Here is a 72,089-nt window from a genome sequence, read left to right as displayed (position 1 = left end):
TTTACTGGTGAAGATGATAAAACAAGCAAAACAAAAAAAAATGATAAGTACACAGGGAAAATGAAAACAGTGAAAAATAGTTGGCTTGAAACATAAATCTGTAAGTCTGTAAGTAAGAATGGGAAAATTATGAAATAAAAAACAGTGAAAAAAAAGTATTTGGTGGAAACAGTTGCAGAAATGAGCCAAAATTATAAACGAATGATGAAGAAAAAGTTTGGGTTGGCGAAAAATTATTTGGCAGTAGGAAAAGAAACCAACGGCAGTCTACCAGTTCCATCTCGAGTACTCACCAGGAAGCCCGAACGAATTCGTGAATCATCATTATGAGCTTAGAATGAGCGCAAAATTCATCGACGTTTGCGAATGAATTATTGGCAGTGGCTGATTTTCTACTCGCCGCAGCCACATCCAGGCGCTATAGTATATGCACAAAATAGCCAGCAAGAGTTAACCGCCAGAAATTTGTATGGCGAAAGACATCTAACGCTGGTTTTCTCAAAATTAAGAACTTTTCATGAAAAACTATTTGGTACCGGTTATGAGGGATGGTGTCCGCTACTACGCCTACCAAATATTTTTTCGATTAAAGTGCTTAATTTTGAGAAATCGAACCTTAGATGCCTTTCGCCATACTGATTTCAGGAAGTTAACTCCTAGTGTGCCGCTGTAAGCACGCTCAAAGCAGTCGATTCATTCTGCGAGTTGCCGATCATTTCTTTTCGGAGCGCCAGAAAGGAGTTTTGTTACTTTTGCAGAAAACGTTTTTCTCATCGTGGAAGATCTCGTTAGGTGTTTATTAATAGAGTTTCATTACCTGCTTGAAAAACATTTAGCAAAAAAAGTGCATGTTATTTAAATATTTGAAAAAAAAGCATTTAATTTTTTTTTTAATTTGTTCTTGATGGCGATGTGAAACGAAATAGTTGGAAATGGAAATATGTTATATACTGGATCGTGTTTTGATTGGTTGAGAAGATAGTTACTCCAAGGCTGAAAAAAACCCGAAGCTAAATTCATCTGAGATCCCCACCAGAGATGCAGAAAAACTCGTTGGTTGGGGAACGGAAGTGAATGCAAAGTGAATGATTTACGAGTTTCGTGAGATCCAGTACGTTTTGCTTCAGATCGGGAGATAATTATTCTTTGTCAGTTGTTGACTATTGCTGAGGAGAACAGAAAGAGATCAGTTGATGATTCAACGAGACAGCGTCAGTGATGCAGATCTTCAAATGAAGTGGAAATTTGGATTAATTAAGGAGCTATAGGAGAGGACTTCAACGGATAATGGATCAGCTTCAGCTGAAGATAACATGAATCTATAACTATGTTGACAAATATTTCGTGGAGTGAACTTTACAAAACGTCTTAACTAGTTTGCTAAAATATTTCGAGAGGAAGACAGGAGGAGAAGAATGAAGAGAAATAAATCCCAAATGAAAATATTGATGATGGTGCTAACATTGAATGTTTTTAAATGGATAGGTAATGGTTTTCAAATGCACTGAGCGAAATAAAAATAGCACCAACATCTTTTTTTACTAATATTTCTTGAAATTACGAACAGATGATGGTAATTTCAGTTCAGAATGTGTAGAGGTGTGCGCCGGTCCGATATTCAGCGGCGGCGGCGTTGGTCTAAATTTTAGGCGGCGGCGTTTTCGGCCATTTTAACCGGCGGCGTGAAACGGCGTGGCGATTTTTTTAAATACGTTTCTTTGAGATTTTTTTTTTGCTTTTTTCGGGATATTTTCAAGACATTAACGGAAGAATCTTTCGAATTTCGCCTGAAAAATCTGATGAACTTCTTCAAAAAAATCTTTAAGTTTTTCCAAAATATTCATTTGGAAATTATTTTCGGATTGTTCACGGAAACTACTTTGAAGTTTCGAGAATTTTTCGGAATTACCAACAGAAGCTCTTTGGTAATCCAAAAGAAAATTGTTTTGAATTTCAGCAGGAGATTCTTTGGAATTTACATAAGAAAATGTTCCAAATTACTACATGAAAATGTTCGGATTATCCGCAGAAAGTTCCAGTTGAGGCTCTATTGAATATTTTTCGAAATTTACTCAGAAAATTCTTCATAATTGTCGAAGAGTGCGGCTAGTAGAATGTGTGTTTTAACGTTAGCTTGCTCAGTCTAGAAAAATTAAGCTAATTTGGCATGGCCATCGTTAAAACAGAAAGTTCTTCAGAATATCCGCGGGAGACTCTCTGAAATTTGAATGGAAAATTCCTTAGAATTTCCGCGCAAAGTTGTTCAAAAAGTAGATTTTAATATAAGAAAATTATTTTGAGCTTTTTAGTGGAATGTTTTCACCTGTCATAAGACGAGTTTATACAATCCCATTGAATTCCACCACTTAAGTGGTGGAATTCAATGGGATTGTATAAACTCGTCTTATGACAGGAGATTTTAATAATAAAATATTTGGATTTCAACGGAAAATTGCTCGGAGTTTTTAAGGAATTTCGTCGGATTTCCAAGGAAAATTCATTGTACAGCAGAAGTTTGATAACTGCAATGCTTTTCGACTGCAATTCGATAGTTGCAACAGTTTTGCAGTTAGCGAACCGCTGAACTTCAAAACGATTTCAAACAAAGTCGATGATAGCTGGAGTGTGCTGCACAATCAGGTGCACTTCTATTGCATCTGACGTCGACTGACAACCGTTTGATGTCTTGAATGCGTTGCAGTTATCGAACGACATTCGCTATACTCTAACGTAAACATGTTGCAGTTATTTAACGACTAGTGTATTGTCCATGAGAAATTCTTGGGAAATTCCATAGAGTGAAAACAAAATACGACCGAACTGGTAATTTAACCAAATAAAGGCGTTTTCCCTAACAGGTTGTTTGATCGAAATGGTCATTTGGCCATAAGCACGAAATGCCGTTTCGACGAAATGGTCGTTTGACAGAAGTCGAGTCAAGTACGAGCCACTGAAGACGACCACACAGTTGTGGTCGAAATACGTATCTGCAAAGATATCGAAATAATTGGTGGAATTAAATGGAGAGTACTTAACTCGTCTTAGACGGTTGAATACATTCCACTAAAAGAGCTTAAAATATTTTGTCTGAGAATAGGTAGTTTAGCCGAAAATGTTGTTTGGCCAAACTAGTCACATGGCCAAATGTCAATTACTGAACGGATAATATGGTCGAAAATTTCCACCCATTTGGCCAAATGACATTTACGGCGAAATGGCCTTATTGTCAAAAGACCATTGAACGAAATTTGCAACCTCTCTACCAAAATATCTAACCATATACCATTAAGCCGAATTGAACGTATATCCGAAACTGCTATTAGGTTGAAAATAGTTTGTCCGCAAATGTTGCTTGGCCAAAAACGAAATACAGCCGAAAGGGACATTCGACGTAGTTTGGCCGAAAAAATCGTAAGACCAAATAGTTCATTTCTAGGGACTTTTTTCTCAAATGGGCCTAATTGATTCTGTCCTTAATTTTTGAAATGGCGATTCAAACTATTTTGCATAACTAATACACCCAACAGAAAGAATAGATCGCGATCTATCAGGTAGTAACGTCGATTGAACGAAATATGGAGAATAGAGAAAGTAGGCGTCCTTTCAAATTTCAAGATCAAATACAGTTACGCCTATTCGAAAAAGGTTCCTAGATTTGACCAAAAATATGCCGTTTGGTAGGAATGGTCATTTGGCAGAAAAAGCCATTAGGCCCGAAAATCTCCTTTCTGCAAAACGACCCTTTTGGACAAACGGCATTTTCTGTCAAATGACCTTCTCGGCTAAACGACTTCTTACAAAATTTAATTCTTACCAAATTGCATTTTTGGTCAAATGATCTATTCGGTTATACGACTTTTTCAGCCGAACGGCATTTTTAGTCGAATGCTCCTTTTGGTTGTATGTTGGCCAAACTACATTTCCGGTCAAACAATTTCCGACCTGATACCAGTTTACATAAACGTTCAGTTCGGCTTGGCTAAATGGAAATTGGTTAGATGACTTTTGGCTTAACGGCCAGTATCGGCTTAAAAAATAGAAAGGTTACGGAATCGTATTCAACTGTGATTTGACAATTTCGCCGAACGAATGGCCATTTTTTGCCATATCTAGAAACTTAGATATGGTAAAAAAAAACATATCTAGAAACTTTTTTTTTCAGGGGCCCTCCTTAGCCGTGCGGTAAGACGCGTGGCCACAAAGCAAGACCATGCTGAGGGTGGCTGGGTTCGATTCCCGGTGCCGGTCTAATGCAAATGCAAAATGCAAAAATGGTAACCTGGCTAAGAAACCTCGCAGTTAAAAACTGTGGAAGTGCTTAATGAACACTAAGCTGCGATGCGGCTCTGTCCCAGTGAGGGAATGTAATGCCAAGAAGAAGAAGAAGAAGAAGAAGAAACTTTTTTCAAATGGACCTAATCGATTTTGACCTTGATTTTTGGAATAATGATTGTGCTCCTAATAGGGCACTGCACGGAAAAATATCTCTTTCTCTTTTGTTTTTCATAAATTTTGACGTTTACTGGCCTTGTTGCTTTCTAATTTATTTGCAACGAGAAAGAGACAAAGCAGCAGACTGCTTTGTCTCTTTCTCGCTGCAAAGAAATTTGAAAACAACAAGGCCAGTAAACGTCAAAATTTATGAGGAACGAAAGAGAAAGAGATGTTTCCGTGCAGTGCCCTATTCAAATTATTTTCGTCAATTCATGCACCCAACAGAAAGAATAGATTGCGGGTTAGACAAAAAGGTTGAGATAGGTAAAATTATGTCGAAATTCTAATCATCATAACTTTGCGTAAAATGATCCGATTTTGATAAAATCAGGACCATCAGAACCGGACGTTTTCTAGTATACTGCCCCCTGCAAAACCTAGGATTGGTCCTTGGCCACCGTAAGTGTTCCGGGTTTTCCGAAGGTATGTTCAAGATGCATTTTTCCACTGCTTGTCATTTTATGTGACGTTTACTTTCATCATGTTTTATGCTTTCTCCAAAAACTAGAGCTAATATGCCGGCCAATGGTGACTGTAGATCGAGAATCCATCAAAACTACGCAGAGATATGGCCATTTCCGTAAAAACTGTTCCGGGAACATAATTAAATGATAACAGATCGGAATAATGCAAATATGGGTATCTATCTTCATGGCTTTGCGAGACGATGATTACAGAAACATTTCCAGAATGATAGTGTCCACTGCCACCCTTATAGCAGGTTCCAAGGGCCTTCCAGGAGGGGCCGGTTTTGGCACCGTCTGGAACTATGCGTATATGGGTGTCAAAATTCATGTTTTCCCAAGCCGATGAATATAGGATCTTTATTAAAGATACATTATGGTGACTGTAAGACTCTCTGGCCAATTTGTAACAGGTTCCGGGTGTTTTGCGAAAGTGACATTTGTTCAGGGTGTATGGCCAATCCCTACCGATTTTACGAAAATGGCCATATCTTTGCGTATACCAAACGAATTTTCGATCTGCAGCCAGCATTGGTCAGCATATTAGTTCTAGTTTCCAGGAAGAGTGTATAACATGATGGCAGTAAACGTCAGATAAAACGACGAGCAGAAGAAAAAATGCATTTTTAACATATCCTCGGAAAACCCGGAACATCTCCGGTGGCCAAGGGCCAATCTGAGGTTTTGCATGGGGAAAGTATACTAGAAGAGTTTCCGCGTCCGAAGGTCCAGGTTTCATCGAAATCGGATCACTTTACGCAAAGTGATGCTGATTTGAACTTCGACAAAATTTTGCCTATCTCAACCTTTTTGTCTAACCCTTGTATCTCGTAGTAACGTCAGTTGAACGAAATATGCTGCATAGAGAAAGTATGAATCATTTCAAATTTCAAGGTCAAATACAGTTACGGCTATTTGAAAAAAATTGGATGGATATTATCCATTCAGTAATTGACATTATGCAAAATGCCGTGTGCCAAATAACATTTTCGGCCAAACGGCCAAAAGGCATTTTTGTCTAATGACTCCTGTGGCCATAAGATCATTCCGGTCAGACGACTTGCTAGGGCAAACGGCTTTTTCAGGCAAATTACCAGTTCGGCCGTCTGCTTCTTTCGGCCAATCGAACTTCCCAAAAATTTCGTATGGACAATGCAAAGATTTTTTTTGTAGAAATTCAAAGAAAATTCTTAAAAAACTTCGAGCAATTTTCCGTTGAGTTCTCCAAAGTTTTTGTTTTGAATTTACATTTTGAATAATCTTCCGCGGATGCTTTGAATAATTTTTGAAAATTCCAGGTGGTCTCCCGCGGATATTCCGAAGAATTTTCTGTTTTAATGTTGGCTTTGCAAACTGGTCATCTTAATTAATCTAGAAGATTGAGAAAATCAAACTCTCTGAATTGAGAAAATCAACGTTAAAGCATCTTCCAATCACAAGAAGCATATTCTGTGTAAATTTTGAAGAGTACTCAAAAGAAACTCAACAGAAACTTTCCGCGAATAGTCATAATATTTTTCTGTAGAAAATTGGAACAACTTCTGATTCAACAACAATTTCCTGATGAGGGCGGCGGCGCACACTTCTAAATGTAAGCTCATTCTACTTCACAACTTTTCGGTGCATTACACTGATATTAATGTGGACCATTTACAGTTAAGCTGAAAAATTAATGAAAAAAGATGCGAAATAAAATAGCACCACTTTGGAAAACAATATATAATATAATAATTCGGACCGAATTTGAGTCAGGTGCTTACAACTAACGCGGAAAAGAAGTTGTATGCGAAAACTGATGAAACGGAGCTTTGTTTTCGGTAGCAGAAATGGGTCGAGTGCAGCATTTTTATACGAAATCTTATATATAAAAATGAAATGGTCTGTGTTCGTATCCGCATAACTCGAAAACGGCTGGATGGATTTTTTTCATTTCTTCAGCAGAAACATACGTTATAGTTTCCGACGGGTTTATATAATATTTCCTAATGGGAAAATTACGAGTAAAGTTGAGCAAACCGTGAATAACTAATATTGTGATTCCTATGGGAACTTTGCATGGGCAGTTCGGAATGCACATTCTCGCCTACTATGCAGGACAACGTCTGCCGGGTCGACTAGTCTATATAATAAAAATGAAATGGTCTGTGTTCGTATCCGCATAACTCGAAAACGGCTGGATGGATTTTCTTCATTCCTTCAGCAGATATGTTCGTTACCGTTTCCGACGGGTTTATATGATATCTTCTCATGCAAAAATCATTAGTAAAGTTGGTTGAATCGTGGAAAACTAAAACATGATTTTGTATGGGAATCTTTGCATGGGCAGTTGAAAAAGCACAATTTCGCCTACTATGCAGGACAACGTCTGCCGGGTGGACTAGTAGATGATAAAAATGAAATCCTAATATGATCGAATCCTGATATGATTGAATACCTAATATGAAGTTTCTTTTTCAGAGAAATAGATCCTAAAGGCTACAGATCACATACCGTAGTCGCACGATTTGGAGAATGTGATGCAATGAAAAGCTGCAGACAGAATGTGCTTACACTCTGAACTGAAATCTCCGTCATCTGTTCATAATTTCAGAATATATTACAGAAAAACAGGTGGTGCTATTTTTATTCCGCTCAGTGTATTAACGAAAAATTGGAAATTATTTCACTATGGGAATCGGTGAAAAATCAAAAAAGCAGAAACAACTAAATGATAATAGATGCACGTATTTCTTAGTAAAGTTCGCAGAATTATTCACTGCAGCAGATTAAGTTAGTGAGTGAGAAATCTGAATCCTGTTTGAAGGCAGGCAATCACTTCCGTATGAACCCAATACGCTACATGGGTGCTTTGCCAGTAAGCTATGAATGATCTCCATCGGCTGTCACAGTTCATCCGAAATTTTCCTTGGAATCCAAAACTCTTATGAATCCTGCATGGTCCGACACTTACATTTATGTTTTTAACTCTATATTGTAAACCCAATTTTGAGCACATTGTAATCAAGAGATAATGCGAGATTTCCACCTATTGGATTATTAAGGTAATCGAACCCTATAAACCGCAAAAAAAACATAATTCTCACGACTTCACATTTGCAGTAAAACCGAGCGCTGTTATTTTACCATTGAAACTGTTCCCTAAAGACTAATACCAACAAAGGACAAAGAGCTAACATTCAATAATCCTATAATGCAACTGAGAAGAGCAGAATAGAAGTCGATACCTTTGGAGCATCCCACGATGCACAATGTAGGCACGGTCTGGTGGGATTCCACCCGCCATGCATCAGGTCTCGATCCTACAAAAGATGGATTTTTTAATTCACGTTGCAAATCAAAATTGACAATGGATATACCTCGTTGCCTTTTCTTCGCCTCGGTACCTTCACGCATCGAGACCATTTCTACCCGAGCGGATGAAAATAACTGAAACATACAGATAGATCATGGTAAATATGTATAGGAAAAGCAGCTATTAGAGCGTATTATATAAAAAAAGGTTCAATTAAGAAAATAATAATCCAGAACTTTCCAGCTGTGTTCGATATCAGAGGATCTTAGTATGAAGTATATAACAGTATAAGTATTACCAAAGTTTGCGATTAATAATTTCTTATTGGTCGGGCTCAAAAGAATATCGAGGGAAAATAGTAGTAGGATCGGGAACCGGCTGCTCTCCAGCGGCCCGTAAAAATGAGCGTGGTGCAAATCATACTACGCAATGGGAAAAAATCTCCCACAAAGCCGATCGCTGAAAAAAAGGTACGAATAAAATAATATCCTTTCTAACCAATAGTTTATTCGTACCTGTCCGGCTTCACTATAATGTTTTCGTTTTCACGTGATTATAACTCCACCTTCCCACCGATTTCGCTGGGCGACTGTTTTCGATTGAGCGTGTTGCCAATTCTCTAGAAGGGCCCACCTCATACTAAATCCAGTTTCGACTGCCGCGTTTGGCAACACCGAACCGTTGCATTCAATCCCATTTTACCGCATCCCGTCCCGATCCCGTTTGCAGTGGACCCTGAAGTGGAAAGGGAAGGTGTAATTTTTATTGTTGCCATCCTCCGGGGGCGATGCTTCGTCCGTGTATGACCCTCATCGAATCGACGCAAAGGACGACACGGTTCTCACTGAGGGTATCAGCCAGGTCCTCAGTCCTCGCGAGGTATCTTCTATCCACCAACACCGATGGGCTTTAGGCTTTCGGGAAACAGATATAATGGAAAGGATAAACAAGTGGAAGGCTTTCTTCATTGTTCGAAATACGGATGCTGTGCGTGCACCGGTCAAAAAGTCACACGGTCTGTCTCTTATTCCTTTTTCTGTTGCATTCTGCTCTGTTGAGCAATTTGTTTGAGCTCCTTTCATAAATCATTGTGGCAGGTTGCTTTTTTCGATAGCTTTGGGTAGATGTCCTGTGTCGAGCGCACGGTTGGAGACACTTTGTTCAATTGACCATTTGGTGATTGGTTTGCGTTTTATGGAGGTATCGTGTTTGGCTTTTTGCATTGTTTCAGTAGTTGTAAAGCAATTAGAGAAGAATGATTTGTAATTATATCTGGAACAAAAACAGAACATAGAGATATTAGAGGGCGGGATGAGACACAACAAATAGACTCGAAAGTCATTTAAAAAATGAGACACCTGTTCCATACGATTGATTATATAATTTGCACTGCATTATTAGATTTTTTCATGTTTATTGTAATCAACTTCGATGATTAGCTAATTTGTTATAATGGTAAAATCTACGTATTCGACAGTAATCCAGAAGAAATTCATTCGAATTTCCAGAGGAAATTGATTCGAATTTCCAGAGGAAATTGATTAGAATTTCCAGAGAAAATTCATTCGAATTTCCAGAGTAAATTCATAGGAATTTCCAGAGGAAATATGTTCGAAATTCCAGAGGAAATTTGTTCGAAATTCCAGAGGAAATTCGTTCGAATTTCCAGAGGAAATTCATTCGAATTTCCAGAGGAAATTCATTCGAATTTCCAGAGGAAATTCATTCGAATTTCCAGAGGAAATTCATTCGAATTTCCAGAGGAAATTCATTCGAACCCATGACCCAGTATTATAGATGGCTGCTTTATCGCTAAGCAACAAAGGAACTTCGATCGAGATTTCAATTTTCAAAATGTGCCCCACCTTTGGGAGGTTTTTAACAGTGTTCCAAGAAAATATAACACATGCAATTGGCTGTGCATCTCATTGTTGAACCTCTCAGAAAAACGCGATGAATGCCAAATTTACAAGCGATTTCAAATCTTGCTCAACAATCAGGAAGCAATTTGAAACAAACATCCAATTTCGCCACCTTTCAAATATGGCTTATTCGTTGCATTAGCTGTATCAAGTACGAGGAGTTGTTGTTCAAACTTGTTTCCATTCGCGTCTTCTGCACAGATCAAAACGATCAAAAACATTTTGATGACCCACCCAGGCATGATAAGCGGAATGAAAAGTTGCTCCGCGAGATAAATAGCTATTAATATCTTGCACATCATGTTGGATTGTATGCACACAGTGGAAACAGGTTAGTATTTTGCAGGTAATCTTTGTCCCGAGAACTGGTAATTAAACAGCACGATGGCACTCCCAAGCGGAACAAATCATCCAACGACCAATTCTGGACAACTTTGTTGTACACACACCGGTAGTGTATCCAAGGGTAGGTATCGTCATCTTGATGGCCACCGCTTGCAATCATTAGCGCGACTTTTGATTGCGCATCTCGTATGCCGACTCTTGTGAAAAGTTTCCAAACAGGTAGGTAAATATCTGCTGACAAGCGCACTTGAAAACGGAAGGAAATGTAAAACCAAACTACCCCACATTGCTCATTGGTTAGTTCGTGCGTTGTACCTACCTTGAATCATCATCATCAAAAGCGGTGCGGCAAGTGTTGGTTTGTTTTTCTGGGTGGTCCCCTTCGCCGCGCTGTATGCAAGGTTGCTGCCTGCCTTTTGCGCATCTTGTACCTTCTATTCCCCAATAAATTGCTTCTATAGGCATTACTGAGCATAGCTTGAACTTGGTGGATAGACAGTGGAGACCTGGTGAATGCACAGGAGTTAATATAGGGTGACTCAAAGGTTATTGAATATTTCCACGACACATTTTTGGAAGCTGACCGGGAACCCGTCCCGTAATGTTTAGTATTATTTCCACGCAATTCAGTATAAAAGTATTTTAAAGTAAAATCAGATCGAATGCAATTAAAATTATAGGCAGAAAATAAGCAATTTAGGACACCCTACGCATGCAATAAAATTGTTTTTATGGAAATCCTGATCCTGGTGCAATATTAGATGAACAAAATGAGACATACGACGACACCACGCAATATTCGTCGGTGGGTGAGTGCAGCAGAGCACACGTGAGGGGTCATGGTCACAACTGCTGCCCAGAGGCGATTTACGCACATTGTACTGCGGTCCAGCACGATCCAGCGCTGAACGATCGCCGGTTTGGTTTCTTTCCAATGCTTGTCTATTCGGAAATGCCGTTTATCTGATTTCGATTGCGGTTATCTACTTTCAGTTCAGTCACCGCACGAAGGTAATTCAATTGGTAATCCGGAGCTTTTTTTTTAGATCAGCCAACGGCGGTGGTCTTCGTATATTTTGGTCGCCACCGCGGTTGCTGTTATCTGTGATCGTGCATCACACTGCAGTACGTCGCTTCCAATGGTTTTAATTGAACGTGAGGTGTTATGTTCCTTTTCCGGCTAGTGGAACTGGTTTTGATCAATTGGAAGGGCTATTCAATTCCGCACCCGAAACCTGTCAGCGCTGGAAACGCATGTGTGTAAATAGAAGTGGCAATATGTGATCGAACAGTTTCTCCTGCAACGACCGTTTTTGGTATAATGCAAGCAAATATTTTTTGGGTAGTCCCTGTTTGTAGAAATAATAACATCAGATACCTTAGTCTTGGTCTGTGATATCTTGAGCCTCGGAATATGCTCATGTACTTCATCATCATTCTACTCCATCGAGAAGTTGCGTAGCCGTTAGCCGTAGCCATGTGAGCAATGAGGCTTAAAATGACAATTACAGCATTCAAATGAGATAAAAATAGTTGCAAAAAGATTATTTTATCAGCACGAGTCGTTTGCTTTGCCTTTGTATGTCATGTCCATCAAACTATTTCATTTAAATATTACGCGACGCTGATAATACAATGTTTGTACACTTATGCAAGCTAATTCAGCAATATGTAGTCATGTAACTATTTCTCTGATGTTGGTTTCCAAATGAGTGCTATAATGGATTTTATGCGACCCATTTGAGTTGCATAATGGTCATTACCGCACCATTCATCGATATGGATAGGTAGGAAGTTTCATCACTCAAACACGAACTGTAAAGCAGGTATTTTGATCAGAAATTGCAAAAACTTCATTATCCTTCTTAATGCATTAGAAAAAAGTTACACATTGTGCATTGGGGTCCATTTGGACCCAAGATTTCATCTCGATCACAAAAACTCAAATTTAAACCGATTTTCGATTTTTAGGCACCAAATGAAAGCTGTAGGTTCCAATAACAAGCCCACGGGGTGATTCATCTAAATTGACCACTCTAGTTCCTGGGGAACCTATGCTAAAAAGGTACTGTTTGAACTTCTCAATTTGGCACCAAATTTTCGAGTTTCGTGTTATGAAACATAAAATTGCTTGCAAATATGTGCTCTGATGATCCCAACTGTATTTGCTATATTGTATATTCCATTTCTGGGCAAATTTATCCCGCGAGGGGTCATCGGAAAGCCCTCTGGAAGATCCGGAACTTCCGTAAAATTGGCCAATTCTAAAAGTTCATCCCAGTGCTTCACGATTTTTTGATAACCATTCATTCTGGCTAATTGTGGGGGCAATCGATAGCTAAAGCCTTCTGTGACCTACAAATGTCCCAGGAACGGTCCTCCGGAAGATCCGGAACATCCGTAAAAGTGGCCAATTCCAAAAGTTCATCCCAGCACTTCGGGATTTTTTGGTAACCATTCATTCTGGCAAATTGTGGGTGCAACAAACAGTTAAAGACTTCTGTGACCCCAAAATGTCCCAGAAACGGTCCTCCGGAAGATCCGGAACATCCGTAAAATGTCCAATTCTAATCCCAGAGCTTTGCGATTTTTTCGGGACATTCGTAAAAATGGTTAATTTCAAAAGGTAATCCCAGAGATTCGCATTATTTCGTAATCATCCATCCTGACGAATAATGGATGCAATCAGTAGTGAAAGTCTTCAGTGATCCCAAAAAGCTCCCGAAACGGTCATCCGAAAGATCCGAACCATACGTGAAAGTGGCCAATTTCAAAAATACATTTTAGAGCTTCGCAATTCATTCATAACAGTGCAATCAATTGTGCAAGTCTTCTGCGAACCGCAAATGCTCCCGAAAGGGTCCGATACCACAACATCATTTTAGAGCATTGTTATTTTATTTGTAACCATCCATACGGGCAAATTGTGTACGCAATAAATTGCTTAAGAGATGACCACAAACGGCCCTCCGGGAAATCCGAAATATTCGTAAAAGTGGCTAATTTCAAAAGTTCATCTCAAAGCAAATTTTCGAAACTGTTTATACCATCGAATGGATAATGCAATCTATATACATAAAAATGAATTTCTGTCTGTATGACCCTTATAGACTCGGAAACTACTGAACCGATCGGCGTGAAAATTTGTATGCAGAGGTTTTTGGGGCCGAGGAAGGTTCTTAAGATGGTTCGAGACTCCTCCCCGCTTTGGAAAGGGGGGCTCCCATACAAATGAACCAGAAATTTCCGCATAATTCGAGAACTAAATCTCTGGTACTTATTCAAAAGGACGTATGTGATTTTGTAAACAAAGATTTCAACGTCGATTTGTCCAATCTGATGGCTCTCCCACGCAAACCGACACCACTAACAGGTAGCCGAAGGCTTCCCCTACCTGTCTATGGTGATGGTTTGCGTGGGAGTGCTATCAGATTGGACAAATCGACGTTTGAATATTTGTTTACTAAATCACATACGTCCTTTTGAATAAGTACCCGAGAAATAGAGAATAAACAAATTTTAGGCAAAACGAAGTTTGTCGGGCCTGCTAGTCAATAATAAAAATCTATTGTGGCCCGAAATGACCACAATACGGTCCTCTAGAAACCCGAAACATCCATAGAATAGGTTAATCCCAAAATTTGATCCCAGACCTAAGCATTTTTGTTAGCATTCACGTAGTAACGGTTAATTATGTCTGGAGTAAATAGTGAAAATCCTGTGTGACCTGAAATTTGGGACATCCGCTAAAATTATGAATTCCAGAAGTTTATCCCTCAGCTCCACATTTTATTTCGAAAACATCCATAGCGGAGAAGTGATTGTGCTTGATCCCCGGGAGATTTGATCACCCCCTGTTTTATCGAGAACTAAAGTTTTTTTTTCTAGCGTATTTTTAAGTAAAGATCCTCTAGACAAATGACCTTTATGTGGTGAGTTGTTTTCTGGATTGACAAACCTTATTCATTCTGCGTGTGTGTGTTTTGACTTTCGGGAAGATTTTTTTATTGGCCACACAAAATTTGAACAACTTTTCATAACAATGACGAAATGCTTTCGTTTTTTCACAGCACAAAGCCATAAATATGCTTAATGATCTGTACTGATGAAAATGTCTACATTCCATCAAAATTTTAGGATATTTGGATTTGAAGTTATTGCTTCAATATGGGGACACTAGTATGTAGACTAGTACATATACATATACATGTTTGTTTTTGTAATTGTATGATTAAATAATAGTTTTTTTTAGTAAAGTGATGTATAACTTTGATTTTGAATTTATATTGCTGAATTTGTAATGTTTGTTCTTTGAAAATATTGTCTAATGCTATGCCGAGACATTGTTAAGTCAATAGTTTCGCAGTGTTGATTGTAAACAGCCATCATTCGGTTTAGAGGCCCAAATTTGGCGTAATTTGTTCAGGAGTGGTTGGTTAAACATAATATTCTATGTCGAAGTAGCCGAGAGGATATGTAAAAATTAAATTTCGATAATTCTTAGAGAGTCTGTATGGAAATCGCGTATGTTTATTTATTTTTGGTTGTGATACATCGGAAATCAGAAAAAGCGATCAAGTCAACCCAGTCTCCCTTAGTTGAAATTTTCTAGGACGTCTCAATGTGCACAAAACCGGGACTTTTGAGCATTTATCAAACAAGTTTTATAAGGGGAGGAAGAAATGATTGATTAACCCTTTTTGGGCGAACCATATTGCATATATAACATTGATCTATAACAAATCAGGGTTTATACAGAATTAAAAACATAAAGCTTAATTTAATGTTGATGCCTTATTTTAATAAGTATTTCCTCAAAAATTCCAGAGGAATTTGACCAAAAATTTAAAAAATCAAATGAAGAAAAATCTGTAGGAATTTCGGTTTTTTTTTTGGATAACTCAACTAGAATATCTGCTGAAAACTGCGAGGAAATCCCCAAAGAGATTTTCACATTAATTCTTTATGGGATATAAAAAATCCCACAGCTCGAAGATGCCTTCTTTAGGTTTTACATCCAAAATTTTTCAAAAACTTTTTTGAGGAGATTTCGCGCAATTCTTGGAGTGAAACCATAGGAACTTCTGTAAACAATTCACAGGAATTCAATATTCGGAATTTCGCCTCGAATTTCCGAAAAAAAATCCCGTGAGAATTCATCATCGCCCCAGGATATTTGCGATTTGCGAACAATTCATGTACCTATTTTCGCGAAAATTTCTAGAGCGATAACTGTAGGAATATGTGTGAAAAAAATTGTGCAGAAATTCTGCCTGAAATACTTTCCGGTAGATTTTGCACAGGAGTTCACCAAAAAGTATCTCCAAGGATCTCTAAAGCGGCTTCCAAAGGAACCCATTAAGAAATTTACACATGTGTTCTTGGACGATTTTCCGTAGATGAATATGTGAGAATTTACTTGAGGGTACGAAAAAAAACACGTCTGAATTTTTGCATAGAAATTTTCAGTAAAAAATCTCAACTTTCCGGGCCGGTTTATACATGTGGCACTTTTTCAGTTTTTCTTAAAATTTAAGTAAATAATTAGAAATTTTAAAAATATGGGGTCTTTGGGAATATTGACCTTGACCAAGAATCCACTAAGACAGTAAAACGATAACTTTTTACGGTTAAGGTCAATTTCTGCCGAAGAATTGCAGTTTAAAAATGCAGAAATTTTTGAAAAAAAATCTTGTCATAGTTTTCGGATGAGCTTTATATGAATATAAAATGAAGTTTTATTTTCTAGTACTCAAGGATGGCTTTCCGCACAATTTCTAGACTAACTTTCACAGGAATTGCCGCAAGCTTTTCCCAAAAATTAACGAATAAATTTTATTCAACGAAATTATTTTGGATTTTGAATAATTTCCAACTGGATACGCATTCAAATTACTTTTATACAGAAGTTTTATTTAAAAAAACCAGATTAATCCACCTAGCGGTGATGGCGCCTTTCTCGCGCAAAAGGTAATAAATGTAGCCTTTACGCTTACACCTCGATGATGTACAAGAAAGGCAAAACAGTTACACCGTCTAATGTTATGATAGAAAATTTACACTAGTAGACGACAGATGGCGCTGCCAAAAGTTTCTCGAATTTCCTATGTTCGAATTTTGACTTTCGGACAATTTCATAGTACTATGAAACTGAACGAAGAGCATACTTACGCCTAAATGCGTGCAACACGAGCATCTTTATAGTACGATGAAACTCTTAATGGGAAGCCACGGATAAAATATTCATAGATGCAAGGCATTTTTCATAACACATTATTGTTCTATGTGACTATGTCTCATCACTATTTTAATATTATCTATTTTTTGCAATTTGCAATTATTATGAAATTCAATAGTGATCAACATCGTTTTAGTCTCTGTCGGATGCAACTTGTTGCAAGAAAATCGGATAAGAGTTTCTATGTGAAAATTTGGCTAATGTTTTTTATGGCATTTTGTGCACACACGCACACACATACACACACACACGCACACACGGACAGACAGACATTTGTTCAGCTCATCGAGCTGAGTCGAATGGTATATAACACTATGGGTCTCCGGGACTTCTATCAAAAGTTCGGTTTTGGAGTGAAATGATAGCCTTTCGGTACAACTTAGTTGTACGAGAAAGGCAAAACGAAGTTTCATTGTGTTATTGCCTACGTAAATTTGTTTTGTAATCTTATAATTTAGTACCAAATTTGATAACGACTTATCTGCTGTTTGAAACAAATATTCAAATGTCGATTTGTCAATTTGTTTTGAAAATTGGATAATAAATTTAAAAAAAAATTGCATTTTCATTTCAGGGAAAACGACGGCATCGCCAGTTTTTTTTCTTATTACACGGGATTTTTATGGGATGAACATATGAGCTATGAGATGAAGAACAGATGCGGTAACCCTATATTAATGAATCTTGCACCGAATTCCACGAAGTTTTGATCAACAAAAACCCATTGACAATAACATAACGAAACATGCCAAACCCATCATATCCTCTATAAACTGATGCTTGTAAAATAATTTTGGCAAAATATTTAGTTCTTGTTTTCTTAGCTTCGGTACTTCTAGTATTAATGAGGGCCATCCAGAAGTAGAAGTAGTACTAAACTAACTTTTTTTTTTAAATTTCTCATTTCAATTTGGCACAAACATGTGTGAGTTGTAATTTAAAATCGATTCGAACAATCTGATAACATATTCAATAACCAAAAAATCGATAACAAAGTCAAGACAAAGCGAATTGTGGCTTCTAATCTTTATTATTGGGTGTTGGTCACCTTGTGGACAGTTCGGAAGCCTCTATCTTCAGAAAATCACTAATATTGAGCATTTGTTGAGACACAGCAAATCATGGCATCAAAATATGATTCTAGGATTGATTGCCCTGGAGACACTTCCAACTTTTACAGGGAAACCTCCGGAGCAATCAAAATCGGCTGTTTACATACAATAAACGCACCTTAGAGAAATGGATATCATCATTCAGTCCTATGCAGCCTAGTAGAATTACTTACTTGATACTTGATGGGTTCAGCTCTTCGATGAACCTACGCCGAATGGAGTATCCTTATGCATTGAACTCGATCCAGTACCGCGGCCTGGATGAAATAACCGAAGCTGCGGACCTGGTGGACGCGCTGAGCGATCAGTGCAACTTCCAGCTCGAGGAATCTGAGATTCGGATTCGTAATAGCTTTGCTGGAATGCAGGTTGCCACATTCCAAGTGCCTCTGGCTGATACCAAGAAGGTACTAGATAAGGCTAAGCTGAAGGTGGGCTGGTCGGTATGCTCGTTGAGCATAATCCAGCCACTTCAGTCCTGCTATAGGTGCCTCGGCTACAGTCATAAATCCTTTGACTGTCGGGGTCCCGATCATAGTAAGCTATGCCGCAGGTGTGGAGCTGAAGGCCACAAAGCTAGCACCTGTCAGGCCGCACCGAGGTGTCTGATCTGTCCCCCTGGTATAGACAAAAGACACCTCACCGGTGCACAGGCCTGTCCGGTCTCTAGAAGGGTCCAGACATGCAAGTAACACAGCTAAACTTAAACCACTGCGAGGCAGCGCAAGCGCTGCTACAACAGTCGGTTACTGAGTTAAAGTTGATGTTGCCTTGCTGTCCGACTCATATCGCATCCCTGCTGGAAACGGCAGTTGGGTTGCGGACAAGTCCGAATCTGTGGCAATCTGGACTTGCGGGCGGTTCCCCATCCTGGAGATAATATCATCTCCTAACGATGAGGGTTTCGTTATAGCAAAGGTAAACGGAGTTTACTTTTGTAGCTGTTACTATCCTCCTAGATGGAGTATAGAGCAGTATACTAGGGTAGTGGACACTCTTGCGGTCAAACTAACTGGTCTAAAACCGTTAGTAGTAGCAGGTGACTTCAACGCCTGGGCGGTGGACTGGGAATCCCGGTTCACCAACGTTAGAGGTCATATTCTGCTAGAGCCTCTAGCGGGACTTAATGTAGTCCTGCTGAATGAAGGCCAAGTGCCAACACTCTGAGGACCGAACGGTGAATCATGCATCGACGTGACCTTCTGCAGCGCGGGATGGACGTTGGATCCGGATTGGAGAGTACATGAAGGGTATACAGCTAGTGACCATCAGGAACTTCGTTTTATGGTTAGCTGTACCCCCACTGGATCTAGAGCTACGAGAAAGGTCAAAGGTGCTGACCAAGGATGACGCACCTCACAGTTCGATCGAGAACTGCTGATTGAATCATTGCAGTGGGAAGATCGGACTTTGAACCCTAATGACGAGTGACGAGTTGACCGATGTGTTGACACGAGCTTGCGTCATGGCTATGCCAAGGAAGTGTAAGCCATATGGCCATACAATGCCAAGGAAGTGTAAGCCATATGGAAACCGCAAACCAGCGTACTGGTGGACTGACGTGATAGCTGAGATCTTGTCTTAAAGCCAAAAGAAGACTACGACATGCAAGAAACGAGGTTGATCGACTTGATAGACGCCGGACGTTCCAGACGGTAAGCAGAGCTCTAAACTACGAAATAAAGTGTAGTAAAAGAGCCTGCTTTGAAAGGCTGTGCAGTATGGCAAACAACACTCCATGGGAGGATGCTTACAGGATAGTGATGGCTAAAACAAATAGCACACCTCTCTGGAGATGTTAGCTAGGATCGAAGGGCTGTTCCCAAAGCATGATTCACCAGACTGGCCTGATACACCATATAGGTCGGTTGACGTGGTTTAGTTAGTGACATTCGAAGAGCTAATCGAAACCGCAAGAGGTTTTAAACTCAATAAGGCGCCGGGTCCGGATGGTCGATACTGTCGATGGGCAGCAATCGATGGTAGTGTCAGCCGGTGTTCCACAGGGATCGATCCTCGGACCGGTTCTGTGGAACATCATGTACGATGGAGTATTACGCTTAAGTCTCACGGCCGGTGTGAAGATAGAAGGCTTTGCGGATGACGTAATGCTAGAGGTAGCCAGCGACACTCTCGAGGAAGTTGAGCTCAAAGCTTCCTATGCGATCGGCAGGGTCGAGGAGGTTATCCCTAGCACACCACAAGACAGAGGTCGTGGTCGTGCATAACCACCATGGGTTGCAGCAGGCGAAGATAAGGGTTGGGACCTACACAGTTAACTCCGTTAGGTCATTAAAGCATCTGGGTGTGATGATCGACGATAAGCTCAACTTCACGAGTCACGTCGATTATGCATGCCAAAGGGCTTCATTAGCGAGCAAATCCCTATCACGAATGTTGTCCAACAGATCGGCGGTGCATAGTCAGGTACGCAAATTGATAGCGGATGTTGCGGAATCTATGACAAAAGGTCGAAAGGACAAAAGGTCGAAAAGACAAAAGGTCGAATGAACAAAAGGTCGAAAAGACAAAACGTCGAAAGGGACAGAAGGTCGAAAGGACAAAAGGTCGAAAGGCACAGAAGGTCGAACGGGTCAAAAGGTCGAAAAGGACAAAAGGTCGAAAAGGACAAAAGGTCGAAAGGAACAAAAGGCCAGGAACCCTAAAAATATCATTCCCATCATTGATTTGTAAAATCATGAAGTTTGAGGTGTCGAACGACCTATTTTGAATCAATTTAGAAAATGGCCATTCCGTAGGTCCCCGGATTGTGACCGATGAGGCCAGATTGAATCCAGTGGGCCAGGAACCCTAAAAATATCATTCCCATCATTGCTTTGTAAAATCATGAAGTTTGAGGTGTCGAACGACCTATTTTGAATCAATTTAGAAAATGGCCATTCCGTAGGTCCCCGGATTGTGACCGATGAGGCCAGATTGAGTCCGAGTGGGCCAGGAACCCCAAAAATATCATTCCCATCATTGCTTTGAAAAATCATGAAGTTTGAGGTGTCGCACGACCTATTTTGAATCAATTTAGAAAATTGGCTATTCCGTAGGTCCTCCGGGTTGTGGCCGGAGTGGGCCAAGAACCCTAAAAATATCATTCTCATCATTGCTTTGTAAAAATCAAGAAGTTTGAGGTGTCGCACGACCTATTTTGAATCAATTTAGAAAATGGCCATTCCGTTGGTCCCCGGATTGGGACCGATGTGGCCGGATTGAATCCGAGTGGGCCAGGAACCCTAAAAATATCATTCCCATCATTGCTTTGTAAAAATCAAAAAGTTTGAGGTGTCGCACGACCTATTTTGAATCAATTTAGAAAATGGCCATTCCGTAGGTCCTCCGGATTGTGGCCGGAATGGATCCGATTGGGCCAGGAACCATAAAAATATTATTCTCATCATTGCTTTGAAAAATCATGAAGTTTGAGGTGTCGCACGACCTATTTTGAATCAATTTAGAAAATGGCCATTCCGTTGGTCCCCGGATTGGGACCGATGTGGCCGGATTGAATCCGAGTGGGTCAGGAACCCTAAAAATATTATTCTCATCATTGCTTTGTGAAATCATGAAGTTTGAGGTGTCGCACGACCTATTTTGAATCAATTTAGAAAATGGCCATTCCGTAGGTCCCCGGATTGTGACCGATGAGGCCAGATTGAGTCCGAGTGGGCCAGGAACCCCAAAAATATCATTTGCATCATTGCTTTGTGAAATCATGAAGTTTGAGGTGTCGCACGACCTGTTTTGACTTAAAATTGTAAATGGCCACTTATTCCGGGGGCAACTGACCCCAACGGAATCTGGAATAATTCTGGAACCGTATTGTGGATAGCCTCGAAACTAGTATAAATCAAAAATTGGGATCCATCCGGATGGAATGCAACTTGTTGCGAAAGAATCGGTCAAGAAATGCGATTTTTACAGCAGTTTAGATTTTTGAAAGCCCTTAAACAGACGTTGGGGACGGAAAGGTTAATAACAAAAAAAAAAACATTTTCATGCACATGACTCTGGCATTTTCTAGTGAAAACTGACGACACTCACATTAAGACGGCCATGAAAAGGAATGTGTTTACTTTCAAGTGTTGTTCACCCCTCTCCTGCAACAGTAGCAGAGTCAGATCTTCTAGATGCAGTTTATGCATCATACGTTGCTAGATACGATCGGCGGTAGCAAATTATAGGCACCAGAGGAAAACGAACTAATGAACCTTCTTGCCAAGTGAATCCTAACGTGCCACAAACTGGTGTCTGGTGTGGGTTCTTTGCGTTACTTTGTATACATTATTGAGAAGATAGTTCAACTCTATATGAAGTCAATTTTTTTTTCAATTTAAGTTGATGGAATACAAGTCCTTCCTTTTTTAATTATTAGTTATGGAATGTGCTAAATTGATTTGTCATTTAATAAATAATACTTACGCTTAGACAAAAGCACATGTGCTTACCAATTATTTCTTAATTACATACGTTTCAAAGAAATGAGTTTATCAACTAGACCCAACACTATTGATTCGCATCGTCTAGAATTGCACCCGAACATATCAACAAACTAAAATTCGTTTTGTACCTTGGCTGTATTTTTCACATTAATTAGACATTTATGATAACCCTTCTATACAACTGTTTGTTGCTGCAGTAGGCCCGTCATCATCTCTAAACATAAACTCCTCTGCTTTCCAGTTCCTGCACCGCCGCCGTACCCCACAGCATCTTAATGGCGACCACGAAAAAAAGCGCAATGGCGACCTGCGGATGCTGCTGGTGGTGTGGCTGCGTGCTCGCAGCATTGAAACTGTGCGTTGCATGCATGATGGTCGCCGCGCCCGCCGCCGGTATGAAAGAAGACAACCGGATTGAACACACTGCCGTTTTTGAAAATGCATATCTATCTTGCGTTTCTGTTTATAATAAAAAGTTTATTCACTTCCAGCCGAGAAGCGGGGCTGGCTTGGCGAGTTGAGAGGGTTATATTTAGTTAACCGGATGGAAAATGTATGATTTTTCATGCACAAGGAGATGATATGGTTGAAAAAATGTGTAATCTACATTCGGCGCAATGACCTTTAAAGTAAACAATTATTGCATCATGAAATTTAGCTCAGAAGGGATGCTAACGTTAACTGAGAGATAGATGTGTGTCTTTGTGTAAAAGTTTGACAGACTCAAGTGAAGTTTCTCAACTATATGGAAGTGTACAAAACTCAGAGCGATGTTAATGGTTTTCTCGAAGGAAAAAAAACAAGAAACAACACTACTGATAGGGATGTGGTACATTATTTAATTTTATTGGAAAGTTATACTAGAGAATTTCGCCAATACGTATGTTTGATCACACAAATCTTTCACAGCGACATATTTCCTAAATCGACGTGTTGATACCTGATGGGAATATCACAGTTTCGCTTCTTAAAATACCGGTAAACACTGCCGAATTAATTTGACAAGAATTACCTTACAACATATCACGTAACGAGCTTTCTTAACAACCGAAAAGTATTTTCAAAAACCACGGATGTATTTCGTAATGAACTCTAAAGCAGTGAAGCTGCTCATTTGCAGTCACTAATTAGATGTGTAATCAGCCGTCTTCCGTAGCCGTAGGTTTCATATAAAGTTGCTGATTCAAATCATGTGATCAGCATCATACAAAACCATTGGTTTTTCATTTCCTTGTATGCTTCCCCTAAATGCTGCTTATTTCATTGACTAATGGTGAATATCACTGTTATTACAACAAGACAGATCTTCCCTAAGAATAACAATTGAAAGAAAAACGACAGAAAAACACTTGATAGTTTCGTTTCCAATAGAGCGAACCGGACGGGGCGAAAGGTATCGGTTAGTTGCTTTTGTTGGCTAAAATTAACCCACAAAAAAAAACAACAAATGTCATCTGTCATAAGACGAGTTTATACCATTCCATTGAATTCCACCACTTAATTGTATCTTGACAGATACGTATTTCGACCTCAAAGGTAAGGCCGTCTTCAGTGTCTCGTACTTGACTCGACGAGACACTGAAGACGGCCTTACCTTTGAGGTCGAAATACGTATCTGTCAAGATACAATTAAGTGGTGGAATTCAATGGGATGGTATAAACTCGTCTTATGACAGGTGAAAACATTCCACTAAAAAGCTCAAAATAATTTTCTTAACAAATGTGATGTCAACAAAACGATGGCTAATAATTAGGGAAAGTTAATTAGGTAACTGAATTCTCGTGTTATTATTCTAATATAATCAGATTATGATAATTTCTCATAAAAATCGTGTTACGTTTTACCTTTCTCGTACTCCAGAATCAAAATTTTTATAGGTGGCTTGCAGTGCCAAGTTTTATATAACTATCTTATAATGAAATGCAAAAAAAATAACGAAATTACAATGTCTTTCAATGCCAAATTTTCAATAAATCTGGTAGTCGCTAGAATTTGTGATTCAAACCTCCTCCACCGTCATTGGACTTGTGTAGAATATACCTACCTGTGCGGAGAACCAAATGATGCACATTTTTGTCGGAGAACTAAACACATCTTCATTACACACATGTTTGTTTTCCTCAAGTTCATTTATGTTGTCAGTATAAATTAGTACCAACGATTGAAACTGATTAGCATACGAATTGGAGAAAACAAAATCGTATGCGATCACGACTTTTCGGTTGGGAACAGGTTTCACATGCATCCTTAGCCCCGACCGGTGCGATTATTTATTTTGTGCCGAAAGTCTACACAATACCTACTGCAAGATTTTAATACCATCCGAAAACTTTATCGGAATAGCGCAACTTTTCCAAGGATCAAGTGCAAAGGATACGCACAAAATCAACAAAATTCAAACATCTCAGGAAGAAAAGAATAACAGAAAACGATGCCAATGTTCCGTCGGAATGATCGAAGAAGTAAAAGAGTAAAAAATAACGATCAAAACGTTTGAACGCAACATTGTTATGCTCTTGCTGCACCTGACTGAAAGTTCACAAAATGTGCAACAATAGAATTCAGCCTGGCTGCATAGGGTGGATGAAAAAAAACTAGGCTTTTTCATTTCATAGCCAAACATTTTCGGGACATTTTTCCTCATCATTCGCCAACTTGCTTGTTTTACGAGTTCCTTTTTGCACTCGACTGCATCAGACGATATGTTAGCACATAAGGAAGTCCTGGCGGATGAAATTGTGCAATCATGTAGAATAAGATTATCTGGTAACTTTCAAGTCATTGGCGGCAGGTTTCTACATATAGGTATATGCCGTCTCGAGCAAACCTCTGGACTTGTGCGTGGATAGTGAGAATTCACCTGCAGCGACAAAGGCATGGGAAAAGCGCAACGACGTAAGTGACTAAGCCAATACAGCAGCGGCAGGTATGCATTTGTGGTGCGTGCAGCGTGCATATGCGCTGTGTTGAGTACAGCGTTTTATGTTTTATGCGTGCCGCATGATGAACTAGGATTATGCCAGGAGTAGAACGAATGAAAAGATATAGAAATGGGTTTTACGATTAGAACACGAACTGCATTTAATACCGAACCTGTTTGGATGAGATGAGTAGAATTTTAATTAATTAGATTACAGCCTCTTCGACCGTGTTACCTTTAAACCCTGTTGCACTCAAATAAAAGCTGTACGTGAGAGCATTACATCGCAAATGGGTTTCGGGTTTTTTCATATTTTCTGAAATTGTGAATAGATGATGGTAATTTTAGTTCAGAATGTAAGCACATTCTGTTTCGCAATTTTTGTGTATTACATTAATGTTTATGCGGACCATTTATATTAAAACTGAGAAATTCATGAAAAAAGGTATGAAACAAAAATAGCACCACTTTCGGAAAAAAAAACAACATAATAATTATCAACCGTCTAAGACGAGCTAAGTACTCTCCATTTAATTCCACCAATTATTTTCGATATCTTTGCAGATACGTATTTCGACCACAACTGTGTGATTGTCTTCAGTGTCTCGTACTTGACTCGACTTTACGTCAAGTACGAGACACTGAAGACGACCACACAGTTGTGGTCGAAATACGTATCTGCAAAGATATCGAAAATAATTGGTGGAATTAAATGGAGAGTACCGTCAACTGGGGGGAAGATGATCATTGAGGTGAAGATGATCATTTGATGTGTCAGTCAAAAGTGCCAATTTTTTTATGAAACGGTAGTCAACAATATTCTTCGTTCAAGTAATGTTACCGCTAGGTAGAAATCCGAGTTTTTCGATTATAATCATGAAAATGTATTTTGTGGAAGAAAGAGAGAGATAGTCATAAATGACGCTATTTTCGTTTCAAATATTGACTTCGTAGACTTCTTTACGTAGTAAATTCAACATTCATACAAATAACCTAGTGTATTTCGAGTACTAGGTCATAATGATTTTAGTAGAGCTGTCTTGATCAACTTCACCCCAAACCAGATTACTCAAAAAATGTGTGATAATTTAATTTGTTTTAATAAATGCGAATACATTTCAGAAAACTAAAGTTGTTGATTATTGCAACGTATAGCAGTACATGTTTTAAAAATATTTGTTTCGATTTAAAATGTAAACACACATTGTTATTGCATGTTTTGTCTTAAAAACGATCATCTTCCCCCCAGTTAACGGTACTTAACTCGTCTTAGACGGTTGAATACATTCCACTAAAAGAGCTTAAAATATTTTTCTTATGATAATTATGACTGATAATCAATTTCGAATTTAAATCACTTGCTAACAACTGACTCTATTGGTGCTATTTTTATTTCGCACAGTGTATAAACTTAATTTATTCGAACTGCCCAATTTTTGGAAAATGCCCAATTTTTGCGTTACGTAATTAATGAATCTTCCCTTTGTTATGCGTACACAACACAAATAATACAAATAATCCCTCACTATTTATAGTAAAGTAAGTCGGAGATACAAGAGAATAACTTGGAGGAGCTCGTATGAAAACATAAGAGGACTTTTATAGCAACTGAATGCAGGAAAATAGTAGAAATCTGCTTGCAGAAAGTCCATGCCAATGATCGTACAATTTATCTTGTGCTATAGAGATGGCTGTTTTACCAAAAACAACTTTATAAAGCAATAGGCATACTTACTTCGTTGGTGAATTACAGTTCTTCCTCGATAAGCCTATGCCGAATAGACTGCCCATCTCTGCTGGATACGATCCCGGGCCAATCGCTTTCAATTCTTCTGGGATTTCTACTGAATGTTATCCTCGTTTGACGCTCTCAGTGATAAGAACAACTAGTCTCGCCCACCTCGTTATCCACATCATCATGTTTTATGACCGTATAAAACCACTGGACGGGTCAGGGTAGTACATGCCGGACTCGACTATCCGGAGGCTCGATTAATCAGAGGCTCGATCATCCGGGGCTCGATTAACCGGAGAAAATGGCTCGATTATCCGGAGTAATATTTTTACCCATCTTACAAAAATAGAAATATTATCTTTGTGTATCCGTTAAGTATCCAATATGTGCGAAACACCTAGTAATGATAGTGACTTTCTCGCTTTCCTAAGGGACTGTTCACAAATTACGTAACGATAAGGAAGTCGGACCAAGCGTTACGATCCGTACAAAAAAATAAACCTTCCATAAGTTACGAGAGGGAAAAATTGTAATTGAAAAATTATCAAATTCAGCGTTATCGTCAGCGTCAGCGGAAATCAAGAACATTCATAATTGATCATTTTATGAATTTTAATTCAAAGCACAGATATTTTTTGAAGCTTTTGTATGTAGGGAGTGAGTGCTAGTAGTGGACCCCGTGCGTATAATGGACCCCCTGAACAAAAACCGAGAGTTTACGCTTGAATCTACAACTTCCTGCAAACTTCCATAGGATAAAGTTGCTTCACTTATCAGGGTAGTAGTTCCATACAATTGTTTTGCACTGGGAGACTGAAATTTAGTTATATTAACTAATTTATGAATGTAAACGCGCTAGAGGGTCCATTACTAGCACAGAAGGGGGGGTCCATAATAGGCAACAGGAACATGTGGAAATGAAACATGTAAATCAAATGGGGGGACCATAATACGTATGTAAACAAACTCGATGTTGCGTATTATGGACCCGGGGGTGGCCATAATAGGCAACCTGGCCTAATAATTTTAAAATACATATTTTAGTAGTAAATATGAATGTTTTACCATGTGTTATGTACGAAACGCGATGCTGATACCTGTTGCTTGTCATCTAGTGCTGCAGAATGACAATTTGACATGAGTCTTACTCTAGCGAAGCGATTGAATTAAGTTTCCCTCGCTAAGGGGTCCATTACTAGCACTCACTCCCCACATTCTGAGTACAGCATTGCCATTGTGATTCTGGCCACCAAATGGCCCTAGGGAATATCCAAAATAGATTCATTCACAAATAACGTAACGCTAAATTTGAAGATTTTGGACCTCCATCCTCCCCCTCGTAACGCTTTTTATATGGAAGGTTTAATTGGTTTGTATTGTTTGTTTGTTTTTGCAATTTGAAAATTGCCTAGACCGGCACCGGGAATCGAACCCAGCCACCCTCAGCATGCTCTTGCTTTGTATATATTCATAGTAACAACAAATGGCCCTGAAAAATCCTTGTGTTTAGGGAACATCCGTAAATCTCTTAACGCTTAGAGGGAGAGGGGGGTTTCCTGAAGTGTGACAATCCATGCAATTTTTTTAGATTCCTCATACAAAAAGTGTGACATAGGGTGCAGGGGGGATTAAAAATTACCATTTTTGCATTACTTAATTAATGAATCCTCCTCTAATGATAAAATTATTATTTTCATTTTCAAAAAAATCACTCGGTGGCCAAGGTGATCCAAGCACAATGTCATGCTCAGAATGTCCGACAATAAACCAATGAAAATGGTTCCTGACAGGAATCCACAGGGGACAAGAAGGCGAGGTGCGTAGAGAGCAAGCTGGATCGATTTGAGGTCCCTCCGTGGACTACAAAGTTGGCGACGTGCCGAGCTACAGACCGAGCTGAATGTAGATGAATTTTATGTATTGCAGAGGCCTTAGTTTGAATGAATCAAATGAAATAAATTCCGATGTTAGAATGCGATGAAATTCATTATTCTATGTTTTATTTATGTTTGATTTCATGGCCACGACATGTATAAGCCACAACATCAAGTGCATCTGAAAAAAATCTTGGTGCTTAACGATGAAATTTAGAAGTTTTAATTTTTGGGGATCCTTCAGATTTCCTGGAGGACCATGACCACATAGTCATTAGAGGTCCGACAGCGCCGACAGTTTATGGCAATCCCGTTGAAACTCCAGAGAATTTCTCGTGAAAAAGGCTATTCTTCTTGAAAATTCCATACAATTTTTCGATGAAAAATCGAAAAAGCTTTTCGTAAAACTAGGAACGTTCATTGGAAATTCTGAAGAATTTTCTTCGACATCTCGAAAATACTAACGTTGAAATTCTGAGTAAATTTCATCAAAAATTTCGAAGATCTTTTTGTAGAATTCAAAAGAAAGGAAGACAGGATCACCGTCTCTAACCAGAGGTCGCACAGACTGAATACTTAACACTTAGCATTAAACAAAGGACAGGACATTCACACAGCACCCAGTGAACCAGCGGAGCGTTTTCTGCTTCACGAAATGTAGGCGGGAATCAAACTCACACTCCAAGGCTTGCAAATACGCTTAGACGACTGGCGCCACACGGCCACGAAGCCCACCAGGTGCAAATTCCAGAATTTTCCCGGGTAAATTATAAAGAATTTCCTTTGGAAATCTCAAAGAATTGCCTGCGAAAATTTCCAAAGATTTCCTGTTGAAATTCATTGAATCAAATATTTTGACGGGGAAGGGCCGCTTGTTGTTTGGCCGAATATGTCATTATTCTGAAACTCGACCGGCATTTGACCGATAATGTCGTTCGGCCGAACAGGTCCTTTGGCTGAAAAGTCGTCTAATCGAATAGTTCATTTAGCCAAAAAGGCCTAGATGGTCGTTTGCCATAAAAGGGCCGTCTGGCTGAAATGAACATGCGGCATGAACATATGTATGTTAAATCGTCTAAGACGAGTTGAGTAACTCCATGCTCTGCTGCAGTCTCTTTACGAGTTGTTCTTTTACAGATAAACCTAAAAAATCTTCTATGCACCGGTCGTCAGATGTGGTCATTGGCTACGCATTCTGCTCTGATGCACAAATGATTAGACGCTTAAAGATCTCGTCCACTTGCTTAATCAAAGATGGATGCCTTGAAGAAAATGCCAAAATCATGTCTGATCAATTATTTTTCGGCAAGATAATTCAGAAAAGCAAACAAATCAGCGTATTCTGATCGTCTCTTGAATTCGTTCTTTGAGAGCATCGCAACGGCGGCAATTTCTGTGGCTTTACTTGAAAATTGCCACGTCGACATAGTAGTTCTACAGCAGCTTGAACAGGTTCGAGGGATTGAATTATTTCACCTACCGAAAACAAAAATCATAACCACAGAAGATAAGTTTGGATTGCAGCTTCAAATCGACCAAAGTTTTGTGAACGGCCCCGTGAAACTTGGTGTCAGCTGCCAATACAAGTTCTTTTCCGACTTCAGAACGGATATAGGGTATCTGTTCCATTATTAATAATATGCTCCTATATCAATAACATTCGCAAAACAGGCAATTTAGGCTCAATTTGTGTCGTGTTTTGTTGTTTTCCGGCGTGCTCACTGCTAAAAAAATCACAAAATTAGAAATAAAACAATTAGCGCACCAATTCGTTGTTTTCGAGTGGTATTGATTTGGGTGCATGGTAAGAATTCAAAGAGCAGTTCCCCATTTTAATCTCCGGAAGAGAACTACTACAGCACTTACCGTTTTCACAATTTCATTGAAGAAAAAAGTCATGGGTAATTTGACATATGGTTAAAAGAATAGAGCAGCATGTATGCTTAATTACGATGATGATAGATTTTTGCGGTAGCGTGAACGTCGTCTATGATGCTTACTTGTGCAAATGTTCAATCATTTATTTATTTATCATCAGACTAATGCCGGAGTGGCCTGTGCTGCACATAAAATATTTCTCCATTCAGCTCGGTTCATGGCTGCACTTCGCCAACCACGCAGTCTGCGCAGGGTTCGCAAGTCGTCCTCCACCTGATCGATCCACCTTGCCCGCTGTGCACCTCGCCTTCTTGTTCCCGTCGGATCGTGGTCGAGAACCATTTTCACCGGATTACTGTCCGACATTCTGGCTACGTGCCCGGCCCACCGCAGTCTTCCGATTTTCGCGGTGTGAACGATGGATGGTTCTCCCAACATCTGATGCAACTCGTGGTTCATTCGCCTCCTCCACGTACCGTCCGCCATCTGCAACCCACCATAGATGGTACGCAACACTTTCCTTTCGAAAACTCCCAGTGCGCGTTGGTCCTCCACGAGCATCGTCCAGGTCTCGTGTCCGTAGCGAACTACCGGTCTTATAAGCGTTTTGTAGATAGTCAGTTTGGTACGGCGGCGAACTCTATTCGATCGAAGCGTCTTGCGGAGTTCAAAGTACGTACGATTTACAGCCACTATGCGTCTCCGAATTTCTCTGCTGGTATCGTTATCGGCGGTCACCAGTGAGCCCAAGTACACGAATTCTTCAACCACCTCGATTTCGTCACCACCGATAGAAACTCGTGGTGGGTGGCTCACATTGACCTCTCTTGAGCCTCTTCCTATCATGTACTTCGTCTTCGACGTGTTGATGACTAGTCCAATCCGTTTAGCTTCGCTTTTCAGTCTGATGTAGGCTTCCTCCATCCTCTCAATCATGCGCGCATTCAATTGTTGTAAGTGTTTGAGGCCCGGTGAATCTTTAAAACTGAGAACTATTCGAGATTTTTATACACACAACAAAATTAGAAATACCGAAAATACCGGTATTTTCCGTCTCTAAAACCGGTTTTTCGGTGCTCAAAATTGACCGGTACTACCGGTATTATCGGTTTCGGTATTACCGGTTAGACCACCCTACGAGGGGTACTATCTGGGTCCAATCTCGACAACTTAAAACAGCTCGTTCACGGTTAATTTTCGTCTAAAGTGCAAGCTGTCAACCAAGGAAATAGTAGTTCCAGAAGGTGATCGGGTAAAATGCTCAGAATGACCCTCCCTCTTTTAAAGGGGAAAGCTTTGAGGTGTGACTCAAGTCTTGTTCAGAGCAAATGATCAGTGTTTTTATTGTCATAAAAAATGTTTTTGTATTTGTTTCTTTGTAGGGTAGAACTGGCAATGTGGTGGAACAGGCTCCGAAAATTCTGAATTTCCGATACAATATGCCAACATAGAACTACGAAATAAGTCAATATTCCGATACTTTGACTTTAACTTGACACCTCAAGCTTTTCAGAAACTCATGAATAGTCTAGAAAACGCTATAGCTTCTTTGTAGGGTAAAACTAAACATGTGAAGACCACGGAACAGGTTCCGTAAACCCGATATTTACGGTACCGTCATCGGGGGTGAAAATGGGTCAAATGGGGTTGAGAATGGGCCACTGTTTCAAGTATTGTATTGTATGTAGAATAGATTGAATGTATCTGAGGGCAAGAAGACTAAAATATAAGAGACCTTTTTGAACAATGCTATCCGACCTCCACGCTGCCGGTGAGAGCGATGACCCACTCTCACCCCCGATGGCGGTAAAACAGACCAACTCAGAACTATAAAATAAACTAATCTTCCGACATATAAAATTTCTCAGAATCTCATGAGTAGCATTTTTTCTGTAACGTTGAAATGGTCATGCGATGGCCACGGAACAAGTTTCAAACAACTGGTATTTTCTGTGAAAAAGACCTGCATAGAACATCTAAATGAATCAGTCTTTCAACACCTCGAAGTTCGAAGATTTTTGGAGGAGTAACTGGAATGCCCATTCGGATAGACTAGTATCGAACAATAAAACATATCTTCCGACACCACAAACTTTTTAGAATATAATCCTTGCAGGATTTGAGCTGGTCATTCTACGACTACCACTCAAGTTCCGGGAGTCGTTGAATATGCAGTTCAATAGTCCTGGTCCCATTAACCTGTTTTGTAGCCATTGCATGGCTAAAAAGAAACTATAGCATTTTCATGACTACTCATGAGATTCTGAGAAGTCTGAAGTGTCAGAAGACTGATTTATTTTGTAGCTCTATCGTTTCAAATTATCGTCGGTGAGTAACTAGGGTAACGGCTGTATTTTGGACCGGGCTCATATTTTGGTCCACCTAGCTGAATTTTGCATTTATATCACACAAAACTAAATAAAACATGCAGCATTTAAATTTTATGGCAACAATAAACTTAGGTATCTCCTACATTTGTTTCTTAAAGAATATAGCAATTTTCAAGAATATTTTCACGCATTTACCCATTCCGGCTGGATTAGACCAAAACCAAGAAAGCATTTTAAAATTGAAGTCAACTTTCAAAAGCTGTAAATTTATTTCTACATAGATTTGTTTTTACCACCCATTTGTTTCTCTAGTTTGAAACCATTCATAAATCACTGTTCATACTGCATTTATGAATTACCGTTAATTGATGTACGCCCTAGTAAAATGACTATTAAACCAACATGTAACTATTTTCATTATTTCCATACGAGAATAGTTAGGAAAACTACATGACCAATCTTTGTTAGAGCTCTCCGTCCATGCTGCTTGCCAATGCAACAGAGTTCCGCGTTCTACGATTATGTTTCGTTTGGTAAAAGAATGTGCAAGTAAGAAATATTTGTTTTTAGTATCTTTATTAAGGAGACTTTCAGCCCTAGGCTTGCTCGTCTCCGGCGAGTAAGGCAGAACCGGGCAACCCACTAATATCAATGTCGCAAATCGAACAGCTCAGGCAAACTACATAACAAATATGGCAGGATATGAGTGACCACGTGCATGGATCACGGCCATGGGCCACACGTTTGTTTTGCTTTGATGATGCTGTACCGATTGGTACTTACATTGTTATTAGTTTCAATACCCTTAGCTGGTAGATATTGTTCTAAGTTTTTGAGTGCTTAAAAAATGTATTGTTTAACAAACACTTTAAGGATGAAAACGCCGAAAATTCTGAAGATCACTCATTTAATCTAATAGTAACATAATTTTACTAGCAATACAAAATTATTCGAGTGGTCCAAAATATGTTCATTAGGTGGTCCAAAATAAAAACAGGTGGTCCAAAATTAAATCTAACATATCTTCAGAATTTATGATAGTTTGGCTCTTTCGGTGGGATTTACAACATTTTTACCTACAAATCCTACCTAGCATTCATCACTTTTTAGTTGCTTAGGCAATTGATCAAGCATTATTACAAAATCTAACTTTTATTCGAAAAATTGTTCGGCCATCTCCTAAAGTGGTCCAAAATACCTCCCTTACCCTAATCGGTCGCTTCGTTCATTGGCATTCTCGAAGTTGTCTATCCGCCTCTTAGGTCTCGTAGAGGACGCAAATGCTGCCGGTTGTTGTAGATTTCTCTCCTTCGGGAATCCATCCACGCTCGCTTGTCCCGTCTGCAATAACATTTAACTCTCTCCTCTAGAATACCTCCGAATACCATTGACTGGTTCTTGTCTGCTCTTACGTTGCCGATGCTTCTTTATGCTCCTCGATCGTACGCTAGGCTGCATCAGTAATCAATTTTTTTGGCTGAGTGCTGTTTACAACTGTGTGGGAATCAGCAAAAAACTTCGGTGTTTTAATGTTTTACTCTTTGCCGTTCTTGACATACATGCGCCACTCAGGAAAAAGGTCACCAAAGATCCAAGAAATACTTGGACTATCAGGTATGTTAATCGATTGATCAAAAATCGCTCCGAAGCCTATGAGTGCTGGAAATGGGACAAAGGTAACCAGAATACATGAAAGGGAAAATTTTAGGCTTGAAACAAACTAACACTCATGTAGGTGGAGGTGACGTAGCTGCTGACACCTTGAATATGTTTTTTGTTGCACACTTCATAGCAGACTTAGTTTCAATGAAAGTGAAGATGTTGAATCACAACCAAAATTTTCATTCAGATGTCTAACTAGGGATAAAGTTTTAGCTGCGCTCGCCATTGCTTTATGCGATGCTGTAGGAAACGGCTTTGAATCATTAAATGTTTTAAAGCTGTCTTTTAGGTGTCACTCTTACGTATATTACTGATATGTTCAATTGCTGCAGTACATCATCCGACTTCCTGTCGATTAGAAAATTGCCAAAGTTATTCCTATTAATAAGATTGATAATCCATGTATATCATTTTCTAGGCATTTTTCTAAAGTTTCTGAGTCTGAGCTTCCTAAACAACTGAATGAAAATTTCACCCGAAATAACTCGATATGCCCTTTCCAATCGGGGTATCGGAAGGTACCTATGTAATACAGTGACTGCACTGGTTAAAATTGAAAATAACATAAAGCCTGTCCACGTTAAATTTCGGACACTTAGCTAATGTCCAATCGATCTGTCGTCATTTAATCAATTTTGGCGTGTTTAAAACATGCTGAAAGCAGCACATAAAGCAGACAGATTCAGCTGTCATGTAAATTGATCGTCTCAGTGGTTTGTGAAAATTTTCAAAAATCGTTCTATACGATGGGTGTCCGAAATTTAACGTGGACAGGCTTTAAGAAAAGCATTAGACAAAAAAATGATCATTATCTTTACTCTCTTGGATTTTAGTAAGGCATGAACTATCGACGATTGCGTGAGAAGTTAAAGTACAATTTTCACATAAATCCACAATTTCCACGAATTCAGATGTTCAAAATATCTTAGAATGGTGTGAATAGAAACGTGACAAAAAACTGGCTATAATTTTTCACACCAAACCTGCAACCTTATCCTATGTTCCTTCAATTAAAGTTGCAAACGATTTCATCACGTATTCTAATGTGGTTCAAATTCTTGGCCTTCTGATGGATTCATATTTAACTTGGTCAAACAAGACAAACACAGTTTCCAGTAAAGTCCATAACGCCTTGCACTCTCTACTTTTACTGCGGCGTTGTACTCTTCAACATATCAGGATTCAATTAGCCTGGTCACTTTAAGAACCTCTATTCGATTATGGAGACATATTGTTTGGTCTTGTATCAAAGGCGAATCTAAAAATAAACGAAACCAAGCTTTCAATTCTGTCGTAAGATATGCAAAGCATGCAATCTCAAAAAGTATAACCATAAATCTGTTTATAAGAAAACATTACTTGGGTGTAACTTTTTGAATCATATCAATCCAAGAACATGCATTCAACCATATAAAATAATAAATGACCCCTCATTTACCTCCAAAATTTCTTCAAGCTCTTCTCGAGAATTTCTACTTATAAAGCCGTTTCCAATCATTTGAGAGATTCTTTTCGTGCCCGTGCTGTCAACATTTGGCACGAATTGCCACGTAATCATCGAAGCGAAATGACATTACACATTGTTGCTTACGAACGAAATGTGAGCATTCACTTCAATTCCTTATAGTACTTTGGTATGTAATTAATTTTTTGCAATTCCTGATCATAATACCTGGTTTACAGTTCGTCTTTGAGTGATAAAACGGCCTACTTTTCCATACAAACGAAATGGGTGCTTTAATGAACATTATGCAACTCAAATGGGTTGCATAATATTCATTATAGCACTCATTTGGGTGCTATAATGAAAAACCAACATCAGAACAGTAGTTACATGACTACATTTTACTGAATCAGCTTGGGTAAGTGTTCAAATAGTGTATTCTCACCATCGCGTAATTAATGAAATAGTTTGATGGACAATCAACAATGTCCATAGGCGAGTACATCTATCGCTTCACGGCTTATCGAACTATGCAATGTGGCACGGTAACATGGAATCTGATTGTTCTCTGCAGCAATATAATTTATTGGCAATAATGATCATGTGGAGTACAGTAGATTGTACAGTTTTGGTACAGATCCATCAAATTTAAGTCCATTTTTCGTCATTGCAAAAAATACCGTGTGCAACTCGTTGCAAAACTCGATTTTTTTCAGCACTCGTAGTATTTATCCAACAAATCAACTTTTTGCAACTTGTTGCACAAACTACTATTTTTGTATGTTAGGAGATATTATATAGTTGCGTAAGCTTTTAAAACTGGTAAGTGATTATTTATTCGATTATAATGATAATGTAAATAAATCTTCTTCTACTACATACGTAAAAATGAATTTCTGTCTGTCTGAACCTTATAGACTCCGAAACTACTGAACCTATCGAGGTGAAAATTTATATGCAGAGGTTTTTGGGGCCGGGGAAGGTTCTTAAGATGGTTTGAGACCCCTCCCCCTTTTGAAAGGGGGGCTCCAATACAAATGAAGCATCAATTTCTTGATAAGAAAAATTATTTTGAGCTTTTTAGTGGAATGTCTTCACTTGTCATAAGACGAGTTTATACAATCCCATTGAACTTGACTCGAGTCAAGTACGAGACACTGAAGACGGCCTTACTGTTGAGGTCGAAATACGTATCTGTCGAGATACAATTAAGTGGTGGAATTCAATGGGATTGTATAAACTCGTCTTATGACAAGTGATCAATTTCTTCATAACTCGAGAATTAATCAGAGAATAAATCAATTTTAAGCGAAGCGAAGTTCATCGGGTTTGCTAGTAAATAAATTAATAAATAAAAACAGACTCCACTGTACTAAGTTTCTATTATGAAAAAGCTAACTTACTCTATGAACATCTGTTCACGACTTCGAGGTGCCAATATAAAAATTGTGAGATGCAATTCCACTAATTTCCTTTATAAATAAGTGGATACCCAAGTTAAAAACTCAACCTATCATCTCCCTTCAGCTCATGTCAGGCTTCGCACCTATAGAATTTCAATTTTGAATGGTTGGATAGAATCTCAAATTTCTCGCTTCGGCTCAACAAACCAACAACATATCCCGCCATATTTGTGGACATAATAGTGCAAACGCAATCAACTAGCAGCATGGCCGCGCATAATATTTCCTACAGAGACCCATCAAACCGCGCTCCTCACTGCAGGGAAGCCGTAGTTCTGGTTCCTCTGGATTCCCCAAACTTAAAGCTATCCGCCACTCGACTTCTTTGATTACACTGAAACCACCGAAGCCCAAGTGCAACGCGTTTTTTTTCTCCTTTTTCACGAAACTGAGTTGGTCTTCGCGTTTGAAGCTCGATCTTCGCGGGTTATTTATTGCCTTTTCTTAAGCACTTTTTTTCTGGTCCTCGTTGTCGTCGCCTTCGCGTCGCCATCATCCTTTTTTCCTAGGAAGAAGAAAAAGCAAACTTTATATGTTGGATATATGTAACCCGTTGTTGATTCATCACACCTCTTTTTCTGCCGCGCTATTCTTCATAATATGTAGGAAATTTCGACTGGATGCAGTTGTGAAGCTGCAGTATACTTTTATTTTAATCTGAAATAATTGCGTGAATCTTGATTTTCTCCAGGTTCTAAAATAGTTACATTATTGAATTAGTAATCCAAGGTTTTGCTTCGTTTGTATGCTTTTCATAGTCGGGGTTTTATTAAACCGCAAAAAACGGTTTTCGAATAGTACGTGAAACTTATACAGTAATACAAACTTACTTATAATTAAAACAGACGGGTTTTAATTTATTTTCTATATGCAGACATTACATACTCAGTAAAACTCGAAAAAGCTAAACTTATAGTTTCTAGGTTCAAACAAGCCCACAGTTCGATAATTATGCACCAGGTTTTCAATTGATGGAAAATCCATCCCAGTCACCAGAGATTAGCCAGGCCTAGGCCAACAAATTTGTCTAGTTCCAATCCCGCCCAGGCCGGCTCCACACTATCATCGGTTCTATGGATTTTTGATGCCGGTGGCGTTTTTTTTTGTTGTTGTCATTTCCAAACATTTCATTCTTTACACGATGGCGCGCTGGTATGGTCATAAAGGAAACCTCTATAATGCACTACCTACCCAGTCAGTGTCTGGTTCGGGGCTGGATGACTGGCTTTGGCGCTTGTTCGAGTCTCACACATTATGCTGCAGCATGGTGCTGCGTGGAGCTCGCCATGTTCCGATTAGAATCATAGAAAATTGAGACGGAAATACAGACAACAGAACCGGCACCTACATAACATATCACAGACCGCGGTTGGCAGATAGTTGCGTTGCACCATAGTGACACTTAATTCTAGGGTTCATGGTCACTGTCGTCCGCCAGCATAGTCAAACAGGAACCGCTCGGGAGAAAGGGGTAAGGGCAAAGCAGAGGAGTCGTGTGCGATGGGACACGATTTTGTTTGCATGTTGGGTCGGAATTTTCTGTGGAGCTCGACGCGAGAGAATCATTATGGCCATCATTAGGGATTCAGAGAACGATCGGGTTAAAGGTAGACTGTGCTTTCAGATTCAAGCCGAAAGGAGCGTGCAAGTATAGGACAGAACTGGTGGGTAAATCGGCGTGCGTGAGAGGCTCAGATGGCATATCACATCGCTAATGATGAATAGCTTCCGCCGGTCCTTCTGAGGGAAAACGAACAGGATAGATACATAGATGGTACGTTTTGACTCGATCGAAAAGTCTGATTGTTAATCCTTTCCTGTTTTACATTTAATTACTTTTAGCAGTGCATGTTGCATTGGATTTCAGTTACTAGACATTGTACAGTTGCGTGGATTTTTTGAATGGAAATAAATGTCCCTAATTTTCATCCTATAGCTCACTGATAAAAACTATCGCAATTCAGCGCAGAGCAGGTGTTTCGATGTTTCGCCCTCAAAATTACCACAGCTATGAATTTCGGGATTTACGCGGTTTATTCAGACCTATTTTGGGATTTACGCAGTTTTTTACATTGTTTTAATTTACGCGGCCAATATCTTCCGCGTGAAAACCGACTCCAGTGTGTTACAATATTTATGTATGATTCTTTACTTTCGAAAACTAAACTTAGCAATCGGTTTCGGTGAATCAGTCGATCTCGTAAGTGCATCGCAAGCTTCTTTTCCATAATACTTCATTCCAACTGGAACTTGTCCTGCTTTTCAACTTAGTAATTAGCATTTCTTTAGTAAATAATTGAAAGCTTATTATGCCCGCCATTGCATTAGTATGTATCAAATAGTATGGATACACTATGCCCGGGGTGTCGAGAAGGTTTCCCACCCCAAAACATTCTAGATCGGATCGAGAATCGATCTTGCCATCTCCGGACTCTGCCCCTTTGTTCGCAAAGCTAACTGAAGACCTGGCCAAATTAATGCAACTTACAGGCTTTTAGGCGGTGCAGTTCGTTTTTGCTAATATACACGCTCGAAAGCTTGAGCATCTTCGGCTCGTTTTTGCTGATTCCTAGGTGTCTGTCGGAGTGAACGCAATAAGTTCAAAAGTAGCATTGCTTCGAATCGAGATACAATTATTGAACGATTCTTACTCTCTAGCGATTTTTCATCAATTGATAATTTGGATTTGTGATCGCTTGAGAGTGATGTTCGTCCTCGATTATTTGAATATTTTATTTTTATCAGCCTTTTCAAATGTTGGTCAAAAATTAAATACATCATCAGGATTCGTAATGCTCACTCAATATCAGGAGCACAGGATAAAAAAACAAAAACAGATTCACCCTGATGAACTTCAAAAACGCTTGCTCTGGTCTCATCGAACATAATAGTCGAAAACTTGTACATTAGATACAGCTACATAGTTCTACGTCACTTTTGCGTACAACCCGATTGGGCTGCACCTTCAAGTTTTTAACCGGGTTATTAAAAATTCCGCAGATGGTCGCTAAAATAGACTTGATAACTAGCCAAGCAGGAATATCTAGTCGAAAGCATAGTTTGACATTCCAGAGGATTGAATTTTGAAATGTCAAATGTCAACAATGATTGGGAATTTCCTAATCAGTCGGCCGTGGCGTTGTAGGCTGTGAAATATATAAACAATAATGTCTGCGAAAGCCTCTATGACCTCTATCAAACTCACCTAAGTTTGTCACTATTGGAAAATGTTGGACTCTCATAAAGATTGGATGAAAGTAGAGAGGGAGCTGATGTCCACAACTGAAAGAAAGAAGTTGAATGTGCAATTATTTGGAATAATCAAGTATCTCTATAACGAACTATACAAATCAAAGTTTATTTTTCACCTTTTTTCAACTTCCATCTATCTTTTTCAGACCTTTCTTTCTGAACTCCCTCAAATGACCAAAAATGTTAATTAAAAATTCAAAATAATTATTTAATCAATTGAATGTATTTTTTGACTCATTTTAATAATGTTTTTATTATTTGCTCATTCTATTGGGGGGACCAAACGTTCACAAAGCTCTAAGGCCAATGGTCTTACTTTCCGTATCATACATTGGATCGTATTTGAAAAATATAATATACTATTTCGTACGACATATTGGAAGGTTGTTAGGCAGACATTACAACGCTAAAATGGAAAAAGAAAGAGTGTGTGCAAAATGTTATCAGAGCATCACTGTGTGTGGAGGAGATTGCTCGCTATTGTTTTATGCCAGAGCTCGGTGTTCCTCTTAGTGAAAGTGATCTGTGCGCTCTGGCGACGAAAAACATCATCTAGCCGCGCGATGATTTTTTTTATTCCTAACTTTATTTGGTAGGCACTCTGTGTTTCTTAAGGTCACTCCTGACAGAATCCAAGTTTCAAAGTGCTCGCGTTTTCGGGGGCACACCACTCGATACGGAGGCGGCGGACAACTGTCATTTTTGTTGATTCAGCTTTGCTGCTTGCTGAAAAAATAAAAATGACAGTTGTACGTTGCTTCCGTATCAAGTGGTGTGCCCCCGAAAACGCGAGTATCAAGTGGTGTGCCCCCATCTCCGGACTCTGCCCCTTTGTTCGCAAAGCTAACTGAAGACCTGGCCAAATTAATGCAACTTACAGGCTTTTAGGCGGTGCAGTTCGTTTTTGCTAATATACACTCGTGTTTTCTCTCGAAAGCTTGAGCATCTTCGGCTCGTTTTTGCTGATTCCTAGGTGTCTGTCAGAGTGAACGCAATAAGTTCAAAAGTAGCATTTACCAATGCTTCGAATCGAGATACAATTATCGAACGATTCTTACTCTCTAGCGAGTTTTCATCAATTGATAATTTGGATTTGTGATCGCTTGAGAGTGTTGTTCGTCCTCGATTATTTGAAATTGTTATCATCCTTTTCAAATGTTGGTCAAAAAATTAAATACATCACCAGGATTCGTAATGCTCACTCAATCTCAGGAGCACAGGATAAACAACAAAAACAGATTCACCCTGAGCTTCAAAAAGGCTTGCTTTGGTCTCGTCGAACATAACAGTCGAAAACTTATACATTAGATACAGCTACATAGTTCTACGTCACTTTTGCGTACAACCCGATTGGTCTGCACCTCTAAGTTTTTAACTGGGTTATTAAAAATTCCGCAGATGGTCGCTAAAATAGACCTGTTAACTAGCCAAGCAGGAATATCTAGTCGAAATCATATTTTGACATTCCAGAGGATTGAATTTTGAAATGTCAAATGTCAACAATGATTGGGAATTTCCTAATCAGTCGGCCGTGGCGTTGTAGGCTGTGAAATATATAAACAAGAATGTCTACGAAAGCCTCTATGACCTCTATCAAACTCACCTAAGTTTGTCACTATTGGAAAATGTTGGACTCTCATGAAGATTGGATGAAAGTAGAGAGAGAGCTGATGTCCACAACTGAAAGAAAGAAGTTGAATGTGCAACTACTTGGAATAATCAAGTATCTCTAAAACGAACTATACAAATCAAAGTTTATTTCTTGACTTTTTTTCAACTTCCTTCTATCTTTTTCAGACCTTTCTTTCTGAACTCCCTCAAATGGCCAAAAATGTCAATTAAATATTCAAATTCATTATTTAATCAATTCAATGTATTTTTTGACTCATTTTAATAATGTTTTTATTATTTGCTCATTCTATTGGGGGGACCAAACGTTCACAAAGCTCTAAGGCAAATGGTCTTACTTTCCGTATCATACATTGGATCGTATTTGAAAAATATAATATACTATTTGGCTACGACATATTGAAAGGTTGTTCGGCAGACATTACAACGCTAAAATAGAAAAAGAAAGAGTGTGTTCAAAATGCTATCAGAGCATCACTGTGTGTGGAGGAGATTGCTCGCTATTGTTTTATGCCAGAGCTCTGTGTTCCTCTTAGTGAAAGTGATCTGTGCGCTCTGGCGACGAAAAACATCATCTAGCCGCGCGATGATTTTTTTATTCCTAACTTTATTTGGTAGGCACTCTGTGTTTCTTAAGGTCACTCCTGACAGAATCCAAGTTTCAAAGTGCTCGCGTTTTCGGGGGCACACCACTCGATACGGAGGCGGCGGACAACTGTCATTTTTGTTGATTCAGCTTTGCTGCTTGCTGAAAAAATAAAAATGACAGTTGTACGTTGCTTCCGTATCAAGTGGTGTGCCCCCGAAAACGCGAGCACTTTGAAACTTGGATTCTGTCAGGAGTGACCTTAACCGCTACTGTGCCGAGATCTACTGTGGTATTCTGCTGTACAGAATCCACACAGAATCTATTTTTAGATAACCATTATTCATTATGGTTGTCGTTGCCAGTCCATCTCATCATTCGTCCATTGTGTCCGTTTGTCCGGTTTGTCCATGTCGTGTATCCAATGATCGTTGCAAATGAGAATTAAAATGCCTCTAGAACGTTACAAAAAAACCCAGATTAATCCAGCCCCTAGCGGTGATGCTGCCTTTCTCGTTCGTTCAAAAGGTTTGAAAAAATCTCAAATAACACCAATATGTGGATTGGTCTTATTTTTCATATTTGTTTATAGGGTTAAGGCAGGTATTTTCGTCTTTTCGTCGTAGTCTCGAAAACCAATAAAAGAGAAACTTTTTTGACAAACTCATCCGTATCAAATCGTAAGCTCAGGAGATACGTTCTGCTATATTGGAGTTCTAGCAAAAGGACGTTCCTTTCGATGTTTTAGCCACTATGACGATGGACGGAAATACCTGCCGTGTCCCTATGCATAACAAACAAACGCAATTTGTTGCAAATAAATCGGATGAGCATAAGAGCAAAAAATGGCGTTTTATTTTGTTTTGCCTTTCTCGTATACTAAGTATACGGTAAAGGCTATATGATCGCTCCAAAAACAAACTTTTTATAGAAGGCCCGGAGACCCATAGTGTTATATACCAATCGACTCAGTTCGACGAATCGAGGTGATGTCTGTGTGTGTGTGTGTGTGTGTGTGTGTGTGTGTGTGTGTGTGTGTGTGTGTGTGTGTGTGTGTGTGTATGTGTGTGTGTGTGTGTGTGTGTGTGTGTGTGTGTGTGTGTGTGTGTGTGTGTGTGCGCAAAACTACTCAAAAAATGTCACTCACTTTTCGGGCACTTATCCTCAACCGATTTGCTCGCAACAAGTTGCATTCGACGCAGAATCCTGTCCCATTGTTTCCTATCTGAAATTGGCCAGATCGGACTATGGGATCAGAAGTTATGGCCAAAATACAAATTCATACGAAAAATCGCGTAAAAAATGTCACTCACTTTTCGGGCACTTATCCTCAACCGATTTGCTCGCAACAAGTTGCATTCGACGCAGAATCTTGTCCCATAGTTTCCTATTTGAAATTGGCAGAATCCTGTCCCATTGTTTCCTATTTGAAATTGGCCAGATCGGACTATGGGATCAGAAGTTATGGCCAAAATACAAATTCATACGAAAAAATCGCGTAAAAAATGTCACTCATTTTTCGGGAACTTATTCTCAACCGATTTGCTCGCAACAAGTTGCATTCGATGCAGAATCCTGTCCTATTGTTTCCTATTTGAAATTGGTCAGATCGGACTATGGGATCAGAGGTTATGGCCAAAATACAAATTCATATGAAAAAATCGCGTAAAAAATGTCACTCACTTTTCGGGCACTTATCCTCAACCGATTTGCTCGCAACAAGTTGCATTCGACGCAGAATCCTGTCCCATAGTTTCCTATTTGAAATTGGCCAGATCGAACTATGGGATCGAAAGTTATGGCCAAAATACAAATTCATACGAAAAAATCGCGTAAAAAATGTCACTCATTTTTCGGGCACTTAGCCTCAACCGATTTACTCGCAACAAATTGCATTCGACGCAGAATCCTGTCCCATTATTTCCTATTTGAAATTGGCCAGATCGAACTATGGGATCGAAAGTTATGGCCAAAATACAAATTCATACGAAAAAATCGCGTAAAAAATGTCACTCATTTTCCGGGCACTTATCCTCAATCGATTTGCTCACAACAAGTTGCATTCGACATAGAATCCTGTCCCGTTGTTTCCTATTGAAAATTGGACATATCGGACTATGGGATCGAAAATTATACCATTTTTTATGAAAAAATCGCTAAAAAAATGTCACTCATTTTTCAGGCACTTTTCCTCAACCGATTTGCTCGCATTTGCATTCGACGCAGAATGTCTCATATTTTCTTATTGAAAATTAGCCAGATCGGACTATGGGATTAGATGTTATGGTCAAATTACTATTTATTGTGAAAAAGAGTTCAAAAAAGTCTAGCTCACTTTCTTAGCACTTATACTGCATTTATTCCCCAAGCAACACAATTTCAGCAAATCTGGTTGCAGTAACCATATTGTGACTGAATCCGGTCATATATAAGTTACTGTGATTGATGTGCAATATGTGTGCTTCTCAGGTCGCTCACAACAGATTGCATTCGACGCAGAATCTTGTCCCTTTGTTTCCTATAGAAACTTGGCCGGATCGTACAATTGGGTCAAAAGTTATGGCGAAAATACTAATTTTAAAACTACTAAATAAAATGCCATTTTTTGCTTTTAAGCTCATCCGATTTGTTTGCAACAAATTGCGTTTGGCGAGAATTTTGTTTATGCATATAAACAAATATGAAAAATAAGACCAATCCACATATTGGTGTTATTTTAGATTTTTCCAAATCTTTTGAACGAATGAGAAAGGCACCATCACCGCTAGGTGGATTAATCTGGGTTTTTTATGGAAAAATCGCTAAAGACTCAGTCATTATCATCGCATTAAATTGTATTCGACGCAGAATGTCTCATATTTTTTTATTGAAAATTGGCCAGATCGGACTATGGGCTTAGATGTCATGGTCAATTACTATTTATTGTGAAAAAGAGTTCAAAAAAGTCTAGCTCACTTTTTTAGCACTTAGACTTCATCTATTCCCCAAGCAACACAAGTTCAACAAATCTGGTTGCAGTAACCATATTGTGACTGAATCCGGTCATATATAAGTTACTGTGATTGATGTGCAATATGTGCTTCTCAGGTCGCTCGCAACAGATTGCATTCGACGCAGAATCTTGTCCCATTGTTTCCTATAGAAACTTGGCCGGATCGTACAATTGGGTCAAAAGCTATGGCGAAAATACTAGTTTTAAAACTACAAAATAAAATGCCATTTTTTGCTCTTATGCTCATCCGATTTGTTTGCAACCAATTGCGTTTGGCGAGATTTTTTTTTATGCATGTAAACAAATATGAAAAATAAGACCAATCCACATATTGGTGTTATTTGAGATATTTCCAAATCTTTTGAACGAACGAGAAAGGCGCCATCACCGCTAGGTGGATTAATCTGGGTTTTTTTTTTTTTAAATTAGTGTTTTCGTCATAACTTTTGACCCAATTGTACGATCCGGCCAAGTTTCTATAGGAAACAATGGGACAAGATTCTGCGTCGAATGCAATCTGTTGCGAGCGACCTGAGAAGTTATTACATATTGCACATCAATCACAGTAACTTATATATGACCGGATTCAGTCACAATATGGTTACTGCAACCAGATTTGTTGAACTTGTGTTGCTTGGATGAAGATGAAGTCTAAGTGCTAAAAAAGTGAGCTAGACTTTTTGAACTCTTTTTCGCAATAAATAGTAATTTGACCATAACATCTAAGCCCATAGTCCGATCTAGCCAATTTCCAATTGGAAACAACGGGACAGGGTTCTCCGTCGAATGCAACATGTTGTGAGCAAATCGGTTAAGGATATGTGCCCGAAAATGAGTGACATTTTTTACGCGATTTTTTCGTATGAATTTGTATTTTGGCCATAACTTTCGATCCCATAGTTCGATCTGGCCACCTTCAAATAGGAAACAATGGGACAGGATTCTGCGTCGAATGCAACTTGTTGCGAGCAAATCGGTTGAGGATAAGTGCTCGAAAAATGAGTGACATTTTTTACGCGATTATTTCGTATGAATTTGTATTTTGGCCATAACTTTCGATCCCATAGTTCGATCTGGCCAATTTCAAATAGGAAACAATGGGACAGGATTCTGCGTCGAATGCAACTTGTTGCGAGCAAATCGGTTGAGGATAAGTGCTCGAAAAATGAGTGACATTTTCTACGCGATTATTTCGTATGAATTTGTATTTTGGCCATAACTTTCGATCCCTATAGTCCGATCTGGCCAATTTCAAATAGGAAACAATGGGACAGGATTATGTGTCGAATGCAGCTTGTTGCAAGCAAATCGGTTGAGGATAAGTGCTCGAAAAATGAGTGACATTTTTTACGCGATCATTTCGTATGAATTTGTATTTTGGCCATAACTTTCGATCCCATAGTTCGATCTGGCCAATTTCAAATAGTAAACAATGGGACAGGATTCTGCGTCGAATGCAACTTGTTGCGAGCAAATCGGTTGAGGATAAGTGCTCGCAAAATGAGGGACATTTTACGCAATTATTTCGTATGAATTGTATTATGGCCATAACTTTCGATTCCATAGTTCGATCTGGCCAATTTCAAATAGGAAACAATGGGACAGGATTCTGCGTCGAATGCAACGTGTTGCGAGAAAATCGGTTGAGGATAAGTGCCCGAAAATGAGTGACATTTTTTACGCGATTTTTGCGTATAAATTTGTATTTTGGCCATAACTTCTGATTCCATAGTCCGATCTGGCCAATTTCATATAGAAAACAATGGGACACAATTTTGCGTCGAATGCAACTTGTTGCGAGGAAATCGGTTGAGGATAAGTGCCCGAAAAATGAGTGACATTTTTTACGCGATTTTTTTGTATGATTTTGTATTTTGGCCATAACTTTTGATCCCATAGTCCGATCTGACCAATTTCAAATAGGAAGCAATGGGACAGGATTCTGCGTCGAATGCAACTTGTTGCGAGTAAATCAGTTGAGGATAAGTGCTCGAAAAATGAGTGACATTTTTACGCGATTTTTTTCATATGAATTTGTATTTTGGCCATAACTTTCGATCCCATAGTTCGATCTGGCCAATTTCAAATAGGAAACAATGAGACAGGATTCTGCGTCGAATGCATTTTGTTGCGAGCAAATCGGTTGAGGATAAGTGCCCGAAAAATGAGTGACATTTTTTGAGTAGTTTTGCGCACACACACACACATACACACACACATACACACACAGACATCACCTCAATTCGTCGAACTGTCGATTGGTATCTAACACTATGGGTCTCCGGTCCTTCTATAAAAAGTTTGTTTTTGGGGCGATCATATAACCTTTACCGTATAAGGTACACTGGGGGAAGTGGAAAAGGAAAAATCGATAGTGCATGTTTGAATTAGTGTAAAACCAGTTTAAATGATCTAAATGCGTTCAATCAAAATGGGCTATCAAGAACAGTCAATTTTCCACCAACTGTGCGGTATTTCATACCATTTTGGTCGCTTGAAATTTATGGAAATAGATTTTAAAATTAGGAGTTGTTTTTCCACTTACCCTAGTGGGATGGGGTAAGTGGAAAACCCATGTTACCTTGACCTTCAATAGTGATGAGTAGTTACATATAACTAAAATCAATACGATAATTGCTCTGAGTATCTTTTGTGGAATAATTTCATTACCTTAACGGAATAGATCCTCAAGGAATTCTCGTAATAGCTAGGGGAGGGCTGGTTTTGCCTTCTCGAACACTAAGTGTACGTAAAATCTATATGTTCGCCAAAAAGATGAACTTTTTCAAGGAAAAATGGGACTTACAGGGTTATAAACTAATCAACTTAGTTTAATGAATTGAGATGATGTCTGTATGTGCGTATTTGTATGTAAGTGTGTGCGCAAAGCACGTGCAAAATTATCAGCTATTCTTAAGCACTTGTCCTTAACCAATTTGTTCGCCAAAAATTGCATTCAACGGCGAAACTTGTTATGAATAAAAATGTGAATTATACAATATATTTACCTATCAGTGCTATTTTAACTTTCTTATACATTTTTTTCATATGTAAAACATGTGAAAGGTATCAATACCGATAGGTGGATTAATCAGGCATTTTCTCATTTATATTAGTCCAATCACCACTGGAATCACAATGATAACAAAGAAGGAACATATTTAGATTCACAGCTATCGAAATAAACCCTGGAGGGAAGAAAAAATTGCGTAATTAGAGTATTATCCACTTCCCCCGCAGTGTTTGATACCTGGGGTAAGTGTAAAATCTTTGAATTATTTGCTTTCTTGGTACAAACCACTACCAATTGAATGGGATTAGTTTAATTGTATTGTAACGGTCACCTGTGATATAAATTCACTTGAAAAAAAAGGAACATTGATGCAAATAACAATTGATTTTATGAATGCTAAAATCAACTTTTCGCGAAACCAAAAATTACAGTTCCAGCATTAACCGTGTTAGTGTATGTATTATACAAATTTCTACATAGTATTAGTGTGAGCATCAAAGTATATTCTTGCATAATGTTATGATGTGGTAAAAACTGTAAAGTATGTACAATTCCAATTTTTCGAGTCGATTTTTACACTTACCCCCTTTTTCCACTTCCACCAGTGTATATGATAGTATACGAGAAAGGCAAAATAGTCAAACAATTTTAAGTTTGTGGTGTTAGAAATTCAACAATCTTAAGCATTAACTGCTTATTCGGAAAAAATAAATAAATCGAGATTATTCATTTATTTATTCAGACTAAGGCCGAAGTGGCCTGTGCGATATATAAGAGTCTTCTCCATTCGGCTCGGTCCATGGCTACACGTCGCCAACCACGCAGTCTACGGAGGGTCCGCAAGTCATCTTCCACCTGATCGATCCATCTTGCCCGCTGCGAACCTCGCCTTCTTGTGCCCGTCGGATCGTTGTCGAGAACCATTTTCACCGTGTTGCTGTCCGACATTCTGGCTACGTGCCCGGCCTACCGCAGTCGTCCGATTTTCGCAGTGTGAACGATGGATGGTTCTCCCAGCAGCTCATGCAACTCGCCTCATTCGCCTCCTCCACGTACCGTCCGCCATCTGCACCCCACCATAAATGGCACGCAGCACTTTCCTTTCGAAAACTCCAAGTGCGCGTTGGTCCTTTACGAGCATCGTCCAGGTCTCGTGTCCGTAGAGGACTACCGGTCTAATGAGCGTTTTGTAGATTGTCAGTCTGGTACGGCGGCGGAGGAGCGTCTTGCGGAGTCCAAAGTACGTACGATTTCCAGCCACTATGCGTCTCCGAATTCTCTGCTGGTATCATTTTCGGCAGTCACCTGTGAGCCCAAGTACACAAATTCTTCTACCGCCTCGATTTCGTCACCACCGATGCAAACTCGCGGTGGGTGGCTCACATTGTCTTCTCTTGAACCCCCTCCTATCATGTACTTCGTCTTCGACGTGTAGATGACTAGTTCGATCCGCTTGGCTTCCCTCTTCAGTCTGATGTAGTCTTCCTCCATCTTCTCAAAGTAACGTGCCATAATATCTATGTCGTCGGCGAAGCCAAATAGCTGGACAAACTTATTGAAAATTGTACCACTCGTGTTAATCCCTGCTCTTTGTAATACTCCTTCCAAAGCGATGTTGAATAGAAGACACGAAAGACCATTACTTTGCCGTAACCCTCTGCGCGTTTCGAAGGGGCTCGAGAATGCCCCTGAAACTCGAACTATGCACATCCCCCGATCCAACGTCGCTTTGATCAACCGTGTCAGTTTATCCGAAAATCCGTGTTCGTGCATTATCGAGATATCATGTCTATTTTGTGTGATAACCCCTTACCACGATTTTTTGAAAAACATCTTGAATTTTTTTTTATTACATAAGTATACTTCATTTCTAATACCACACCGTGCGAAATTTCAATGGTTCTACTTTTACTCACGATGACGGCTGGCGGTCTTCTCCTCCCCTATGCCTCCGAGAAGAACAAGTTGTCAGTCGTCATCAGGTACCCCAAAACGCCACCGTATGGGCTGTGTATCCGGCGACTGATGAGGGTTTGGTGGAGGGGCTGGGAATCAAACCCATGACCATCCGCTTGTAAAGCGAACGTGCAGCCAACTACGCTACGGGCTGTGCGCCCTCGTGGCTGTGCGATGATTGTATGAATAATGGCGAGATGGTATTTGTTGCGGTCCGGCTTAGATCGCGAATGGGAATTCAATTGGCGAGGAAATTGAACTACTGAAGAAAACAATTGCGGGATTTATCAACACACTGACAAAAATTGTACAAAATGTTTACTCGAGTGTATCACCTAGTCCTGCGCGCCGCCGCCGACGACGATTTTGGGCTGGCGCGCCGCTGATCATAACTTCATCAACCCGACGACTAATTACAATATAATAAAAACTATTTTTAAACCAAGTTAAGAATCAAAAATTTGAATTAAAATATTTTTAGAAACGGAGGGAATAAACATATATAAATTAAAAATGTAGTACCAAATTCATTATATGATTATCATAAATAAGGGATTTTTACAGTTTTTAACTACAGAATTTCTATGACAAGTTACCTAATCTCAGTGAAAACTGATCAACCAAAAAAATATGAACCAAATGCGCAGATTATTAAATTTTGACTCGTAAATAATAATTTCGATATTTTGTCAAAACGGGATCTTATGAATGTTTAGGACAGCAGTAAAATAATTCTTTAAAACCTGTTGCGACACTGCATGTCAAGAAACACCAAAAATATCGATATCAGAATCGAACCATCATCATGCTTATTCGAATATTTATAAGAATAGCTTGGATATTTACTTCAGGAGTTCCTTCAGAAAATTTTAGGAATGTTTGCCCAAGAGTTATTTTATCCAGAAATTCGTTCACTAAATCCTCCAGGCAGTTTTTTTTTTTGTAAATACCTTTTCCGTGGGCTTTGTGGCCGTACGATAAGCAGCGTCAGTCGCCTGGGCGCATTTAGAGTGAGGCATTCCACGGGGGCATGTCAGTCGATCCTGAGCGACCATTTCGAAAATATTTGAAACTCTGCACAGTTTTTCAATTTCATCTAAATCGTCATTTTTCGATATCAAATCTTCATATTGAGTCACGACTAACTTTTCAAAAGGGTGTATGTGAAAATGGTTCAAAAATATTTAAAAAGCTGCACAGCAAAAACGGAATGTTCGATTGTTACGATTTTTTCAGCAAAGTTAGACAACTAAATGGTGATTCTTAAGAAAATGTGCACAGTAAAAAAATTTTTTGCCTTTAAAAATATCATTTTGTCACAAAAACTCAAATATCTCAAAACCCTATCTTTTTTCGAACGTATTTTTTTAGGGAAAACGGTCCATTATATTAGCTATCTACCATAAAAATTTGGTGATGGTAAACTAATAAACAAAAAGTTATGACATTTCAAACATTTCACAATTTTCACATATAGTAAACAAAAAAATTTCCGTGTATTTTTTTTTCAAGAATCGCAGTTTGATGCTGATTTTATTGTTGCCTTGCGTGAGTTAAACAAGTTGTGTGTATGATATTCCATATTTATGTATTCATCAATATTATGTATATTATATGTATAAATATTATATGTATAAATAAATAAAAATGAATTAATATTATCCTAAGTATTAAATTAAATGTGGCAGTTACACAATGTTGTTATAGAAACTCTAAGAGTTTTGGGTTTGAATTTTGGTATGGGTTATGATATCATGAAAACAGTTTATTAATACTTATTTTTATTTATTTTTATTCAAATTTTTTAAAATATCGAACACTTTTGAATTATTATCAGCACAGTTTGAGTATAGTTTTGCTTTAATTTTATTTTCCGACAATGGAATGAAACAGTGAAATTTTTGGGTTCCTTGGATCGTTTTCGCGTTATTAAATTGCTCGCTGAGCTCTGAAGCCTTTATTTCGTACTCTTCAGTAGTAGTAAAACAAAATGATAATTTGGTTAAATCTTTTCTTTTCTACGATTTGCCCAATCAAAAGTTCTTTCGCAGTTTTAATTGGATGCTCACGTTCTTTGGCTAAACTTGCTCTTGTGGCCATGCGCTTTATTGTTCCTCCAATAGCATCACAAGGACCTTTGCCATGTGATGTAGCAAAAATGCCATTCTGCATCAATTCCGTACATTGATTTAAATTGACATAGGCTCGAAAAATTCTTACGATTTTTGTACTGCGACGCTGCTCCATCAGACATGAAATATATCTTTTTGACTTCTTTATGCTTATCAACGCGTAAAAAGTTAATCATTTTTCAATGAACAAGTTTACGGATACTGAATCGTGTCTTAAATCTTCGGAAATTATAATAAAACTTAAGTGTTCAATTTGCGTACTTCCATTAAAATAAATAACGAATGGATGAATTGTAGCTTGTTGTACGTTCCAGTGATGGGACTGCACTTCATCTTGCAATACAAAGCTGTAATTTTCAGAAAAATCACAAATGACTAAAAATTCACCATTTTGTAATGTATTTTCGTATTTTTAAAAAGCTGGATTGTTCTGTTTTAATGAAATCGTGAGGGATTAAACTTTCTAATTTCAAGCAAAATATGACACAAACTCATCTACAGGTTTTACAATAGTTTCTATGTCACACCTATCCGTGGTCACCCATTGCTCAAATGATAACTGATCAATATATTTTCTTCAAACTCAGCGAATAAAGTATTTTCCAATGATGAAGAATCTGGACAATCCGAACAAGATCGTAGATAGCAATTTGATGTTGTATTTTCACACAAAAGACTACCAGTTAACATTTTAATATCCTTTGTTAAATTGATTCTTTTCAAACTATGTAAAATAAGATTAATATTCTCATGGGTTGTGCACACACACATTATGTGTTCCTGAATTGGAAAGAAGCTTACATTGCCTTGGCCGAAGGCTTGCAAATGAGGAAAAACCTATTTTAATATTATCGTGAATTTCCTTGAAGGGTGTGTACGCTTCTTTCAAAGTCGTCATGATTAATCGTTTGTGTATTGTTTGACGCTTTCCATCTTTTGCCTTTCTCGTATACTAAGTATACGTAAAGGCTATAATTTCACTTCAAAACCAAACTTTTGATAGAAGGCTCGGAGACCCATAGTGTTATATACCAATCGACTCAGCTCGACGAATTGAGGTGATGTCTGTTTGTGTGTATGTATGTTTTTTTTTTTTTTTTTTATAGAGGGATGAAGGCAAATCTGCATACAGACACCTGAAATTATCACTCAGGGAGTGGGGTTGGCGCGGTTGGCAGAAGGCCAGACCGCCGGACCCACTAAACCCACCCAAGCAACAGAAGGTTACTTGAGTTACCCTCTCTTCTAATGCACAATTCCCCCCGGGACTACCTTTCAGTATTACTTCTGTGGGGAAAAGCAGTACTAAAAGTACTCCTCCCAAAACAACACCTTTCACAGTGCCTCTCTTTGATGTTTTGTCATTCGTCTGAGCCCTTTGGCTCCCTTATTGGTGCCAGCAAGCACACAAAAGCGTGGGCCCTTAAGCCCTTTACTTTTTTTTTTCCTTGTGCCATTCAGCAACGCATCTACTTTCCTCTTTATTTTTAGAGCCATTTAGCTCTCAACGTGCTCGCAAGCTACTCAGATAGTCCCCCGGCGGCGGATCTACCCTACTCCGACGGGGAGTCCCCCGGCGGCGGAAGCTCCCCCGATACCGACGACCCGCATTCGTGGATGGCTGTTACATTATCAACACTACACATTCACCTGGTATGCATGTTCATAGATCCGCTCAAGTCCTACGCACATTCTCACTTCAACGGGTGACCGGACGAGTGCCGAGGTCAGGCCAAAGATTCCGGGTGGAGATAGCTTCCGGTTCAGTGGTGCCCCGACGACCCGAAGCAGGTGCATTCACGCGGCACGATCTACTCAACTGGTCCCCGGCGGTGGACCTAGCCTACTCCGATTAACCGATTTCCCATGAACTGCGCCTTTCAGCTTCTTGCTTAACCGATGAGCCATTCAGCTCTCACCTTGGTCGCGGACTACTCGGATAGTCCCCGGCGGTGGATCAATCCCTACTCCGACAGGGAGTTCCCCGACGTCGGAAGCTCCCCGTAACCGACGACCCGTCTCAACGGGTGACCGGGCGAGTGCCGAGGTCAATCCAAAGATTCCGGTGGAGATAACTTCCAGTTCAATGGTGCCCCGACGACCCGAAGCCGGTACATTCGCACGCCACGGTCTACTCAGCTGATCCCCGGCGGTGGACCTAGCCTACTCCGATAACCGAGTTTCATTTGCCTTGAGCCATTCAGCTCTCACCTTATTCATTGAGCCATTTAGCTCCCGCCTCGGTCGCGATCGCGAACGACTCGGATAGTCCCCGACGGCGGATCTAACCTACTCCGACGAGAAGTTCCCCGAAAGCGGGAGCTCCTCCGAACCCGGCCGTTTCGCCACGTTCTGCGGCTACGCGCTCGCCGCAAGCTGAATACAGTTGCGACGCTGTCGTTCCCATCCATTATCGACATATATATTCACGACTTCCACGACTCATGGTCCGCTATCCGTAACGGCTGCCTGCTGCTGCTCTATGCGCCAACTTCGTTGCAGGATGTCGGCTATCCTGGACGTCGCTCTTGCAACCGCTCTCCACTGTTCTGGGTTCTGGCACATTTTTATGACGATGTTATCGGTGTTGGTGTCCGTTCCGCATGCCCCCAACATCGCACTCCTCTCCGTTTCGAACCGAGGACATGTGAACAGGATGTGTTCAGCCGTTTCTGTAACGTCTGGGCATTGCGGACAGGTGGGAGAAGCCGCGTGACCAAACCTGTGTAGGTACCACTTGAAGCATCCATGGCCTGTTAAGAACTGGGTCAAGCCAAAGTTTAGCTCCCCATGAGGTCTGCTAATCCATGCCGACACACTTGGGACTAAGCGATGGGTCCACCTTCCCTTGGGCGAGTTGTCCCACTCTCTCTGCCATTTGGCTACCGTTGCTGCCTTTATATTCCTTCGAGCGTTATCGGTGCCCCTGAGGGCGTAGCACTCCTCGTCTTCCTCTACCACCAGTTTGATAGGCATCATGCCCGCGAGTACACATGCCGCTTCGCGAGATACGGTGCGATATGCGCTGATAACTCTCAGGCACATTAGCCTATGAGTACTCTCCAGCTTTCGCACGTTGCAGTTTACGCTCAACGCTGACACCCAAGCTGGTCCTCCGTATCGTAGTATTGAAACCGCCACGCTTGCCAGCAGCTTGCGCTTGCTGGAGCACACCCTAGAGTTGTTCGCCATCATCCTCGATAGTGCCGCTATCGCCGTCGACGCGCGCTGGCAGGCGTAGTCGACATGACTTTAAAGCTCAACTTATCGTCGAGCATCACCCCAATTGTTTCAGAGATCTCTTGGAGGTGATGTCACAGCCGCTCGACTCTAATTGTCGCCTCCTGAACCGATTTCCGATTGTTAACGACTATCATCTCCGTTTTATGATGCGCCAACTGTAGCTTCTTGCTGCGCAACCATTTCCTCCACTAGGCTGATCGAATAGGCTGCATTCAATTCGACCTCTTCGACGGATTCTCCGTACACGGTCATGGTTACGTCATCGGCGAATCCCACTAACTTGACTCCTGGCGGGAGCTTCAACCGCAGCACGCCATCGTACATCACGTTCCACAGCAATGGACCCAAAATTGATCCCTGTGGGACACCTGCCGTGATGGGGGCGGTAGCCAAGCCTTCGTCTGTCTCGTAGATCAATAATCGATTCTGAAAGTAGCTTCCCAGAATCTTATACAGCCCTACCGGTACTCCCAGCCGAAGCAACGAGTTCGCGATCTCCATCCAGCACGCACTGTTGAATGCATTCCGCACGTCGAGTGTTATTACTGCGCAGTAACGTATACCGCGCCGCTTGCATTCGATGGCGACCTTTGCAGTGTCAACCACCGATTTAATGGCACCCAGAGTGGACCTTCCTCTCCGAAAGCCGAATTGCTCGCTCGATAATCCTCCTACCTCCTCGACGTACGGCGACAGTCTGTTCAGGATCAACTTCTCCAGTAGCTTCCCTACCGTGTCTATAAGACAGATTGGTCTGTACGCTGAGGGGTCTCCTGGTGGCTTGCCAGGTTTCGGTAACAGGACCAAACGCTGTCTCTTCCATATATCCGGGAATGTCCTCTCGTCCAGACACTTCTGCATGGCCAACCTAAACATGTTCGGGTTAGTCGTTATGGCTGCCTTCAATGCCATATTCGGGATCCCGTCCGGACCAGGTGCTTTACTCGGGTCGAGGGACTTTGCCACCGTCAATATCTCTTCTACCGTCACCTTCTCCACCGCTTCATCATTTGCTACCCTCGCTGCTGGCGGCCAGTGGGTTGGGCCGTGGTGCGGGAATAGTGCCTCGATTATAGTCTTCAGCCTCGTTGGACATCGCTCGGGAGGAGCCAGTGCTCCTCTTGTTTTGGCCATCACCACCCGATAGGCGTCTCCCCATGGGTTCGAGTTGGCGCTCTGGCACAGTCTGTCGAAGCAGGCTTTCTTGCTTTCTTTGATGGCCTTGTTTAGAGCCAGTCTCGCTGCTTTGAATTGCTCGATGCGTTCCTCCCTCACTTCCGCCAAGCGTGTCCTTTGTGTTTTCTTCTAGCCCGGAGACAGGCTGCTCGAAGGGCTGCAATTTCATCGCTCCACCAGTATACCTGTGGCCTGCAGTTCCGTGGTCGCACCTTCCTCGGCATGGTCGCGTCACAAGCTCGAGACAGGACCGCAACCAGTTCGTCGCCGCTTAAACTTCCCGTGTTTTCTTCCAGACCCATAGCTTCACTGAAGGTCCCACCGTCGAAGTGGGCGACCTTCCACGACCGGGTTGTGGGAGTAGCTCTCCGGCTTTCTCTTCTTGCCTCGCTGCCTATCCTGTACCGGATAGCTAGATGGTCACTGTGGGTGTAACCGTCGTCGACCATCCACTGCATATCACCGACCAAACTTGGACTGCAGAACGTTACGTCTATTATCGATTCCACTCCGTTTCGCTGGAAGGTACTTTTGGAGCCTTCGTTGCACAGCACGACATCCAGCTTGGCGAAAGCCTCTAGCAGCGTTTGCCCTCTCCGGTTAGTAAAGCGACTGCCCCACTCTATCGCCCACGCATTGAAGTCTCCTGCAATTACTACTGGCTTGCTACCCACTAGGTCTGATGTTAGCCGATCGACCATCTCGGTGAATTGTTCTATCGGCCACCTTGGTGGGGCGTAGCAGCTGCAGTAGTACACTCCATTTATTTTCGCTATAACAGTACCCTCCGCTCTTGTGTTCAGCACTTCCTGGATCGGGTATCTTTGGATCTATCCGCTACCCAGTTCCCATTATCCGCGGGGATGCGGTACGGGTCCGACAAGATAGCGACGTCCGTTCTCGCTTCTACTACCGACTGCCACAGCAACTGCTGGGCGGCCGCACAATGGTTGAGGTTGAGCTGCGTTACTTGCACGGCTTCCTCGTATAACCACTCAACGGGCACGCAGGTCCACCCATAGCGTGGTTATGTTCCTGCTTCCTGCTCGCGCATAGCGTACACGATGGTGCTTTCTCGCACGTGTGCGCCTTATGGCCCTCTTCGCCGCATCGCCTACATAGGTTACTCCTATCCGGCCCTTTGCACGCCCACGATTTGTGTCCCGGTTCGAGGCAGCGGAAGCACTTGTCGACTACCGGTGGTTGGTAGAGGCTGACTGGACATACTGACCAGCCAACTTTCAGCTTACCAACTTTGATCACCTTGTTAGCGTCGATGGCCGGTAACTTCACCGTGGCAATCTGCGTCCCCTGCGGTCCTCTTCGCAGACGGATGGACGCATTTGCTACCACCACTCCACCTTGGTCCTTGATGGCCGAGGCGATCTCTTCCGATGTCGTGACCACGTCCAGCTGCTTGCAGCTGCTTGCTCACTTCGTCGTGTAGAGCCCTCACTTCTACGCTCTCGCCTAGGACTTCCTGGGCTAGCGCTCCATATGAGGTACCGTTCGCCTGTGAGCCCTTCCTTAAGACAAGGATCATCTCGCCCGCTCTCGTCCGCCTTATGCTACAAACCTCTTTACCAAGGTCCGCCAGTTTCTCGGCGCTGCGCATCGCCTTGAGCACGTCGGCGTAGCGCTCTTTCTCTGTTTTAATGAGAAGTGCTTCACCCTTCTGTCTGGCTCTCGCCGGGCGCGTGATTGCCGCTTTCACCTTCGGTTTATTTACTACCGTTTGCCAGGGACCGTCCGACCGCAGGTTGTCTTGGTCGGGTTGGCTTCCCTCCTCCGGTGGCCGACTGGCTCGTTTCGTCCTCGCTTTCTTCTTACGCCGTTCTCCCATGTTTGCAACTTCCGTGGGCCCGCTCTTCTGATTTGCGCTCTCCCGACGCCTTTTTGCGTTCTGTTTAAAGCGCTTAATGCCAGGCGAGTCCCTGGCTCGCTTATCTGTTCTCCTCTCTACCGCTCTGTCTCTGAGGGCAAAATCTAACGCCTCCTGTGCCATGGTTGTGGTACTATGGAAGGAGAAGGGAGCAGTCTGTGCACTCTTCTCCGCTTTACCACAGCCTTCCAGCCTGGCCGCAAGCACTTCCTGTTCTTGCTTGGCAGCAAGAACCAAATTGCGAAGCTTAAGCAATTTCAGCTTCAGCTCCCTCGACATATTGCCCCGTTCATTGGTGAAGTCGATAATGTCATCGAGTTGCACCATGACGACGGTCAAGCTCGGCAGGATGCCACTCGACCCTATCTCCACTGCATTGTGCTGCTGCTTATCGGCTATTGGCGTATCGTTATCGCTCTCCACGACGACTACTTCGCTACTCGTGTCCTTCGTCTCCATTTCTCTCGCACCCGATGCGTTGGGTGGAGATCTCTCCAAACCTCTCCTTGCGAAGGGGTTCACTTCCGATGCTTGTTTGTTTGCTTTAGCTTTATTCATGTTTGTTGGGTCCCCCTTAGGGCTGCCCTCGAACCCAACTGGAATAGTCGCCTTCTTGATCCCATGGTTATCTTTGCAGATGCAGTGAGGCCATGCGGGGGTTGACACCTCGGTGTTCAGAGCCGGATCGGCGTAAGCCAGGAAGGAATCAACTGGTCCTACTCCCATCTGGTTGGTTAAGCCAGACGGCTGGATTGGGACGGCGTGCCCCAAGGCCTGCCACGGTTTTACGGGACGGAAGGCAGCTGTGGCATTAGCCCACCCGCCATTTCAAGACGGTGTCACCCGGCTTTACTCAAGGAGTGGAATGACACAACTGTCAGCCCTAGATTCGTTGTATATCTCGATTTCCGCTCGTGTCCGTTGACGTTGCCGTTGTCGATGCCACTGGGTTGGGCTAGTGTGCTTTGAGCGGCGCACGGTCGCTTTGATAGGACCTGCTTACGGATACATGCAGCTTTTTGTAGAAGTTTAACAGAGCCCACTGTCAAACCCCACCACATCCTAGGCAGGTCCCCTAACTCGCAGTGGGGAGGGGTCGTAAAGCCCTTGGACATAGTCCCATACTGTATGTATGTATGTGTGTGTGTGTATGTATGTGTGTATGTGTACAAATTTCGTAGACACACTTTCTGGAACTTAGCATTTACTCGCAACAAGTTGCATTCGACGGGGAATGCGGTCCCATTGTTTGCTATTGAAAATTGGCCCGATAGGACATTGCATTTCGGAATTATTGAAAAATCATTGTTTTTTCCCAAAGGTCCCCCCTTGGAAAAAAAATTTCAAAACCGGAAAATTTTTTTTTTCAAGAATGGTGGCAATGCATAGTAATTAATGCAAAATAATAGAAAATATGCGATCTATTTCCCTAAAGCGTTTTTTTGACCTTTCTTATGTGATTTTTTCAGTACATTTTACGATGCACGAGAAAGGCATCATCGCCGCTAGGTGGATTAATCTGGGTTTTTTACTGATACATAATCTTTTTGACCAGGCATAGCTCGACTTACTTCATCATCTTCAAAATATTGAACTACTATTTCTTTTGTCTCATCTGTTAATGCAGTACTAGACCTAGTATTTTTGGTTGAAAGACAGTTATTCTTCAATTGTTTTGCCTCTTTTACTGTATTTCTATTGGTTTTGAACTCATCAATGGCATCCTGAATAGACCACGAACTTGGCAGCATCGACAAAATCAATAATTTTTCTTTCCTTGTCGTGGCTGCATTCGAGAACCTTTCCTTCATATTTATAATTACCTCATCGTAGTCTGTATTTTCCACATCATCAGGTCCTAATTTGAAGAGGTTTCTTCGTACAGCTTCGTTTATTTCACGATATTTTTTCTCCGGGTAATAAACGTAGTCCATCTTACTCCATTTAATCGGAGTCACTTTTATCCCAGCTATGCCCTCGTTAAAGCGTTCGATGTTGACCTTTTGGATACACTCATCTTCCGATTGATTTGTTGAAACAGATTTCGCTGATGGTACGGTGGCAAGGCTCTCAGCACTTAATACTTCTGGTAATTCCTCAGTTGTTGTCGATACATCTGGCAATTCCTCAGTTGCTGTCGTTTTCGAACTTCCTGCGCTCTGCTCAACCGATGATATACAGATTGCTCTTTTGTCAACGTTTAGACGGCAGGACGTGCAAATGCGTAAATTTGTATTCAATGTGGACATTGGAGCATAACCAGTCGCTTTCAGTTTATCTATGGTGCTTTCGGTGAGATTTCGTAACTCTTTTGAACACTTTTTCCATCAAACGACCTACAACAGTTGAGAAAGCGGCTACTCATGTTGTTCGTAATATTTCAATAAACAAAATCACTTTTAAGTTTTTACTGACAAGTTTGGTGTCATTTGCTTGACTGAAGAAAAAATTACTATAAGATCTTTAACAACCTTAGTAGTAGTAATTGTTTTGCTTTTTCGTGAGCATTGTCATGGTAGGTACCTATCATGCATTTGTTGTTGTTGAAGATACCCGTTTCCTCCCGATCATAAAGTCTATTCCCTAAGAGGTATCGTCTTTGCAGCTAAACTATAGACGTACACGTGTATATAAATCTTTGCTTTTGCAGCTTCTGTCTTACAAAGAACATTTCTGATATGTTTCTATCAACGTTATTATCAACAGGTTTCAACACTATTAAAAGAATTTTTCGCCAGTCACGTGCAATGAAAATTATGACACTATCAATACTTTTGATCACAACACTGGATCGTGTCTAAGTTTCTTATAGATGCTATGAATAATTAAATCAAAATATCATGAAAACAACTTGTTTAAATCACGTCCCTTAACAATAAAATCTGCATCAAACTGCAATTCTCGAAATAACTTACACAGAAAAAATTTTTTTACTAAATGTGAAAATTGTGAAATGTTTGAAATGTCATAACTTTTTGTTTATTAGTTTACCATCACCAAATTTTTATGGTAGATAGCTAATATAATGGACCGTTTTCCCTAAAAAAATTACGTTCGAAAAAGATAGGGTTTTGAGATATTTGAGTTTTGTGACAAAATGATATTTTTAAAGGCAAAAAAATTTTTTTACTGTGCACTTTTTCTTAAGAATCACCATTTAGTTGTCTAACTTTGCTGAAAAATCATAACAATCGAACATTCCGTTTTGCTGTGCAGCTTTTTAAATATTTTTGAACCATTTTCACATACACCCTTTTGAAAAGTTAGTCGTGACTCAATATGAAGATTTGATATCGAAAAATGACGATTTAGATGAAATTGAAAAACTGTGCAGAGTTTCAAATATTTTCGAAATGGTCGCTCAGGATCGACTGACATGCCCCCGTGGAATGCCTCGTGTGGGTTCGATTCACGCCCTAGTATGAAGAAAATTCTCCACTGGTGCATTGGGTGTTGTGTGAAATTTCTTGTCTGTTGTCTAATGTTAGGTGTCAAAAAATCAGTTAGTGTTTTCTCTGGTTGAAAACGGCGATATTGTTATTGTCTTTATAATTCTTTAGGAATTTGTTCAGAAAGTCATTTAGGAATTTTATTATTAATACCTTCAGGTATTCCCTTGGAAATAAATTAAGAATATTTGAATGAATTACAGATGGATTTTTCGACATGAATTGCATTTTGGAATCCTTCAAGGAATTTTTCGGAAACTACTTCAGAAGTAAATCTAGAAATTTCTTTGGAAATTCCTGTAAATATTACTTCTCTAATTCATAGAAGGAATTCTTATTACACTGAATTCTGGTTTTACACGATTTATATTTTCTCAATTTTGCACTCATCCTAAATGTTCAACGCATAATTATTACAATGTGATTTTTCTTTTAATTTTTTAGGATTTTGTTAAACGAAAATTTCTTCAGGAATACTTTAAAGTCTCCTGGGCCTTCGTTAGCCATAGGATAAGATGCGCAGCTACAAAGCAAAACCATGCTGAGGGTGGCTGGGTTCTATTCCCGATCCGGTATGGAAAATTTTCGGATTGGAAATTTTCTCTACTTCCCTAGGCATAAAAATATCATCTTGCAAGCATGAATGGTAACTTTGCTCGCAAGATGATAAACCTCGCAGTTAAAAATTGTGGAAGTGCTGAATGAACACAGCTGCTGTAATGCCTATGAAAATAATTATTCTTTAGGGTATTCCCTTAGGTATTTCTGTGGATTCAGAAATTCCTTTAAAAATGTACTCATACGGACATGTTTTTAGAAATTCCTGCGGAAATTAAATTAGAAAATGCTTTAAAAATTCTTTTAGATCTTTTTTTTCGGAAATTTGATTTTGGAATTCTTTCGGATTTGCCCTCGAAGTTTTTCTGAGAACTGTTTGAGTTTTTGCTAAGTTTATTCCTGGAGGAATTCTAACGGAAATTCATTTGGAAATTCTTGAGAACATGGTTTCCCAAACTATGGTCTGTAAGCTGATCATTGGTAAAACGCTTGCATGGAAATTTGCCTCTAATTAGTTTCAAAAAATATTTGAAGCTATATAAAGGATGACTTCAGTACCAAATTTTCAAAACGACTTACAGTGAACACTCTCTAACTCGATGGTCTGTAACTCGATATTTTCTCTTACTCGATGAAATTTAAAGTCCCTTGAATTTTGCATTCTTTTCGTTACCTCCGTAAGAAGATACCTCCCTTACTCGATATTCTTTAAGTCGAAGTAATTAACCAAAGCATTTTCGCATCGCTAAGTCGATGTTGTAAGAGTCAGTTCACATGCAATGCACAACGCCATTTGGTCGAATGCCGTTTGACCGACTAGTTAAAAACGTATATTGTGAATAATGAGTAGTAGGAATAACATGAAGTGTGCAGTGGGGAACGCGATGTTTTGGACATCTCATAATAAGAAATAGGAAGTGCAGTGAGATAAGAATTGAAAAGTGACAAATTCGAAGTGAGATGTGAGAAATGAAAGGCAAGAAAAGAAAAGCGAAAAGTGAAAACTAAGTCGTGAAAAGTGAGAAGAAAGAAGTATGAAGTGAGAAGTGAGAAGAGAAAAGTGAGAGGTCAGAAGTTAGAAGTTGAAACGTTATGACCCCGAGATTTCTCGCTGTCCTGGAAGGGGACTCGCCTAGACCCCAAGCTGCTGGTCTGACCAACGGCAGCTTCCGGGGTGGGCGCGAAAGGCCTCTTTTATCCCGGGTCCCAGGGTGTGTGAGCGTGGGGAGTTTTCGAAGAGTGGAAATCCTAGAACAATCAAATTTAATTGAACTTTACCTTTCTGGTTTATTGACCGATCGGGGCGGGCGATTGAGTACAGTGGGGCGACCGATTCCAGCAGTAGCCTCACGATGAAGCACGTAGTGAGGCGCCAGGCGCCGCGTTGCAGCTGATGCGGAAGGTTGGCACGACGACTTGTCTTGACGGGGATACTGGGACTAGCGTCGGAGCTCTCAGCCGGTAGCAGGGCGACAAATTACCCGACGTTGGTGGGACGTTAAGGATGGTTGACACGAAGACGAAAGCTCAACGATGACCGGTGCGGGCGGTACGGTACAGGGGGAAGGCCGGGACCGGTACTGGCACCACGATGGAACACGTAGAAAGGTAGCGTGTTGCGGATGATGCGGGGTGCCGGTCGGCAATTGCGCGATGATTTATGTCATCGAGTCCAGCGTTATTGTGTCGGAGATCACCGCCGGTAACCGAGCGCCGGTAATTCGGGCACCGGTAATCGAGCGCCGGATCCCACGAGGTGGTCGATGGGCGGAATGGCCAGCACATACAATGATGACGGGTGGCAGGAGGGCGGTCTACGAGATGGAGTTTGCTTTGCCGAGATAATAATGCACGGAGGCCGGTGATGGGAATCAGGTGGCACGAAGGGCCAACACGGCGAGCAGCGTTGAGTATTCGCTGGGCTGCGTCACCAAACACCACGGACAAGATGGCGGTCGGATACCTTGGTGGATAAGTAATAAACTTATTCCGGAATTCCCCGGCGGCTAGTAGTGGGACGGTGCTGGCTAATAAGTTTCAAAAAATCTCCACTCCCGGTCCGAAACCGGATTTCACACGCGGACTAGCGAATTCTTGGGAAAACGGAGCACTTCTTCCTCGAATGACGAACGTGTCTCGAATGGCCTCCCTTTTTTTGCTTCTCCTTCTACCCCATCGGCTTTCCAGTGCAGGCTAACGGCCCATATTTCCGCCTCTATAGCTGCATATTGTTGCTCACTTTGGTAGCCAAATTTGGCAACCAACAAGACCACATCATCTGGTTCATCCACATATTCATCGCCCGCCCAATTTAAATTGGCGGTTGAATCTAACCTCACATCCATTTTCCCTATCTTTCCACTCTATACAAATAATAAGTAAATGTTACCGTTCGGTAACAATCCCCCTCTGGTCAGGGAAGAAATGGGAATTTACACATTTTTTTTTAACAAGAAAAACACAACAATCAAACCGAAAAAAAACTAAACATTAGATACCAAAACAACAAAAAACTACATGCCTCAACACTAGTAAAAACCATAATAACTAGATCAAGTTTGAATGGGAACCCATCGCGAATTTCAGAGTTCGAAGGTCAAAACATTCCTTTGGGTTGGCTCAATCTTCTCATATCACAACCTCTTGTGACATTCTAAGGTGGATCGACCCATCTATCGCGGATTACACTTCCACATTCCCTCTATCCCCTCGTATACGAGCCGGGGTTCAAATTTCGTATCCGCCACCGACTGTCTCGCGGGACAGAAACGATATTCGCGAAAGACCGAACGCTACTAGCTCGAGAATCTATCTTGAGAGATCAACTTTCTGATGATCCCTACACATTGAACATTAGTACATAATGAAACAATAGGACATAACAATTACGCTTTTGTGCTATGGGCACACTAGACAATTTAATTGTTTATTCTAGTACCTCAATATACATATACCGGTGTATTTCTTATGTATAATTTACGATTAGGTATATTAACAACCTCAGTTGGGAGAGTTTCTCCGATATGCCTATCTGGAGGTCGGAAATTACATGTCCAGACATTAGTTTGAGATTAGTCGTCGTTCATGATGGAACTTAAACCGCGCGCGCGTATTTTTGCTCATTCCCTCTTATTGAGGACGTCTCCTCTTAAAGACGGAAATAACGTTCTAACTGCTTCTACAGCTCTCCTAATTACCCGAAATATCCTACACGGATCGCCTCGCGAAAGCGATTGCCTTAGGCAAAGGGTTACAGGACAAAAGGTAGCTTTGCAATTTGGAAATAAACTAATGGCTGGTCGTGGATTTATTATTCACAATTTATTATTCTATTTTTCCCAGAGCCCTGACTAAGCTACCTGATACGGTTCAGCGTCGTCGTCAGCATGCTCGTTAACAATAGCAATGGTTAGGCGGATTTCAACAGACTGGCCGGCCACACACCAATGTTGCGGCCGTGGCTATCAGCCAGCTCATAGGACGATGACCCGTGTCTCTTTATTACTGTGCAAGGTACATACTGGGCACCCAGCTTCGAATTATAATACTCGTTAGCATTAGACAGTTTTGTATTCCTTTTATATACTGCATCACCAACTTCAAATGGTTTAGCAGGTTTTCTGGTGCGTAAATTGTAGGTTTTTGTCGAGGCCTCATGTGCTTTTTGCAAATTTTTCTGCACAAGTGTAAACAGTCGGGGGTTTTGATCCTTTATTCGAAACACCCTCTCTTTGATGGATGATTCTCCCTCTTTTTCAAAGCGAGAGTGATCTGTCCCTTTAAGCATGATCTCTTCTCCTTTCACAATTCTTGAGGGGCTGAATCCGGTGGATGAATGAATGGTGGAATTTATAACGACCTCTATCTCTGACAATCGAGAGTCCCAGGTTCTCTGATTGTCTCGAGCATATGAACGAATCGATGTGTTGATCCCGCGATTTACGCGTTCAACCGGATTCGCCTGCGAATGGTAACGCGAGATTAACCATTGTTGAGTCTCATACCGCGATAACAGATCCCTAAACTCACGCGAAGTGAATGTCGTGGCGTTATCAGTTAGTACGATGGCAGGAACTGAATTCCTTAAAAACCATTGATCGACTAGAACTGAGCAAAGCGTTTTGGAAGATATTTTGGGAAAAGCGTGCAACTGGACCCATTTACTAAAAAGATCTAACGTCACCAATATGTATTGCTTCCCTGTAGTGGTGCGTGGTAGGGGTCCTATATAATCAAGGGCAATAATTTGCCAGGGGCGTGAAGCTGGACGCATATCACCCATGAGAGGGGTGGTGGCTGAGTTGGGAGGTTTTATCTGTTTACATTCCGAGCATTTTCGAATGTATTCTCGAACATCTCGAAACATACACGGCCAGTAAAACTGTTGGCGAATCTTTCCTATCGCTTTATCCACTCCAATGTGCATAAAATCGTCGTGGTTTGCTTTGATTATTGCCTTCGGGATTCCGGACTAGGCACAACCTTCCAATCAAAACGATGATCGGTAAGATCGTCGTTCAAAACGTATGTTAAGAAGCTGTTCATTTTCAAGGCGAAAATCCGGGTATTCTTCTGGTGACTCTTTAACTTGTTTGACGAGCGAATTATACCCATCACTGTCGGAGTTCTTCGATATGACCATCACGCTTCGCGACAGTGCATCGGGGACAATATTGTCCCTGCCCCGACGATGTATGATGGTCATGTCGTACATTTGGAGCGACAGGCTCCATCGACTGAGACGTGATGACGTTCTCCACTTCGAACGCATGATGAACGTCAACGCCGAAGAATCTGTCACCAGCACAAAATGACTTCCCTCCAGATAACCACGGAAGTGCTCTATAGAGAGGAGAGCCGCCAACCCCTCCTTCTCCGTAGCATGATATGATCTTTCGGGGGTGGTAAGCTTTTTGGAGTAGTATTCAACCACTCGCTCTTGTCCATCGACTTTTTGTGTAAGGACACCAGCTATGGCATGATCACTGGCGTCAGTGTGGACCACGAATTCTTGTTCAAAATTCGGACTGGTCAAAATCGGAGCTGTAATCAACTTTTCTTTTATTTGTTGAAAGGCCTCCTCGGCTTCAGGCGTCCATTTCAGGTTTTTAGACTTCGTTTTAAGATGTTCTGAAAGGGCGGAGGTTGTCCGACTATAGTCGGCGATAAATCGCCGATAATAATTGGACATACCTAGAAACCGACGAAGCTTCGTAATGGACATTGGCCGTTCGTACTCGACTATCGTTCTTATCTTTTCAGGATTAACTTGTAATCCTTTAGAAGATAGGATATAGCCAAGGAAAGGGATCTCCGCGAGATAGAAATGACATTTCTTCAACTTAATGGACATAATCGCCACCCAGAGACGCCTCGCAACCTCCCCGAGCAACCATATGTGGTCTTCGTATGTCTCTGTCACTATGACAATGTCATCTAAGTAGACAAAGACATATGGTTCCAGTGCACCCTGGCCTAAAACTCGGTTCATCAACCTTGCCAGTGTTGCTGGACTGTTGACTAAACCGAATGGAAGGCGGGTGAACTGGAACATCCCCTTCCCTTGCACACTGAATGAACAATATTTCCGTGATTGCTTTGCGAGCGGAATTTGTAAAAATGCTTCCGAGAGATCAATGGTCGAAAGATAACGCGCTCAGGGCAATCTACTCAGTATTCGTCCAGGGTGCGGAAGGGATAAGCGTCACGTACGGTTCGCTCGTTGAGCTTACGAGCGTCTAGGCACAAACGTATTGCTCCCGAAGGTTTACGAATGGGAACGATGTTTAGTGACCAGTCGGAGTTTGACTCTTCGATGATCCCTCGGTCGAGCAACCTTTCCAACTCCGAGAATAATCCCTCTTGAATTTTGGTGAAATTGGATAAGGATACAACCTGACGGGCTTGGAATTCTTGAATTCCTCCTCCAGAGTGATTGTGTGTTCACAAAGCTGGGTTGTGTCCAACGATTCCCCTTGGGCAACTTTGAATAGTTGTTTAGTTTGCTCTAAAACTTCTTGTTCAGCCGAAGTCAGAACTACTTTGGGTGTTTCGGGGATCGGTGTTGAGTCAGGCGAACAATAGTTTATGGAGGCTATGGCTGGATAGATTCCGAAGACTCGCCAGAAGTCCATGCCGCATATGCATTCTTTAGTCAGCTCCGGAGCTACCAGAGTAGAGAGTACCCTTGTTTTACCTTTGAAGGTGTAAGGCATGAGTACTTCGCCGAGAATTGCTAACGGAGATCCATCAGCTGTTTGTAACTCAACTGGATTTGTTGGATCTCGGATTTGTATCCGTCGGAATTTGTCGAACAGGGTTTGATTTATGAAAGTTAAATGGCTTCCACAGTCTAGTAGGGCAGTGACCTCGACATCGAAGATATTGATCTTGACATGGGGTCGATCGTCATGAAAGTTGTTGAGAGTGATTTTATGAATTTGAGGTGAAGACGTTTCCTCTTCTGGTCTATCTGTAATTATTTCATAAAAACTACTTAGCTCAGTTAACCAGTTGAGAAATTCGTCGTCATTCTGCGCATTGGGAAGTTTCTGCGGCTTTAAGACTTCCTCAACTGGTTTTTAAACAATATTAGCAGTTCATTTTGGTGAACCCTTTGAAGGCATACGCATTGCAGAACACGCTGCGCGATATCGGATAATCCGCGAGATCATGTTCTTCTCCTCAGTGAAAGCATTCTCCATCTTCTGGAGAGGAATAATTGGCAACCATCTTCAAAAGAGCACTAGGGGTACTCGACCCTGCCAATGGTTCTTTTGGTGTGGCCCCGGTTTTCATTTCCTTTTCAAGGAGTTTTGAATCGATTTTCGTATTTGAACCTTTTGCTGGCTGTCCCTTTGATCCATTGGCGTTGGATTTGCCTACTTTTGAGAATTGTCTGGAGGTGTTCCCCAAATCTGGGGTTCTGCTACTAGAGTAGAAAGTCCTGGTGTTGGAAGGTCCATTTCCCCCTGGGTATATTGCACAGGTCTCCCGTTTGTTGCTCCCAAATACCCTCGAGAAAGCTGAGAAGTCGGTTGCATCCAACTCTTTGCCTATGTTTAATAATTCTTTCAGGGTTCGAACGTTTCTGCCTACTAAGGCTTTCCGGCAATCGTACCGCATATTTGTTTTGAGGACCTCGACTATCTCCTTCTCCGACATTCTTTGATTCATGGCTTGGAAGAGTCTTTCGACCTGCAAATAAAATTGCTGGAACGATTCGCCCTTTTGTTGCCGCGTTTGGTAGACTTTTGTACGGAGAACAGAGTCTAGGTCTGGGTGTCGGAACTCATTTTTGAGCTCATGAACGAGGTGTTCCCAACCCAGAAGTGAGTTTCGATTTCGGCACGCTGTATACCAGCTCAATGCCGCGCCATCGAACAAGTGAATGGCCGAATCAAACAAATCATCAGACGACGCACGTTCGGATATGGCCAACTGTTGAATATGGGACAGAAAGTCATTCAAACCGAGACCCTGGTCGTTTCCCGTGTATTTTCTTATTTTCCACTGGGAAACAGGGGTGCCCCTTTGTTGTGGAGCTACCGGATAGGGCTGCGGTAGGTATTGAACTGTTGGAGCCCTGAGAGCTGCACTAGTTTGACCAGGTGCATTCCCGCCAATCGAAGACGTAAATGACAAATCACCTAATCTTTGTTGGAGGGAGCTGTTCAGTGCTTCGGCACCTACCAAGGTGGACTCCGGAAAAGCAGTGCTTTGCTTGCGAATGGTCGGACCTGTCATAGGCCTTGTACCACTTTCAAAATCGGCCCAATTTACTCGCGGAGCCGCAGGAAGTACTTGTGGAGCTTCCTGAGGCTCAAGGAATGGATTTGTGCTATTGAGTTTTGGGGCATGAGTAGGTGGAGGAGGTCCCTTCATATCTTCCTTCAGCCCACTGATTTGGGTTGATAGAGCCTTAAACAAGCTTCCGATATCCGTCATTGCTTGATTAAATTGCTCCACTGTTACATATTGAGGTTGTTTAGGAATTGCGCCTAATGACCGTCTCGATCTGGGAGCCGGGGTTGGAGGTGGTTCCATTTCTCCAGCAGCTTCATCAAGAAGTTCGTCCTCACTATCGGCTTCCAGTTCAGATTCTGCAAAAAAGCATCGTCTGACCAGAAGTGTTCCGAAAAAAGGTTCAACACGCTTCTGAAAGCTTCGCCGGCCTTCACTTTTAGCTCTCCGATTGCGTGATTCTTTATCACGGCGAGTCGATGACCTAAATGCAGTAGCCGAGCCCTGTACGTGTTCTTAATTTGCATATTGCTGGTTCTAGCAAGTTTTTGTTCGAGTTCCCTAAAAAAATAACTACACGCATCCAAGTCGATCTCCGGATCCTGATCATAATGAATAATAAATTCGTGACCTTCTCTTTCATCTTTCAATATTTGCTTCAGTCTCCTGCGTCGCTTACACCGCGATTCGTCGTCCGCGATGACGACATTACGAAGCAGGAGCTCGTAATCCAGCTCCCCGGGTGACAGATGGTCTACCCGCATTCCGCGATAAAGCACATTAAAGTCCGGTCCGGACACGGACACGCGAGGTGGCATGGTTCGAAACGGGGAAGAATAAAGAGTCGTGGAAG

Source organism: Armigeres subalbatus, chromosome 3 (genome assembly GCF_024139115.2).
Source record: "Armigeres subalbatus isolate Guangzhou_Male chromosome 3, GZ_Asu_2, whole genome shotgun sequence".
In the NCBI taxonomy this organism is placed as follows: domain Eukaryota; kingdom Metazoa; phylum Arthropoda; class Insecta; order Diptera; family Culicidae; genus Armigeres; species Armigeres subalbatus.
Note: the sequence above shows the minus strand (reverse complement) of the source record.